This window comes from Hibiscus syriacus, unplaced genomic scaffold (genome assembly GCF_006381635.1).
Source record: "Hibiscus syriacus cultivar Baekdansim isolate YM2019G1 unplaced genomic scaffold, ASM638163v2 tig00000340_pilon, whole genome shotgun sequence".
Classification (NCBI taxonomy): domain Eukaryota; kingdom Viridiplantae; phylum Streptophyta; class Magnoliopsida; order Malvales; family Malvaceae; genus Hibiscus; species Hibiscus syriacus.
In genome coordinates this window covers 9,093,325-9,165,413 of record NW_024061783.1, presented here as the reverse complement: position 1 = coordinate 9,165,413, position 72,089 = coordinate 9,093,325, and the positions used below count along the sequence as shown (strand labels likewise).

General features: G+C 33.1%; 1 protein-coding gene across 1 annotated transcript; it reads right to left on the bottom strand.

Moving 5' to 3' along the window:
- Nucleotides 1-18,645: 18,645 nt before the first annotated feature.
- Nucleotides 18,646-45,882, bottom strand: LOC120203926 (mediator of RNA polymerase II transcription subunit 8-like). The gene is made up of 12 exons (XM_039204066.1): nucleotides 45,665-45,882; nucleotides 45,445-45,569; nucleotides 45,193-45,317; nucleotides 44,930-45,113; nucleotides 44,296-44,403; nucleotides 44,137-44,201; nucleotides 43,261-43,542; nucleotides 41,384-41,437; nucleotides 40,014-40,217; nucleotides 38,344-38,397; nucleotides 19,110-19,170; nucleotides 18,646-18,942 (listed from the first exon to the last, which is right to left on the bottom strand). The coding sequence occupies exons 1-12, from the start codon at nucleotides 45,880-45,882 to the stop codon at nucleotides 18,746-18,748; spliced, it is 1,677 nt and encodes a 558-aa protein (XP_039059997.1). The 3' UTR covers nucleotides 18,646-18,745.
- Nucleotides 45,883-72,089: the final 26,207 nt, after the last annotated feature.

Here is a 72,089-nt window from a genome sequence, read left to right as displayed (position 1 = left end):
AACAAGAAAGATTCACATACATCACATTGTTCGAAATCAAATAAATCTAAGAATCCATCTTTGTGGAGTTTTGATATGTGTTTCTCACTTATATGGCCTAAACGACAATGCCAAAGATAAATTTGATTTGAGTCATTTGTTTTTGATCTTTTAGTATTTATGTTATAAATGATGTTTTCTTGATCCAAAATATAGAGACCATTAACCAATTGTATCAAACCATAAAAAACATTACCAAGAAAAAAAACAACAATTATTCTTAATAATATTCTTAAAAGCAATCTTGTCCAAACAAGAGATAAAAATAATGTTCTTAGTCAAACTAGGCACAAAATAACAATCCTATAAATTTAAATCAAGTCCACTAGGCAAAGATAAAACATATGTCCCTATAGCTAATGCATCAACTCTTGCTCCATTTCCCACTCGTAGGTCTACGTCTCCTTTAACCAGATTCCTTCTTTTTTGCAATCACTATACATAAAGAAAAATATGAGAACCACAACCAATATCTAATACCCAAGAAGTAGATGTTTACAAATTAACATCAATAAAATAAATACCTAAAACAAACGTTTCGTTTGCTTTTGCTTTCTTAACCTCTTCAAGGTAAACAGGGCACTTTCTCTTCCAGTGTCTGGTCTTATCGCAATAGAAACATTTTCCTTCCTTGCTAACTCTCCCTTTGGGTTTCAATGCATCTTTTCTTTTTGGCTTGGCCTTACCATTTCTCACAGAATTTGTCGCGGTACAGTCGGTGGGATTTTTCGAAAAAAAAACACTTCATTTTCTATAAAAAAAAACCTCACGATTTGATAACACATATCAACAGAATCGTATTTTTGGGATTTTCAATCCCAAAGGTTTTTCTGTATCGGAACAACCATTGTTCCACTAGCAAATGTGATATGCTATCGCACACCCATCGATCATCATGTCAACAATTGACATATGGATTTCGTAAAATCCTTGCAGCAACACACATATTGTAAAAAATAGATTAACATATTAACATATTAATCGTTGTTATCGAATTGAACAATAATATCATACATATTCATCGAAAACGATAAAACTAGAACATGCAACTCATACATATCGCATCAACCAAGAATTTAACCCGAATTCGGATCGTACAAGTGGCTCTGATGCCACTGTTGGGACCGTCGGCTCACCCCATGGCGTAGTGGAAACAAAAATTCAACGGTCTCACCAGCGATCCAAGTATGATAAACCGAAAATGGGAGGAAAGGATGGGAATACTTATAGCGGGTTCCTTGAAAAATAGCAAGGACAGCAGTGGCTAATGGTGGTGATTATCGGTTTGAATCGTAAGCCTCCACAAAAACCACGTCTCGGCCTCTACTCAGTTCACCCGACTGAGAGAAATATTTGCTTTTCCCAAAATTGTTTTGAGAAAAACGACTGAAAATGATGTAAAATCTGTTGCTAGACCTTACATCTCTTTTTATATCCAAGTTACCCTAACATATTAGGCATTTTATTATTTATTCAAATTACATATTTGAGATAATTAAAACATATGTATATAAAATATACATATATTAACTCTAGATATATTTTAGTAACGTACAACAAATTGTACATCTTTGCTCATTTCAATCCTAGGGTGTGACCCTGTAGGTTTTTGTAACATTAGCAATAATTATTAGAACAATTCTAATATTACATACAATGTGTGACATCTATCAATATATCATTGTTACCTAAGTTACAAGAAAATATGATTCAACATGTCATCTTCGTGATTAACTCTTTTATGTATTACATCATTTTGTCCTTTATATCTAGAATAGGCACACTTGTATAGCCCATCTATTGTTTCTTGTAACTAGAGTAGACTTTAATTAACGAATAATTTATGATATCTCATATCAACTTATTTGAGTATGGCCATGCATTTTTAGTCTCACTCAATCAATTGACTTGTGATATATTTCCTATTATGTAGGAAGGACAAATCATATCTTAATCATACACACCCACTACATATATTGAGATATATTCAATAACAATCTTTATAGAGCAACCAGTTACGGAGCTTGTTTAACTCCATCAAAACATACAACAATATATGTTGGGATAGTATTGATCTCAAGTCTGATGATCATACATATAGTCATCACCATGAGCAATGTTATGACTGTCACATAATAATCCAAGACATATGCTCATAGTGGGTCAATCCAATATATTGTTCTCTAACAATATAATCATGTATTAATTTGACATCTCTATGTTAATGACAACTCGTTGTCATCAATCAATAACATATTAGTCTTAAGCGTATTATTATTGTCCATGCCCATAATATTACTTGACTAGGGATTTTTTAATAATAACAATTATGTTATTATATGGACTTTATTATCTTCCAGTTTATGTTAAACACATATATATAACTAAAAATAATAGTGGCTTTTATTCAATAAAATCAGTAAATAAAATGTATCATTTGAATCATCATATGATTGGTCTTTGGGCATACTCTAACATATGGGCTAGTTGGGATAAGAGTGAGAAGATGTTATTTAGAGAAGCCTACGGGAACGTATTAGAGTTACTGAGGCTGTCGATCGATGCAGTAGTGGTTCAAACTTTAGTTGAATGCTGGAATCCTACTTAACGTTTCTTCACCTTTGGCAAAGTAACCCCTACCTTTGAAGAATATATTGCTTTACTGAATATACCAAATGTCGAAAGGCACTCACTTTACACTAAGGCGATCCAACCCAAAGGATTCCCAATCAAGATATTTACTTTGACGGGAAAAGCTAAAGAATGGGTTGAAGAATATATTCAGAATGATGGGATCTCATGGGTTCAACTAAAGAGTTTGATTTACGAGCAAGCACCATCTAAGAAGATGATAGATCACTTTACACTCGCATTGTATGGCTTGGTGGTTTTCTCGAGAAAGGAAGATCACTTCGACATTGTCATAATTGATTTTGTCGAAGTCATTGCTAGGAAAACAAATCCCGCACCAGCCATGTAACACCCCCAACCCGTATCCGACCCGAATACGAGTCTGAGATGTCACATCGACCTGTTAAATCATTTACTTATATAAAATAGAGAAGAATTTCAAACTTAATTTAAACATATTGAATAATTTATATACATTAAATCAAAGGTTTAAAAAACTGATCAGAGCTTATACAATTTAATTCTTTAAGTAGATGCCAACGTTATTTAATACAATACAAAAACCTACTATTCAATTTCTTCTAATCTGATCTCCGATGAATTTATTCTGTCTCCACCTATCTTCGCTTTCAACCATCTCGGATCCTACGTCTGAAACACTCACACGTTAAGTCACAGACTTAGTGAGACATGTAAATGACTAAGAGACACTGTAACTACTTAACAATGCATGTACAATTCATACAATGCAAGGCTTATATGCGCACATATCATTATTATCACTATCAACATGATTTTCATTTATTCATATAATTATAAACTCTTATATCTAACAATACATGCCACATCAAATAATTAATGTAACACAATTCAAATCACAAGTATATACCTTGTATATAATGTACTTGTTTAGATATCTCTTTAATAGCCCATGTATACTTCTGATAACTAAAGATATGTGAGTACATTGAGGTTGTGCACATATGTTGTCACCACAGCTCGTATAAATTCCCACTAGGGGTACATAAAATTTGTTTCGAATGACCGCATAGAAATATCCCGAATGACCACATATATGTCCCGAATGACCACTCCTTAAGGATCACATATATATTCTAAAGGACCAAATATGTGTCCCGAAGAACAACATATATGTTCCAAAGGATTACATATGTATCCCGAAGAACCACGTAAAACCCTCGACTCTTGGCATGCCAACTATACCTCTAGCTCTCATAACACATAACATGGCATTATCATTTATGTCATCTCACATATTCATATAAACACATAGTTCCCTTACACATAGAACATTTTCATATGATTCATATTCACATGTCACATAGCTTATATCTTGTTCTTATGTCTTCTCATAGACATTTATTCACATAGATCACTTTCATGAAATCACATATCTCTTGTCATATGTCTTATCTCTTATGATCATGTAATCATAAAATTTATTATCACATAGATTATAGTCATATAGTTTATCACACATACATGCATTCATATAGATCAAGTATAAATATGCACTTAACATCTAGACATATGCATATACTCATTTCACCTAAACATCATATCACTACATGTCTATATTCATGTACTCATGTAATCTAATATCGGAAATAGACTCATTGCAAGTCTTAATTCCATAAATAACTTACACTTAATATCATGTACTCACAGGGTCTCACTACTCAATACCAATCTCTTATCGTTCTCGCGGTAAATCTTACTCTGACGGTTTGTCCGAACTTTGCTTTCGATCGATATCTAAACAAATATACAATCTAATAAATATCTAGATTCGAATTACTCGAAAAGATTCTTATTAATATAAACTAAACAAAGCACTAATTTCTTATTTCCAATTAAGTAGTATTGGCACTACAGTTACAGTACCGATACCTTCATGCTTGTAGTATCAATACCCATTCGGGATTTTGAAATTTCATTGCTAGAATGATATCGATACCTCCCTATTGGTATCGATTCCCATGGTACTGATACTATCACTTCAATATTGATACCCCATAAAGCTTTTATCCCACTATAGCCTTATGGTATCGATATTGTTCATGCAGTATCGATACCCTACGCATAATTATCAAATATTTTTCCTTGTAGTTACTCAACCAGTATCGATACAACTAACCCATAATATGCTTTTTAACCCAAGATTTACCAATTCTTTACCCAAACTCTACTTATTTAGCTCTCTTCATGCCTTTAAACTCAACTATACATACTTAAACAATCTTTTAGCACTATAATACTTTATCATCTTTAATATCTCACTATAACTTTTGAAATTAAGAATTTTACTAAACTTTCAATGTGTTATAAACTCATTTCTAATACTTTAGACTTCTTAATCCTTTTTATGACAAGTCAAATTTATCGACAAAACTTTAAAAACTATATCATATTAACAATTCACTTCTACATCCTTATTACAATTTCCTTTATAATTCTCTTCTCTTGATGTTTTGAGCTTATATAAGCTTTCCTTAAGCTTATATAACACCCAAAGAACAAAACCCACCTTAAAAATCCAAGAAATAAATGTTAATACTTAACTCACCTTTAAGCTGGAGCTAACGAGAAGAAGAAAAAGACAAGAGGAAATGGTTCCAGATAATTCTCCCCAAATCCCACGTGTTTATCTCTTAATAAAGGAGATAAAATATCCTTTAAACTGAAAATACCATAATACCCTTCATTATTTCCATCCTTGCTATTTAATCCAATACCAAAATATTCCTATTTAAGTCCCTAAACTTTTCAATTTTTCCTAAATCGACCACAAATTTCAAACTTAATTTAAACATATTGAATAATTTATATACATTAAATCAAAGGTTTACAAAAATTGATCAGAGCTTATACAATTTAATTCTTTAAGTACATTCCAATGTTATTTAATACAATACAGAAACCTACTATTCAATATCTTCTGATATGATCTCCGATGAATTTATATTGTCTCCACCTATATTCGCTCTCAACCTTATCGGATCCCACGTGTGAAACACTCACACACTAAGTCACAGACATAGTGAGACATGTAAATGACTAATAGACACTGTAACTACTTAACAATGCATGTACAGTTCATACAATGCAAGGCTTATATGCTCACATGTCATTATTATCACTATCAACATGATTTTCATTTATTCATATAATTATATACTCTTATATCTAATAATACATGCCACATCAAATAATTAATGTAATACAATTCACATAACAAGTATATACCTCATATACAATGTGCTTGTTTAGATCTCTTTTTAATAGCCCATGTATACTTCTGAGAACTAAAGATATTTGAGTACATTGAGGTTGTGCACATATGTTGTAACCACAGCTCGTATAAATTCCCACTAGGGGCACATAGAATTTATCCCGAAGGACCCCCTCCCGAAAGACCACTCCTTAAGGATCACATATAAATTCTAAAGGACCAAATATGTGTCCCGAAGAACAGCATATATGTTCCAAAGGATTACATATATATCCAGAAGGACCACGTAGAACCCTTGACTCTTGGCATTCCAATTATACCCCTAGCTCATAACACATAACATGGGCATTATCATTTATGTCATCTCACATATTCATATAAACACATAGTTCCCTTACACGTAGAACATTTTCATATGATTAACATTCACATGTCACATAGCTTATATCTTGTTCTTATGTCTTCTCATATACATATATTCACATAGATCACTTTCATGAAATCACATATCTCTTGTCACATGTTTTATCTATTATGATAATGTAATCATATAATTTATTATTACATAGATTATAGTCATATAGTTTATCACACATACATGCATTCATATAGATCAAGTATAAAGATGCACTTAACATCTAGACATATGCATATACTCATATTCACCTAAACATCATATCACTACATGTCTATATTTGTGTACTCATGTAATCTAATATCGGAATTAGACTCATCACAAGTCTTAATTTCATAAATAACTTATACTTAATATCATGTACTCACCTGGTCTCACTAGTCAATATTAATCTCTTATCGATCTCTCGATAAATCTTACTCTGACGGTTTGTTCGGACTTTACTTTCGATTGATATCTACACAAATATACAATCTAATAAATATCCAGATTCAAATTACTAGAAAAGATTCTTATTAATATAAACTAAACAAAGCACTAATTTCTTATTTCCAATTAAGTAGTATCGATACTACAGTTACATTACTGATACCTTCATACTTGTAGTATAGGTATCATCCTACGGTATCGATACGCATGGTACCGATACTATCACTTTAGTATCGATACCCCATGAATTTTTTATCCCACTATAGTCTTATGGTATCGATACTGTTCATGCAGTATCGATACCCTACGCATAATTATCATATATTTTGCCTTGTAGTATTAGTTCTTACTCAACCAGTACAAGTCATAATCATTTTTAAAAATAATATTTTTGTTCGGGTCTACCGTACCGATACTACAAACCCAGAATATGCTTCTTAACCCAAAAATTACCAACACTTTACCCAAACTCTACTTATTTAACTCTCTTCATGCCTTTAAACTCAATTATACATACTTAAACAATCTTTTAGCACTATAATACGTCATCATCTTCAATATCTCACTATAACTTTTGAAATTAAGAATTTTACTAAACTTTCAAAGTGTTATAAACTCATTTCTAATACTTTAGACTTCTTAATCCTTCTTATGTCAAGTCAAATTTATCAACAAAACTTTAAAAATTATATCATATTAACAATTCACTTCTACACCCGTATTACTATTTCCTTTCTAATTCTCTTTTCTTGAAGTTTTGAGCTTATATAAGCTTTCCTTAAGCTTATATAACACCCAAAGAACAAAACCCAACTTAAAAATCCAAGAAATAAACAACTAATACTTAACTCGCCTTTAAGCTGGAGCTAACGGGAAGAAGAAGAAGAAGAAGACAAAAGGAAATGATTCCAAATAATTCTCCCCAAATCCCACGTGCATATCTCTTAATAAAGGAGAGAAAATATCCTTTAAACTGAAAAGACCATAATACCTTTCATTATTTCCATCCTTGTTATTTAATCCAATACCAAAATATTCATATTTAAGTCTTTAAACTTTTCAATTTTTCCTAAATCGATCATCAAATTTCAAAAACTTTCATTTTAGTCACTAGCCCGATTTTTGGGATGTTACAAGCCATCATAGCAAAAACATTCATGTCCTTAAACCAATGTAGGTGATTAGGTGGAGCTCAGTTTACCGGTTGTGCAACTCTATTACTTGTATGGTGGTGGTGTCATTCCTGGATATATGAAAATGGTTGGGCTCGAAAACATCAATCACCATGAGCAATGTTATGACTGTCACATAATAATCTAAGACATATGCTCATGGTGGGTCAATCCAATACATTGTTCTCTAACAATATAATCGTGTATCAATTTTGACATCTCTATGTCAATCACAACTCGTTGTCATCAATCAATAACATGTTAGTCTTAAGCGTATTATTATTGTACATGCCCATAATAATACTTGATTAGGGATCTTTTAATAATAACAATTATGTTATTATATGGACTTTATTATCTTCCAGTTTATGTTAAAAACATATATATAACTGAAAATAATAGAGGCAATGCCTTTATTCAGTAAAATGATAAATAAAATGTATCTTTACAATCATCATATGATTGGTCTTTAGGTATACTCTAACAGTACGATAGGAATTGTCCAACAAAATTTCATAGTTGATGTGCTATTGGTTCTGAAATAAAACCTATTGGTAGTTCATTGATTTGTAGCCAAAAGTCGACTGTATGTAAAGCAGTTGTTTTTATATCTTCTTTTTCTTTTAACTTGTGGAAGACTAAAATATGCGAATTAAAATAACATGGGCCTTCATTCTCAATTCGCTCCATATCTTCGTCAAGTAGAACCTGAATAGATATCTTCCCTCGCCTAATTCAGTGATGGATATTCCTCCGATTGGTCTCCAGACGTTCGCTAGATGTTAAAAACATCCCTACAATGCAATTATCAAAATTTATTCCACCCTCATCTTCTTGTTGTATAATGAAGAGAGTTTTTTCCTCCTTATCATCTATGTTGACTTCTTCTAATGTACGCTCCAAATCTGTCATCAAATTTTGCACTATTTTTTTTTGCTTCGATTAGATTTGAGAAGTAATCGATCATGTAAGAGTAAAAGGCAAAACCTTAAATCGACGAATCGACAGAGGTAAAACAAGGGCAAAAGCCCTAGTCAAAAAAATTCTTGTTGTTATAGTTAAATGTTGTCACGAGAATAACGTGGTATATTAAATTAATAGAAAATATCATATTTAATCCATTAATTATAATTATAATTTTATTTTTAATATTTTTTAATATTTATAAACAATAATTTAAAAATAAAAATTATATAATTTAAAAAAAATCCACCAACGTAATAGTTTCATAAATGAATTGTTTCGGTATACATTTCTCCAACAGTAGGAAAGTTCTAGAATAGATGAACATCGATGTCTACCACTAATTTTATAAGGTAAAATTCATAAATGAACATTAATTATATCAAAATTGATTTTTTTAGATATCAAACTTTCAAAAGTTATATAATAGACATTAAACTTTAGATTTTGTTACAAAATGGGCACAATCCCATTATCTATCATTAAAAAAGTGAAGTAGTATGTTAAATTAATAGAAAATATCTCATTTGACCCTTTAGTTGTAACTAAAATTTCACTTTACTTTTAATTTTAATTAATATAATTTTTATTATGTTCTTTGAATTGAAAACAAAATGGATATAAATAAATTAAATATTATTTTTAGTGTCATATTATAAATATTGAATTTATACCATATAATTTACTTGATACATTATTAAAAGCTAAGGATTGTTTTGATTATTCTTATTTAAGTTTGGATGTATTTTCTTATTAATGTGATACTATAATTTTCCGAATGTATAAAATTGTTTTTAAACTTCTTAAACAAAAGTCAAGTGCTTGAATCACATCGTTTAATAAAAATTAATTACATTGTTTGATAATTCAATTTTTTGGATATCGAAAATTATAAATTTTTAATTTTACAAATATAATCATGATTAAAAAATAGTTATAGAATAATTTGATGAAGGAACATTTTAAAAATTATAATTTTGAATTTTAAAAATAAATTATTCTCTCTCTCACACACACATATATATATTTAAAAAATTCTATTTTTTCTAATTTCTTTTGTAACTATTACTTAAAAATATTAAGAAAACATCAAAAATGAAATTTGAGTTATAATTGAGGGGCCAAATAAGATATTTCCTATTAGTTTAATGTGGCATGTCACTCCCTTAACAATATTTCACAGTTGTTATCTATTTTTTAATAAAATCTGAAATTTAATGTATATTTTATAACTTTTAAATTTCAATGACAAATGAAATCATTTTAATAAATTCAATGATCATTTATGAATCATATTTTATATTAGTGATACATATCGATGCACATCGTTAGTGGTGCACATCAGTGTGTACCACTCAATCTAGGCTCATCCATTAAACTTATATTTTGAAATAATTTTCATAAATATCATATTTATTTATATAAAATATAATATAATATGAAAAAAATTAATATTATGGTCTCAAGTGGACAAATATATTATTTTTAAATGTATATGACCTACTTTTTTAATAACTCAAAATTAAATTTTATTTTAAATAATTACATAATTTACAATAATATCAATTTTTTCTCCTAATAAAATTATAGATGATTGATATATAAACATTAAAAATATAAAATAATTTTAACCAGTCAAATTTATTAATATTTTATTAAATCAAACTTTTTGTTTATTATTATTATTATTATTATTATTATTATTATTATTATTATTATTATTATTATTTTGTTTATAATTTTGAGTAAAACACGTATAGAATTAAGAATGATTTATATGAAAATAATTTATTATTTCAGGTTATTCTTGTCCGAAGTGGCAAAAATTATTTAATATATAAGAATTTGGAGGTAATGACATTCATCATTTTAACAAAAAATTACTACTATCGGTAATAAGTTAGTACATGATAGTAAATATTTTCCTCAAACCAAACGCCTCTTGATAGACATAGGAATGTTTATGTATCAGATTGGATCGAGTTTCCGACTAACTTAACTCGCCCAAAAAATATACTCTCCACGAGAAATTCAATCTTTTGAGATATAATTTAAATCTGAACCGATTCGACCCAAAATAAATATATTTATAAAAAATATTAATTTTGTTCGATAAAATAAGAATTTAATTAAATAGTAATAATAATATAAAAAGAAATATTATTATAATTATCTCTAAATATATAAGATATAATAATAAATCAAATCAAGTTAGATATTTTACACTCTAAATTCAAATCTAATCCTACCAAATTTGTCTTTAAAAAAATCAATTAAAAAATTGAATCGAGTTAAAATTTATCGGATTCAACTCTCTGTCCATCCCTAGACAGACATATCGGTCGCCCTATCCGATTACCCCAACCCATTCGGCTAATCTACAAAAGTTAGAAAAACCGAAAGAAAAAGAAAAGGTGTAATTTAATTACCCCAACTCAACCGGCTAGCTAATCTTTGTTCGTTGCACTGCTGCCATATTCAAGTAAGCTGCTATATTCAAGTAAGCTGCTTTTCTCCTCATTTTCTCTTCCAGGTTTCTGCTTCACTTACCATGTACTACTGTATATATTCTGCTAGTTTTGTTCAAAGAACAAGAAGAATTAGCCTTGTCAGTTGCAGGTTTTAACTTGTTCTTCTGAGAAACTAATGAACACTTCCATCAAATAGTTACTAGCTTATAGCTAATGTGAATAGCTTTGATTATTTTTGAACAGTACCGATGCTCAAAAAACATCGAATGTAAAAGGTGTACCGATGCACTGCTATAGTGTACCGATACACTCACTGTTCACACAACCCAACAGTCATAAAATTTGAATTTAATGAAGGAGTATCAATGCACCTTGATAGTATACCGATACACTCTGTTTTGGGCAGCCTATGTTTGTAGAAAAATCATACCTAAACGGTTCCAAAACATCCCCAACGGCTATGTACAACTTCAAACTCATTTCAAGCTATAAACACAAGCTGAGGACACTTGAAGAAGTATGAGAACAATTATCCAAACAATCAAACACAAGAGAAGAGTTTTTTCAATCTTATTTCATATTTCTCTTGTAAATATTTTGTTCTTGTGAGCTTAATTCTTGTAAACATCTATCTTCGAGAGGCTTTCTTGTTTACATTTTTTTTCATTGTAAAGGGGTTTTGTTCTAGCTTAGCCCGTGAAAAGCTAGGGGAAAGGTTCAAGTTTAGCCAGTGATCACCCGCTACAAAGATATGAGGTTAAAATGACCCACCTACTTATCACCAATTGGTTTTAAGAAGGAATGGTGATCATTTGATTCAGAACTCTGTAGTTAAACGTGTTTGAACCAGAGTAATCCAAGAATAAGTGACCTACTGGGAAGTTGTTCGAAAATTGAATGACTCGATCCTATCACATTTAAAGGAAAAAATCGGTTAATGAATTTTGGGTAATTCGGTTCAGTCGGTTTATAAAATTAACTGATTGAACACCCCTAAGTACTTTCATGTTATGGCATTAATCAATGTGGTTGAGTTACTTTCATGTTAGGGCATTGACCATTTTGGTTGAGTTAATTTTTGTCACAGTATGTTATAATTATGATTGTAAGTAGATAATTGTAATGCAAGAGGGATTAGATCCCAAAAGTAAGATTAGAAGTTTGAATTTTGACATTTACGAATGAAGTAAATTAGATTGGGAGGATCATCTCCATAATGGACTTCTGTAAAATCTGATCTGAAATAGTTGATCAATAGATTGGATATTAGTAGTTAGAAAAGGAATCTATCACATGATTGGATTCAATTGCAGCGGTGAGGTTAATTTGAAAATGGAAAATGGCTATTAAAGATGTTATTTTACGATGTGTTTAGGATTTTACAAATAATATAAAATTTGAGAGAACGACATTAAGATTTATGTGAAGTTTTACCGTGCGACAACCTTAATATACAATTAAAGAAATACGTTATCGGTTTTGTTATTATTTTTTTAACATTTCCGATAAAAAAATTTACCTAAAACATTATTATTGCTACCTAAAACATTAATGTTTTTTAACATTTATGGTAAAGTGCCCAATAATAACAAAATCAATAGAAAAAATAATGTTTTAGATAGCGTTTTACCGAATATGTTAACAAAACCGATAAAGTGTCTAATAATAACAAAACCGGTAGAAATAATAATGTTTAAGATAATTTTTTTACCGAAATGTTAAAAAAATAATAACAAAACCAGTAACACCTTTTGTTAGCCATATATTAAGACTGCCACAAATAAGACTTCCCTAAGATCTATTAGTTGCAATATTCATACATCAGTCATTTTTAGTCAGTGTTCATACTCAGATAGCTTGTCAAAGAATATTATTTTGAATCAAATCAAAGAAGTTAACCAAAAGTGGAGGGAATTAATACATTTAAGGGTAAATTACGCATTAAGTACTTAAACTATCATTTTTATCCATTTTAGTACTAAACTTTCAATATTTCCAAAATCATACCTAAAATTTACTTTCTGTTTCATTTTAATACTCATGTCGTTAAAAACTTAATGTGTTTAGTACCTAAGCTACCAATTTTTATCTGTTTCAGGACCTAAATTTAAAAAAAAATCAAAATTTAAGTATGATTTAGGTACTAAACGTGTTTTGGTACCTAAATTTTCATTTTCTTTTCAAAACTTAATGACGGAGTATTAAAATGAAACAAAAACTAAACTTTAAGTATGATTTTGAAAAAATTAAAAGTTTAGATACTAAAACATATCAAAATTGATAATTTAGGTACTAAATGCATAGTTTACCCTACATTTAAATAAATCAAGCGAGATCATGAGATTTAATTTAAGAAAATATTCATTTAAGGATCTAGAAATCAATCAAATTGAAAGGAATCAATTCAGGCAATCAAATCAAATGATCTTCTTTTCTACCTCTTTTTGGGCGGTTATAATAGGGTTTGGTATGGGTTGAATTTTCGGTCAACCCGACCTGATCTGAAAATTATATATTCTTCACCCGAATATAATTTGACCCGAATAATACACTCTTATTATTTCCTCAGTAATCCTAGGAAAACATCGTTACATTGTCCCCCAATGAAAGGGGGAATTAGATCTTACTCTCAAGAAGCTGTAGGATCGAGAGCAAATCATTCTTCATCGTATAAGCCCATGACAAGTCATTTCCAGATACTTCTTTCGAAAGAGCACGGGAAAGCCTCAATGTGGTGGGATCAAGTCCAAGCAAGGCGTGAGCGGAAAGGCAAAGGGAAGTACATGGGACAAGATGCGATCGAGGTTGCAGGATTAATTTCTACTCGAACATTAGACCCAAAGCTTGTTCCAAAAGTTTCACTTCGCTTTAAAGTAAAGGATAGGAGGGAGAGAAGCGTACAAGAAAGCCCCTACTCCTTAAAGTTGCAGAGTTCTACCAATTGTTTATTCGCAATGGCTTGAACGAATCCAACGCAGAATCCCTTGCTTGCTTGATAGGGCTTGAGGTTATAAATCCAAGATGAAATCTCGATGCATCAGATGTGGAAAGTGGCCTATCAACTAGCTTTAAAGGTCGAGGAAAAGCTAAAGAGAAGGACCACAAGGGGGCACCGAAGGTGATAGGGGATCGACCTCAACAATCGGGCGAGGAAAGAGACCCCTTTTCCCTTCCCTCAATATATATGGCACGCTTTACTAATATAATAGAAAGTCAAGGCTCCATCCTACTCGTTGCCCAGAGCCTTGACTTGAGCATTGTACAAGCGCTTAAGGCTCCTTCGGGCCATGGCCACAACTATAATATAAGGCAAGGCTTGGTAGTTTACTCCAGCGCTTATTAGCGAAAACTAGGCTTCATACACTCTTCACCTGACTCTCCGATATGACTTTTTGAGATAAAATTCGAACATGACCCGATCCAACTCTAAATATATTTATTAAAAAATATTATTTTTATTTAATAAAAATAGAGATTTAGTAGAAAAAAATAATATATAGAGGGACATTATTACATTTATCCCTAAATATAAATGTGAAATTATATGTTTTTTGAGGTCCGGTCGGGTCGGGTTGTGTATTTTTCACCCTAAACCCGACCTGACCAGAATACAAACTCTAAAAATACCGGACCTAACTTTTTGAGATAAAATTTAAACTTGACCCGACCAACCCGAAATAATACATTTATTAAAAAATATTATTTTTATTCAATAAAAATAGAAATTTAATTAAAATATATATATATAGAGAGTGAATGAAAAAAATATAATTTTACTTTTATATTTATGAATAATTACAATAATGTCTCTCTGTATATATTTTTTCCAATTAAATTACTATTTTCATTGAATGAAAATAATATTTATAGAGCTGACACAAACTCAATTTTTTTTAAAAAAATCGACTTGATTGGGTCATGTCAGAACCTTTCAGATTCAGGTTCTATGCCCATCCTAGGTTACAAGGTTATATAAAGAGCGAAAATAAAGAGAAAGAAAGTCTTATCTTTCATCTTCCAATTTTCTTTTCTTTTTCGATGGTCATCATTGTTGAGGAAGAAGCACCTTGAAGCTGCTCAACCTCTCAATTTAGGTTTCACCATCCATATCCGAATTTACTTTTTAAATATAATAATAAATTTAATCTTAATATTTATATTTTCTGTTATTTGGATCTATTTTATTTTTTAGATATTTTAATTTTTTAACTTTTACTTTAAATAATATATTCTTTTAATATAAATCTTTTTTTCTGTTGTGAAAAAACAAAAAAAAAATCAGTTTCCCTCTCAGTTCCTGATAGCTCTACTCGAACTAATCTGGACTGATATGTGTCGTATACCGGATTTTGGTGGTTGAGTCTCCTAACAAAAATTTTCTACATACACAAGACCTTAAACTTAAAATTTACTTAAGTGATATCAAACTACTTACCACTTGAATCAATCTGTTAATTAAAAAAACAATATATTTTGATGTAAAAGAATAAACAAACTCTTCCTATAAAATCTATCCCATAAAAATGCTCCTCTAATAAAACGCCATTTCGGAACCTTAACTTCAAATCCCTTGAGTTGGAGACTAACCCCTTAGCTGTTAGAGCATTGTTTTGAAAATCGGACCGGATCGACCAGTTCGGCCGGTTCAACCGGAAATTATTGCCTAGTCCGGTTCAATCTAGACCGGTTGAACCGCTACTAATGAACCGGTCAAAACCGCTGAACCGTTTAAACCGGACCGGTTGAAAATTAGAAAAAATCTGAAAAAACCGCCAATTTTGTTTTTTTTTTAAAAAAAAAAAATTAAACCAAACGACGTCGTTTGTTAAACGAGCCAAGTCGAACTCGAGTATTGCTGAGCTCAACTCGAACTTGAAAATTTTAAAAGTAAGTTCAACTCGATTCAAACTCACGAGCTAAAAATTATGAAGTTTAACTCGAACTTGAAATATAATATCGAAACTTGAACTCGAAAAGGCTTGAACTCAAAAAAAATTTAGAAGCTCAATTGAAGCCTAAAATTCGAGCTTGATTGAAGTGAAAGAATAGTTCACTCAATGCTTACCAAAAGGCTCCATGATTTTGAATGCCAAATTACCTCTATTATTTATAGAAGTTAGTTGGGATGATCTTCTATGTTTCTTAGCCATGTGGGATTGTTTTTTTTTTAAAAAATTAAACCAAACAATATCATTTTGTTATGATTTTTTTAGCCCCAAATTTTTTTTTAATTATAGTTATATAATTATATTTATTATTTAATATGTTTTACCTTAAATATTATGTTGTAGTTAATTTGAATCATTTTGTTTTACTTGATTTTATGGTTTTTAACTTATATATGTTATGACTTGCTTTTAATATGAATTGTGATATAAAAAATTATTTTTTATTAAATATTTTTGGTATTTTTATTTAATTTTTTAAATAATTATGACATCGTCCGGTTCTTCTGACCGGTAGGACCGGTTCGACCGGTTGAACCAGTGAACCGGTAGCATGACCGCTTCGCTAACCGGTCCGGTTCTCTAACCGGTCCGGTTCTGAAAACCATGTGTTCGAGGAACCTTCTTTTTTCCATATTTTTTCAAGCTATTTTTTTATTTGAAAATTAATGAATTTTTATGCTTTTTATTTGTTTTATAGATTTTTTTTTGCCATTCCAATCCTCTAAAACTTTTCATGATTAATCTAAATCAACCTGTGTCACACATTTAATTTTGGTAGATGAATCTCCCAACAAAATTTTTCTATATACACAAAACATCAAACTCGAGACCTGCATAAACGATATCGTGCTATTTACCACTTGAACTCTCTTTATTTATAACTTCTTCCATTGAGCTCTATAACCCGAATTATTTTCATTAATTTCTGGAATTTTTATTAAAAAAATTAGAGCATAGTTAATAGATACTGTTATTAGTAAATGCGTCTATTATTGGGGGATAATTATTTCCTCTAGGTAAACATGAAAATGAATGGTTATCCTCATCATTGACATTTCAGGGTCATTTGTTACTGGGAACACAAAAAATATTGTTTTGCTTCCCTTGAAAACCATCTTTTATCTTGAAATTTTGTGTCAATATTATCAAAGCAAAAGGGTAAACAACCTGATTAGTGATCTCAAAATAATTAATAAATACATGTAACATCTAATTAGGGCAGTAAATGAGACGAACTATATCGCGAGCTACTCGAGACCGACTCGAACAAAGCTCGATAAATACTGGACTTGAATGAACTCGACTCAAAAACTCGCAAGCTACTCGAAAAAATAATATATTAAATTTTTATTTTCTTAAAAAATAAATTATTATTAACATTTATGTGCTGTTTTTTTAAAATACAATATAAATATAATTAAGATTTAAATTTGAGTCCAAATTTAAACTTTAACTAAATTAAGTTTAAGAATATTTTTTCACGCTAGTTTTGAGTTCGAGTTGAGCTTAAAAATTTTAGACTCACGAGCTTTCAAGCCGAGTTGAATTCCGTTTCAAAATTTTCTAGTTGAGTGGAGTCGAGCTAAACAATACGAGCTCAACTCGTTTACAGCCCTACATCTAATCCAGGAAAACAAATCAAAAGGAAAAATTTGCAAAAAGAATCACTTAATTTTTAAGAAACATAATTTTTATCCCAAACACTTCAATTTCAAGAAGACATTTAAATTCAATATATGCCTTTCCATTCTCATTTTATTTTACAACAAATCAATAACCCCGAGTCTCAAACACTTCAATTGTGTTAAAACATCACCTCCACAAAGTTAATCCCAAAACACATCATCTTCGCTTATAATGATAAGTTAGATACAGGATTTGAATGAATTCATCAATGAAAGAAAAAATTAACGAACGATTTGAAAATGATAATGAAATGAAACACTAATTTGAAAAAGAAAATGTTATGTACCTAAAGAAAGTATAATTTGAGGACTTTTTTGCAGTAAAGCCTAAAAAGTTAGAAGTGACAAAATCGTTATCATTCTGGTTACATTCAATCATTACGTACAAACTGAAAAAGTAATATTCTCAATTGATACAAAAGAAATCAAATTTATTCAAAAGTTTATTTGCACAATAACAGAATTATATTACAAAATCCAACACATCTTGACAAAATATTATTAGTATAAAAGTAAAACTAACTTGGTTATATGCAAACCGGATCTATCTAATTTCTCTCTCTATAATAAATATTTGTATGCCAATCAGAACTGGTAAAAACTTTGACAACATAGAAAAGACGTTCATAAGCAGCCATCCTGAAGTGCTTTGCAGAAAAATTACCATTTTCAAACATAAGAAAAGCTTTAACATATCATATTATCCATAAAACAAAACTTTTATACTTGCAGTTGATATCACTGCTGGTTCTGCTGCCTTTGCTGTGCGAAATTGGGGTTGTTTTGAAGAGCTACCATATTAGATTGTAAATTCTGGGCAGTGCCCATATTCCCAAATGCACCTTGTGCACCATGCTGCTGCTGTTGTTGTTGTTGCTGTTGCTGTTGTGGCTGCATGCCCATAAGCCCCCCAGGATTGGATCCCATATTAAACACTGCATGCAAAATAGCCCAAAATCGAAATGTTTGAATCTCAACTCACATCAAACAGCAATTATGAATGAGGAAAGAAACAACCAAGCATCACTAGATATAAAAATATTATAATATATGTATATGTTATGCATAGACGAAAGAATGTCAAGACCATTATCATTCATACTTTGGTCGCTTAAGATTTGAGATCCATGTGTCCGCTGAGGATTGCTACCAGGTAGTCCATACTGCAAAAAGAATTGAATTGAATTGAAAGAATGAGACATATAACACTTATGAGTTATGACAAGAAAATAATGTATGAGCATATAAATAAGGACAAATATACAGATGCACCAGGTACAAACACCAATTACACATACCGAGAGCTGGGAAATAATGGTTATATGAAAAGGATCTACCCGATTCTCTGCAAAATAATGTGTTTTGGAAATCCAAAATACATAGAGCCTTGAACAAGATGTGACAATATCTAACAGCATGAAAGGGGCACGACTGAGAGCTGGGAAACAACAGAATTAGTAAATTGCACTTTCCTTACTCTTATTTTTATGCTTATTTAACAAACCTCTCTTTCTAGTTTATTAGATAAGAAATACAAATGCTAAGGACCATCAACAATGTGTTTAAAAAACCATCCTAAAAGATAAAACAGGAAAAACGGATATTACTTATCAATCCTATACAGAGAGCCAAAGATCAAAGGCTTAGCTAACAGCTCTTTTAGTCTCAATCTAGCTGAAACTCTGTGATACAACTAGTTTTGGTTGAAACAGATTGTTGCGAATACCTTTGTAGGCAAGACATATATGAGGCAAAGGTCGCATGGAACCAATGAGAGAGGGGCATTGATTATTACTTTTAGAAAGAAAAAATCATTAGTTTACTTTTGCAAATATTTATTTTTTTATAGAAATAGGAGGCCTCATTAAAAACCTCCCTCGTAGTAGTCCTTTACCCTAAGGCAAGAACCGACTAGCGGAAGGAGGAAAAAAGTACCTCAATATATTAATGATAAACCAATTACATAAGACTTATACACACTTATTACACCTGAACTCTAAAACATACAGAACAACTAAAACAAAGCTTACAATCACCCAATCCCCTCCTTTGCTAGCTTATCAGCCTCGCAATTACAAGACCTAGGAATCCACCTCACAATAATCTCTTTAACATAAACAATAGACACAATTTCCTTAACAAAATTTGTAAGGAAAATAGGAACTGAAGCTGGCTCTTTAATCCAATCCACTGCTGACTTGCAGTCACTTTCAATAATGAGCCTACCCTTCAATACCCATTCTGAAGAAACAAAGATGTCGATGCCTTTTTTGATGGCTTTCAATTCTGCTAGAGGGGAAAGAGTAGGACCAACATTTTCTGAAAAAGAAATAAGAATAGACCGATTCCAATCTCTGAGAATTCCCCCTATTCCACCAATCTTCCCAACACTACTAACAGCCCCATCCACATTCATCTTAAAGAAATCAACTGGAGGAGGACTCCAACCGAAAACAAGCTTGTTCAGTTCCCTAAAAGCAGAAATATTATCTGCCAAGGAACGGTCTCCAATTAACGAATCCACTTGAATAGGGAAAAGAGGATACTTTGCTAGGAACCATTTCACTAACTTGAATCAAACGATGAAAAACAAGGAGAATCTGTCCAACTTTCCTTTTTCAAAGACAATATCATTTCTCATCTTCCATATTGACCAAAAAACTACCCCGGAATAAACTTCCAAATAGCAGATTTAGGCCTCAAATCAGACCATGAGCTGAGAATGGAAGGAGGATCAGGAGGCAAAGCTAAAAGAATACCCCAAAAGCCTATTAGTTTGTTCCACAATTCCCACGAAACAGAGCAGAAAATAAATAGATGTTGAACTGTTTCTTCAAATTGATTGCACAAAGGGCAGAGACTGTCCTCCCCTATGGGAACCCCCCTTTTCTTCAATTCCACTCTCACAGCTACTTTCTGATGAGATACTTGCCAAAGGAATGTCTCCACTCTAGGAGGAACTAAACCCAACCAAACCCATTTGTTCCACAAAACTATTTCCTCATTGGGAGAAGAAAGTGACATCCTGCATTCTTTAACTGAAAACAACCCCTCAGCCAATCCATCCCACAACAAACAATCCTCCATTGAATCAATCGATTTAATGTCTTTAAGCCTATCCAATAACTCCACCAGCTGCATCACTTCCCAATCACAAAGATTCCTCCTAGTCTTAATATTCCACACCCATCCATTCGACTCAAAGCTTCCAAAATCAGCCAACTTGCCCCATTTATTGGATGAAAGGGCAAAAATCCTAGGAAAAAGAAATTTCAAAAGAAAATCTCCAATCCAAATATCATTCCAAAAGGAGATAGATTTACCATTCCCTACTTGTAACTTTGCGTGAGATCTAAGGCAACCTCCAACGAAATCCTCCTTGATGAAGTTATTCACGATTCCTCTCCAAATCCAAGAGTCCTTGTGAGAGAAAACCTTGTAGATATAATTGGAATGACAACTAACACTATGTTTGCTACATAACAATTTCTTCCACATCAATTTTTTTTCATTTGCAAACTTCCAAACCCACTTTCCCAACAAAGCTCGATTGGTAAGTTTCAAATCAACTCCCAGTCCTCCGCTACTCATCGGTTTACAAATATTCTTCCAACTCACCTAATGCATTCTCTTCTTCTCAACCCCACCTCTCCATAAAAAAATTTGCCATCATTGATTTAACCTCCGGCTAATAATACACGACATCTTTATGGTATTAGGAGTCTTTCTTTATTTAGAGTTCTTTTTTTATAAGAATATTAGGCCTCATTAAAAACCCTCTTTATGATTAATGGAGCTTGATAACAATTCCTTAATCAGCAGAAGGAGGAAAAGAGTGCCCTAGGATTTCATTAACATAAGATAAGTACATAGGAATACAAGACCTAACTCCCTTAAGGAGATATAAAACCAAAAAGAAACATCCCTTTAACAGATCATAAGGATCAACCAATACCAGCCTTAGCTAGGGCATCTGCCTCTAGATTAGCTGTCTTATTAACCTATCTAATAAGACCTTCACAATCTCTGAGCTTTTGAATAATGTCTTTAACAATTTGAACATAAACATCAGGACATAAAACAACATTCTTAACCCAGTCAACTGCCACCCTACTATCACTCTCAATAATCAAACGGTCTTAAATCTATGACGAATTGATTCAAAAAAAGCTAAACCCTTTAGGATAGCTTTCAATTCCATCAAGGTTGGAGGCCCCGGACCAGCAGACACTTTGAAAGAGCCTAGGATCGAACCAGACACGTCTTTTAGAACACCACCTAAACTACTCTTCCAATCACTAGTAGTAGCAGCATCCACATTTAGTTTGATAAAGCCCTTGGGAGGAGGGGACCAAGGAAACTTAGTTGAAATCAGATTAGAATGGGACAAGCAAGAATCCCCTAAGGAAGGGTCAGTAATAAGAGAATCCTTGGAGATAGAAACCTGAGTATTCTTCGCTAAAAACCATGAAGTAAGCCTGAACCTTGCTAAAAAGAAAATTTCAGCTCGATCTAGCTTCCCTTCTTCAAACACAATAGAATTCCTAGTTTTCCATACTGTCCATAAAACCACTCCAGGAATAAATGACCATATGAGAGAGTTGGTCCTCAAATCAGCCCAAGCTAGGAGAAAGCTTTTTGCATTTTCGTGAAAAACAGACTGAATATTTCAGTAGCTCATGAATTTATTCCATATTGACCAAACAATCGAACAAGAAAAGAATAAATGAGAGGGGGTCTCTTCTAATAGCTTACAAAAAGGACATAAAATATCATCTATGCCCTTTACACCTCTTTTAACCAGAGCTGTCTTCACTGCCAGCTTCTTTAAAATCACTTGCCAAAGAAAAATCTCCACTCTTTGGAGGCAGCAGGCCCCTCCAAACAACAGTCTTCCAAAAATAAGCTTCCTCCGAATCCGAAGTACCCGAATAACATAGATTAACACATGATTTAACAGAGAAAACCCCGTCTCCAGTACCCTTCCAAATCAGCCCATCAGTAGAAATAGAAAAATCCAAAATGACAGCCATCAAATTTGTCCATTGCTCATATTCCTAGTCATTCAAATCCCTTCTCAACTGAACATTCCAAAACCAGCCCTACGAGCTATATTCCTCAAACTGGAATAATTTACCAGTTTTGTTCACTGCGATAGAGAACAGTCTAGGGAAAATGACCGTTAAGGGATGATCCATTGCCCAAACGTCTTGCCAAAACCGAATAATTCTCCCATTACCAATTTTATAACTATATTTGCTTTTGATTATACAGCCAATGGAATCTGCTTTGAAATGATTATTCACCATAGATCTCCATATCCAAGAGTATTTAGGTGAAACATTATTGTCAATCTGCATTAAGGATGCTTCCATTTTGTATTTAATACAAATCATTTCCCTCCAAACCGCCTTCCTCTCATTAGCAAACCTCCAAGCCCATTTTTCCAAAAGTGCTCGATTTATCACATTTAAATTAGGAACTCCCAATCCGCCTTCGATCTTTGGTTTACAAACATCGGACCAGCTAACCCAATGAATCTTGTTTTTTCCATATCCTCCACCCCATAAGAAATTTGACATAATTAAATTAAGGGACTTGTAAACCGAAGCTAGAACCTTGAACATTGACAAAAAATATGTAGGGAGTGAACATAGGACTGATTTAATTAAAACCAGCCTCCCTGCCAAAGAAAGAGAGGATCCTTTCCAGCCTGCTAACCTCTTATTGAAACTCTCAACCACTGAATCCCACAGTAGGTTCGATTTTCTGTGTGATCCAAGAGGAAGTCACAAATACTCTGAAGGAAAATTACCCACTGAACATCCAATCGCAGCTGCCCATTCCTTGATTTCCTCTTCATTCGAATTAACCCCAAACAATTTACACTTCTTCAAATTCAACTAAAGACCAGACACAATTTCAAACACTCGAAGCACCCTCTTCACATTCAAAATCTGCTTCTTCGAAGCACCACAGAAGATTATGAGATCATCAACAAATTGAAGATGCGATAAATTAAAATTCTCCTCCCTTCTGATGACCAAACCCGAAAATAGCCCCTCTGAAACTGCCTTAAGAATCAATAAATTCAGAAGTTCCCCAACTATATTAAACAACAAGGGAGACAAGGAACAACCTTGGCGAAGACCCTTAGCCATTGGAAATTCCTCGGTTGGAACCCCATTAACCAATACTGAAACAGTTGTCATACAATTTGAAATCCAACCTATCCATCTAGAACCAAAGCCCATTTTCCTCATAACTTTGAACAAAATAGGCCAGCTAATTGTATCATATGCCTTCTTGAAATCAACTTTAAAAACACAACCCTTTAAACCATTCTTCCTCCAAAAGTCAATCCCTTCATTAGCTATAAGGGAGCAGTCCAAAATTTGTCAACTAGGGATAAAAGCAAATTGAGCTGGACTGATTAAATTTGAGATACAGCTCCGAAGTCTCCTCGACAGACATTTAGACAGGATCTTATATAAACCACCAACTAAGCTTATAGGTCTAAAATCATCTAAGCCATCAGTGTTTGAGATCTTTGGAATGAGAGTGATAAATGTATGATATATTCCATGTTCTCATTCCTTCCCCAAGTAGAAATTATGAAAGAATTTCATAATATCTTCCTTAAGTATCTGCCAAAACCTCTTGAAAAATCCCAGATTAAAACCATCAGGGCCCGGAGCTTTGTTACTACCACAAGACTTCAAAGTATCCTAAACTTCCTCCTCAAAAAATTCCTTCTCTAAGAACTGACTCTGATCCGTAGTTATTCTGGAAAAATCCAGTCTTAACTCATCAATTTCTAATGAGGATCGGTCATTGTAAATTTTAAAGAAATAATCCTTTACTATGGCCTTAATTGCAGTCGAGTCTTCAACTGTTTTTCCTCTAAAGTTTAGGGCAACCAGAGCATTCTTCTTTTTTCTGAATGTAGCACACGTATGAAAATATTTAGTATTTCGATCCCCATCTTCTATCCATTTCGATCTTGAGTACTAAACTCTTTCCAGCCCACTTTTTTATTGCATGTTTTGTACTCCTTAGTAGACTAAACACACCAGCCTTCTTTTGATTTTTCTTACAATTCTGGAGTGAAGAATTGACCATAACCTCAAAACCCTCCTCCATCAAGTAGTTGAAAAGTCTGAACGATTTTTGACCCCAGTCAAAACCTTTATTCACAAGAACTATAGCATTATGATCTGACACGGATCTTGGGAGAAGTGATTGAATAATATCCGGAAACAAAGCCAAAAATTGACTATCAACCAAAAAATGATCTAATCTTACAAAAGTGGGATTGTCTTGGTTATTACACCAAGTAAACCTACCCCCATTCATACGAAGATCAATTAGACCCGTTTTAAGAATAAACTCACTAAAGATCTCCATTGAATTTCTATTTTGACCTCTGCCCACCTTCTCATCTTCTTGTAAATAAACATTAAAATTCCCTCCCACACAAACAGGATAATTCTGTCCACTTAAGTAAATGCTTAATTCTTCAAAAAAACTAGGTTTATCCTCCTCTGCTGGACCGTAAACATTGATGAAACTACAACTGTAATTGTTATTCTGAAATTTACCAAAAATAGCTATAAATCTCCTGCTAACATACTGACTCTCCAGCTCAAAAATATTATCGTCCCAACAGCACAATAAACCCCCTGTTGATCCGATTGAAGGAGATTCTATAACTCCCTTTAGATTATTGATCCCACTTCTACAAAAAGACCTCTAAATTTTCTCAGTCTTGGTTTCTTGCAGCCAAAGAAAAGTAGGATATATGCTAGAAACTAAATTTTGAACAACCCTTTTTTCATTTTTCCCCAAACCCCTAACATTCCATGAGCATATTACTAACTTTGTCTTCTTTATTTAAGGAACAGATACAAACTAAACACCTCTACCAATAACACCTTGATTAACCCCAATCAAGCCTTTCTCTAAAGCCATAATTTTTTCCAAAAAGGCTTCTTTCCCTTCCTTAAAAGACACCCCCAAAAGCTTGCTAACCTCCCAAGTAGCTAAAGCTTCTTCCATTAAAACCGAGAAGGCTGAGGAGGAGGCTGTATCAATGCTCACTTGTTCAAGGGCTTCCCTTAACAGATTTCTTCTAGTTCTAATTAGTAAACCAAATTTGGATCTTAAGCAATCAACTTCTGAAAAATAGCCTTCAATCTCCCTATCTTCACTCCCATCCCCTGTGCCACTATCAATATAAGGAAGTTTACTCCCATCAGCAATCAACTCTGCTGATAAACGAAGCTGTTTATTAGCACTAAAATCCACATCAATCCTTCTCATACTAACTATGACTTCATCTGCTTCAATCTTGACCTTCAACAAATCCCCATACCAATATCTTCTTTCCCTTGACCTTCTATAGACCCTTTTACAACTGCTCAAACTTCTAGTTTCTAGCACATCAGTCTTTGTTGTGAACTGTCTTCTAGATCGGTGTAACTGTCTCCCCCTTGAATTGATTCCTGAATCAGTTGTAACCAATTCAACCAACCTTAAGTCTTATTCTTTGGCCACCATTCTTGCATTTACCGACTGCTCTGCAATTGGGCTCTTCTCCAAAACTTTTTAACATTTTACCGCCTTTCTCTGATAAGTCAAGGTTTTGAACTTGTTCCCCAAACTTATTAATTGTAAATGCTAGCCCAGTAGGAAGACCCGTAAAACCTTTTGACCCAGACTGCCCAGAATCTTCAGATTGGGCCTGAGATCCATCAACCGAATAATTTTGACTTCTAATCCCCAAACCTGCAAACTCACCTACTTTTATACTCCCAACATTCTGACTTTCTGGCAGTCCACAATTAATACCTTTCTTATCTAAGGAAAGTCTTGATAGCTGTATATCCTCACCAACTCCTCCAGAACGACGAAAAACTCCCTGGTCAATCCAATTGTCCACTGTCAGACGATTTTTTTCTGCTGCACATGCTTCACCTTCCTCACTATCTGACAGCAATCTGTCTTCATCCACCTCAGACATCATCTCCTCAAAAAGTGCCCCACCGGAACCTTCCACCAGAAAATTGCTGAAGAATGAACTTGAATACTCGCATGCCGATCCGACCTTGATACTTTGAAGGATCTTCCATAAGATCCAAGAGTAATCACATCTGGAACATCAAAGTGGCTTGCCACCCTCATTAAAATTCTTGCCATTGTGAGGTCTTCTCTTTTCCTTGTAACATCATGAATATCAACCACTGTACCCCATCTACCTGCTATCTTCCGAAGAAAGGTTCATTCCAGCATAACAGAGGGACCCCTAATTCCACCAGACAGAAAGCCATTGGAACTCCCTCATCATTCAGTAATGGTTCCACTAAATCAAATCATTGTTCTAAAACCTCTTCCCTGTTCCTCCATAAGTCCAGCATCTCCTCATGTGATTTAAAAACTATAACGCAAGAGTTCCATACATAACCCCATCTAGCAATTTGGACATCATAGTCTTCATTTACCAAGGCATTTTGAAGAAGCTCAATCTGAAAAGAGTGTTTGATAATCCCTGTTAAAGACCTCTTAACCCAATTGGAGCTTTCTGATGGAATATGCATTTCCAAAATATTTTCTTGACATTCCTCCTTTGAAGATCCTCGGAATATAGTTCCTTGTTCCCCATTGTATTCCTATTGGACATCAAAGCATCTCTATAAGTTATGTCGTCCCTTATGCTTCTGTTGGAGTTTCCTTCTTCTTTTGGTTTTGAGGATTCTGCATTATTCTGACTAAAAACCTTGTTTGAAGAAATATGCTTCCCCTTAACCTTGGACGCCCATCCTTATATCTGGCAGGACTAACTGTGATCTTCCTTCCGTCTATCAAAACACCATTTAAATCATCAACAACCCTCTTCAAACCTACCTCTCTCTTAAAATGAACAAAAGCAAAGGTGGAAAATTTGTATTTTGGATTTTTGTTTGTTTGGGAATAAAGACTCTCATAACAGGACCATGGACTAAGAATATTTCCCTTAAAGTACGACAAGAAACCCTCCTACTGAGGTTGTCGACAAACACCGACAAACACTCATCGGAAACTAACTTTTCTTTCAAATTCTCTCTCTACGTTTTTCTCTCTCACTCATTCTCTCTTACCCAGGAAGATCAATTAACCCCAATCAACCCTCCTAATTTTTAATTTTCATACTTTTAATTCTCTTATTCAAACAAGTAAACATATGTAACCTCTATTTAAAGAAGCAGGTTGGCAGCAATAAAGTTAAGTCAGAATATTTTTCAATTACAGAGTTTTAAGACTTTTCTAAGAAGACCAAGGTTGGGAACTCCCTTTGACGTGTTGCACGCATTTGTCATAGGCCACTCTCGCAGTAGGAAACATATAATGGGGAAAAGCCCCTTGATTGAAGCAGATTTCCATACAAATTGGCTGCTGACCAGATCCGTAACCTATGAACATAACTTGGCATCAGAGCCAGAAACCATGGGAGATTCCAACATCAAAGAATTGAAACAAGAGTGGTGGAATGGTTGCAAGCGTCGTACAACTCATGACCAAATTGGGTAGTCAGTTGAAACAACTGTTGCTACAACGACAAGTGTTGGTTGGTCTCAATCAAAACCGCAAAAAGGAGTCGGATGGGGCAGCGAACGTATTAACCACTTCAGTATTCATTCTTCCAAACTGGACAATCAACTAGATATGGGGTATGACAGGCAGGCACTATTAGGTTCGAGTAGAAATGGCAACGGGGCGGGTTCGGGGCAAGTTTTGCTCCCCCCATCCTCGTCCGTCCCCGCTCGATCCCCGTCAGATTTTTTATCGGGACGCCCTGTCGGGGATTTTTTTGCCCTATCCCCGAACCCAACCCGATCCCGAGAAAAATCGTATTTTTCATAAAAATAAAATAGAAAAAACGATCACAAAAAATAGAAAATTAGTCTACATTATTTACAATTCAAACTACAGTCACAAATTCAAACCCAATTATAAATAATTGCCTAAACTCCAAAATAAAGCACATACATAATTAAACACATACATAATTATAAAAGCTAGGAATTAAGGTTTAGGGTTTGTATTATGTAATTAATATAAAAAATATAAAATATTATATATATAATTAATATAAAAAATATTATATATATAATTAATATAAAAAATATAAATATTATATATATAATTAATATAAAAAATAAAAATATTATATATATATAATCGAGACGAGGCGGGGCGGGGATACCTTGCCTCGAACCCGAAAAAATCCCTGATACCCGACCCGATTTTATTCAAACCCGACCCAAACTTGGCCGGGTTTCGGGTTTCCCCGTCGGGTTCGGGTCATTCTCCCATCTCGAACGGTTCGAGTCTAAGCATAGCAACCCCCTCCCCCCACCCACACACACCCTTCTTTTATTAAGAAGTTGACTAGTTCAGAGATGGCAAAACAAAGGGCCAAGTGTCTTTACTATAACTGTGACGCACCATACTCAATTGTGCACCAATGTAAAAAGATATTTTGGTCAGAGAAAAGGGATCATGACGAAGGTCGCGTTGAATCAGTGACAAAGAGGGGCAATGATTAGTATTTTTAGAAAGAAAAAATAATTTCCATGGTTTAAGTTTTTTTCAAACAAGTGAACCTATGTAACCTCTTATTTAAATAGCCTGACTAGAAGCAACAAAGTTAAGCCAGAATTTTATTTTAATTAAAGCAGTTTAAGACATTCTTTCCTAATGAACTCCCTTTGACTAGTTCCACACGTTCATCATAGGTTACTCTTGCGGCAAGACTCGTAATGAGGGAAGCCCACTCAATCAAAGCAACTTTCCCTACAAGTCATTCAGTAACCCGATCCTTAACTCGTGGATGTAACACAAATCCAGGGATAAAACTTATGATTCAGTTCATCACAAGTGAAAAAGTTTTCAAAGCTTTTTAAATATGTACCAGATATGCGTAGATAAGGAAATTGCAACCATCTCTATGAGCCATCTAAATCCCCAAGAACAAGGAATTATGAGGTTTCTATAGGAAATTTCTAGAAGCAAAACCTACAAACAAACAAGAATTTGTACACATCATCCACTCAGAACTAAATTGAACTGAAAATTTATAAGCTTTTAATATTTACATTGGAAAATTAGAAATAAGGACAGCTTTATGATTCATGAAGAACATAAAAGCTTAAAATGTCATTTTTTAAGGCTAAATACTTATTTCAACCCTGTACAAGTGCTGGTTGGTCTCAATCAAAACCGCAAAAAGGAGTCAGTTGGGGCAGCGAAAGTATTAACCACTTCGGTATTCATCCTTACAAACTGGACAATCAACTAGATATGGGGAATGACAGGCAGGCACTATTAGGTTCGAGTCTAAGCATAGCAACCCCCCCCCCCCGCGGCTCTTTCCTTGGTTTAAGTTTTTTTAAAACAAGTGAACCTATGTAACCTCTATTGAAAGCAACAAAGTTAAGCCAGAATTTTTTTTAGTTACAGCGGTTTAAGACATTCTTTTCTAATGAACTCCCTTTGACTAGTTCCACACATTCATCATAGGTTACTCTTGCGGCAAGACTCATAATAAGGGAAACCCCCTCAATCAAAGCAACTTCCCCAACAAGTCATTTAGTAACCCGATCCTTAACTCGTGGATATAACACAAATCTAGGGGTAAAACCATTGATTCAGTTCATCACAATGAAAAACTTTTCAAAGCTTTTTAAATATGCATCAGATATGTGTAGATAGTTAAGGAAATTGCGACCCAAGAACAAGGAATTATGAGGTTTCTATAGGAAATTTCTAGAAGCAAAACCTACAAACAAACAAGAACTTATACACATCAGCCACTCGGAACTAAATTGAACTGAAAATTTCTAAGCTTTTGATATTTACACAAAGGAAACCTAGAAATAAGGACAGCTCCATGATTCATGAAGAACATAAAAGCTTAAATGTCATGTTTAAGGCTAAATACTTGTTTCAACCCTGTACTATAGTGAAGTTTTCACTTTAGCCAATTTACTATTTTTTCAATCAGATTGTCCCCTGAAATTTCATTTCATTATCAAGTTACACCCTTGACCATTTCCGTTGAAGAAAAGTAGACATAGTCCAATGGCATGCTGCCAGGTGCAATAAAAAACATTGATAATTCTTGAAAAGGAAAGTTCAAATAAAATCATAAAAAGAAAAAGAAATCTAAAAAGTAATTTAAAAAACCCAAATTTTATTAAAAAGAACTAAAAAAATAGAATTTTTTATATTTTTTAATTTTTAGGATTTTTTATATTCTCTGTGTGGTGAAGAAATGCAAGCAAAAGAAAGGAGTTTTGAATAAAGTTGCAAGGACAGTTGATTAATGGGAAGGAAGTGTGGTTTTGTTCCATTGTTGATTTCTTTTCTTTTTTTTTTGATAGGAATTGAAGGCCTCATTAAAAAAACCCTTCATGATTTAAAGAACTCAATGAGTTCCTTTATCAGAAGGAGGAAAAGAGTGCCTTATACTTCATTAATAAGAAACATAAGATTACAACAACAATAAAAGACCTTTACAAACAAGCGTTAAAACCCAAAATAAAATACCCCTACACACACTGTAATTAACCAATAGCAGACTTAGCTAGCCCATCAGCCTCAATATTGGTTGTCCTTGCAACTCATCTAATAACACCCTCCACTTCTTTAATCTTGACTGCTATATCCTTGACAATAAAGACAAAGTTGGGAACACAAAGTCCCATCCTTAACCCACTCCACTACCAATTTACAATCAGTTTCTATAATCAACCGACCCTTAATGCCTCGTCTCACTGCATCAAAGAAATGCAATCCCTCCTGAACAGCCTTTAACTCCATCAAAATAGGCAGACTCGGACCAGTAGCTTCCATAAAAGAGCCTAAAAGAAGACCTTCCTCATCTCTTAGAATCCTCGCAACTTTACTACTCTTCCAATCCGAACTTGTAGTTGCATCCACATTCAATTTAACACAACCCTTAGGAGGGAGTAACCAAGGGATGGAAGTAACAATCGACTTGTTGAGTGGGAAACAAGAGTCCCCAAGGGAAGGGTCACTTATAAGAGAATCCATAGAAATAAACGTGTCAGCAAACTAAGCTAAGAACCAAGATGCAAGTCTAACTCTTGCTATAAAGAATAGGTTTGTCTGGTCAAAAATCCCTCTTTCGAACACAATATCATTTCTAGCTTTCCAAACAGTCCAAATAACAACAGCAGGAATTAGCTTCCAAATAGCAAAGTTAGGATTTAGTTCTTCCCAAGCTTGGAGGAATTCTGCACATTCTCATGAAGAACCAAACTAAGACTCCAATATTGAACAAATTTATTCCAAAGTGACCAAACCACAGCACAAGAGAAAAATAAATAAGAAGATTCATCAACCAAATGACAAAGAGGACAAGACAAATCTGCAATACCCGTAACCCCTCTTTTAACCAGTTCAGTCCTCATTGGCAGCTTTTGTAGAACTACTTGCCACTTAAAAAACTCAACTCTTGGGGGCACCAATCCTTTCCACAAGTTTTTCTTCCAAAAGGAACTCTCTTGGGAAGTCGAGCTACAAAACTTCACACAAGAATTAACAGTATAGACACCACCCCCGTCTCCTTTGCAAATCAGACCATCAATAGATTCTGTGGACAAACAGAAATTAGAAACAATATTCATCATATTAGCCCACTGTTCAAATTCCCAATCTGCCAAACTCCTTCTCAACTGGATATTCCAAATCCATCCCGATGAACTAAACTCGCCAAATTCAATTAGTTTGCCACTCTTATTTGAAGAAATAGCAAACAGCCTCGAAAAAGTGGTCTTAAGCGGGCAGTCCAATGCCCAATTGTCCTGCCAAAATCGAATAAACTGGCCATTCCCAACTTGAAATCTGCACATGCTGCGAAACTTAGAGTCGAATGAATCTTCTTTAAAATGCGAATTCACCACTGAGCTCCAAATCCAAGAAGCTTGAGTTGGAATTTTGCTATTAAACTAGTGAAAAAGGATCCAGATTATATTTAGAGCATATCAACCTCCTCCAAACAACATTCTTATCATTTGCAAACCTCCACGACCACTTCCCCAAAAGGGCTCTGTTCATATAACTAAATTAATCACACCCAAACCCCCCTCATCCTTAGATTTGCACACATTAGGCCAACTACACACTGTCTAATCCAGTTCCTCCATTTTCTGCCGAAGCCCATTTTCTCCATAACTATAAATAAAATAGACCAATCCACAGTATCATAAGCCTTTCTAAAATCAACTTTGAACACACAGCCTTTAAGTCCCTTTTTCCTCCAAAAGTCAACTCCCTCATTAGCTATAAGAGAGCACTCCATAATTTGACGTCCTGGAATGAAAGCAAACTGCGTAGGACTTATCAAATCAGAAATACAATTCCTTAACCTTCTCGACAGACATTTAGACAGGATCTTGTACAGCCCTCCAAAACGGCTTATTGGTCTAAAGTCGTCCAAACCACCAATATTAAACACCTTGGGAATAAGAGTAATGAAAGTATGATTTACTCCATGCTCCCAATCTTTCTCCGAATAAAAATTATGGAAAAATTTCAGAATATTGACCTTAAGAACAGTCCAAAATCTCTTAAAGAAGCCCATATTTAAACCATCGGGACCGGGAGCTTTGTTGCTATCACAAGATTGTAAGGTCTCCCAAATTTCTTCCTCAGAAAATTCTTTTTCCAGAAACATACTTTGTTCCATTGAAATTCTGGAAAAATTCAATTTCAAATCTTCAACTTCCAATGTCGAGCTAGTGTTAAAAAGTCCAAAAAAGTGGTCCTTGACAGTAGCTTTGATAATAGTCGGATTTTGGATAATCTCACCATTAACATTGAGTGCACTCATGAAATTCCGCTTCCTCCTAACTGAAGCACAAGCGTGAAAATATCTTGTATTACAATCTCCTTCTACCACCCACTTAGATCTCGAGTTTTGAAGCCATATATGTTCTTCGATTTTGTAAAGCCTCCATAATTCTAATCTCATAGCTTTCAAGTCTGCTGGAATAACAGTACCATTCGAATCCTGCATTAACTGTAAATTAACCTCTGCCAAGTGAATATTTGATTCCAAATCAGCAATTTACACAGCTGGAAATTGATGTCTAATCCCCGCCCATTCCTTAATTGCCATTTTCGTTTTCCTCAGAATTGAAAAAATACCAGCTCTGTTATTTTTATTCTTGCTGTCCAGGACAGCAGAACCAACTAAATTGTTGAACCCTTTATCATCCATCAAATAATTGAAAAGCCCTTGCCCCAGTTAACTCCGCCATTCTCAAGGAAAATGGCATTGTGATCTGAAACGGACTTGGGTAACAATAACTGTGAAGAATCAGGAAACGCTTCCAAGAAATGGACATCAAGTAGGAACATGTCAAGTCCAACAAAAGTGGAAATTTCCTGATTGTTACACCATGTGAACCTCCCCCCATGAAGAGGTAAGTCAATTAAACCTGTCTGATGAAGAAAGTGACTAAAAATCCTCAGAATTGTAATTTTGGGCCTCCCAACCTTCTCTTCTTCAGAAAGGTATACATTAAAATCACCTCCCACACATAGAGGGATACTATGACCACAAATAAAAACGACTAGCTCTTCAAAGAAAGTAGCTTTTCTTCTTCAATAGAAGGACCATAAACATTAATAAAACCACACCTAAATTGTGAAGGGCGAAAGGTCCCAAAAATAGCAATGAACCTTCTGTTAATAACTTGATTTTCCATTTCAAACAAAGACTCATCCCAACAACTCAATAAACCTCCAGAAGAACCCACTGCTAGAGATTCTGCAAACCCTTGTAAGGAATTCAAACCACTTCTTCTCAGAAAATGACTATGAATCTTCTCCATTTTCGTTTCTTGCAGCAAAAGAAAAATAGGGCATTTACTTAAAACTAACTTTTGAACTGCTCTGTGTTTTTCCTTTCTTCCCAACCCTCTAACATTCCAAGAAATAATAGCTAAACTAATATTAATCATAATAATAAGAAAACCAACAACCGAAGAAAACATAAAATTATGCCCTCCTCAAATCCTCCTCCAACTTAAGAATTTTTTCCAAAAAGGTCGACTTCCCGACCTTGAAGAACACCCCCAATAGCTTACTAATTTTCCAAGTAGCTAAAGCTTCCTCCAAAATGATCAAAAAAGCTGGAGAAGAAACAGTAGCAATGCTAGCTTGATCCAAGGCCTCCCTTGTCAAAACTCTTTTGACTCTGTTAAAAAATTTCTCGGAATTGAAGTCATAGTCATCACCTTCTGAAAGCCACCCTTCACCCAAGTAAGCCAAACCAATGTCATCAGAAAGCCTCTCCACAGAAGACTCCACACCACCATCCAAATTAAATTCTACAGGAACACTGACAGGAATAGCTGAATTATGAACCAATTCCTTTCCCTTAATCCTATCTAGAGCCTCCTCTGCTCTAGAAAAAACAAAAGGCTCATTCCCGAACCAATGTCTTCTCTCCCTAGATCTTTTATACACCCTATTATAAGAAGCAGATCTTCTCCTATCCAACGACACACTCTTTGATGTAGATGGAGAATTAGCTCGAAAGAGCGATCTTCCCCTCGAAATCCTTTTTCCAACATGTGCAACAGATTGTAACGCAAGAAACTGCCCCTCTTTAGGATTAACCGAACAAACCACAAGACCTTCAACCTCAGTATCCACTAGAATAGCTGGATTAATTTTACCAAGAACAATATTGTCATCTTCCTGACCCTCTTTTTTCCTTCTTCTATTGATACACTTCTTTCTTCAATTAATTCAGACAGATTCTGCACCTTTTTTTTATTCACTGGCCTGGACCGATTCAACTTCACAGCAGGGCCAGCTGGTATAATTTTAGAAACAGGAGAATAAGACTCCCAATTAGAATCCAAATGGGCTGAAGGACTCTGGTCCTCAACCTCTCTCAGCCCAAGGCCCACATATTCCCCCCTGGGATTTAATTCAAATTCAAACTTGTCTGACACCCCAGTATTATTGGGCAGAGTGTCGGACTTCTTTTTCAAATAATGTTCCCCACCTTCTGACATCTCCCGATTTTGACTATTCTGAAGCCACGTGTAAACCTTTGACCAGAATCCCTCTGCTGAGTTAACCCTATTGTCTTCTTCCTTCTCTTTGTTTCTACCATCGTCCCCCTTTAACACATCGTCACTGCAGCTGCCACATGACAAATTCTACCTCGCGACTCCATGGACTTCAGAGATAGAATTAGAACTGGATCCCACATTAATTTTAACCTTAAACGATCTGCCATAAGATCCTACTAAAATAGATTCTTGTACATCAAAAGGGCTTGCCACCCTTAACAACATTCTAGCTGAAGAGAGATCATCTCTGTTTCTTGTTTCCTCCAGGATACTAACAACCTTTCCCCACTTACCTCCAAGCTTCTCCAGAAAAGGTACACTCCAGCTAAGAAGCGGTAAACCAACCAACTCGACCAAGCAATAAGCCAAAGGAACTCCATCTTCACACAATGGATCTACCCAATCAAACCAACAGTAAAGTTTCTCTCTAAGACTCGACCACGCCTTTAAAAACACTTCATTTGAATTGAACATAATAATGCAGGCGTTCCTAACATATCCCCACCTTACTATCTTGACCTGGAAACCCTCTTTTGCCAAAGCTCGCATCACCATATCAGGCCGAAAGGTATCTTTAAAAACCCCTGTTAAAGAATTTTTCACCCAGCAAAAATCTTCTGATGGGATGTGCATATCCCATGCATTTCTTACACCATTTGCTTTCTTTTGACATCCCCTATTCACCTTCGTTGTTGGTCCAAACTCCTACTATTAGCCACATTCACAACCGCCTTATATGATCTGCCATCTCTCAAACTACTCGGTTTCTCTAGATCAACCTGCTGTCTACCATTAGCCTCTCTATATGTCTTAATTCCTTCCAGCTGAGTTATTTTTACCTCTGCTTCTCTATTCCTTCCCCTCTTGTACTTAGCAACCCCCATTGTGACTCTTTTCCCATCAATCAGCGTTCTGTTGACATTCTGAACTGCTCTTCTGCAACCTTCCTCCAATGCATATTGCACAAAAGTAAACGTGGATGACTTATAATTCGGTTTAACCATAAAATTTGGAATAAAGACCCTCACAATTCTACCATAATGGTTGAAACTCTCTCTTAACTCACTTCTAGTAACTCTCTTACTAAGATTTCCAACAAAAACAGTCCATTCCTCACCGGAGAATGAACGACCAAAAGCACTCGCTCTCATTGTTGATTAGCCTCTAGTTGTACACTTTTTGAAAGCATTTTCTCTCTTTTGATAGCCCTTCACCTCTATTTTTTATTGTCTGGCTTTCTTAGTTACATAAATCACAGTTAGAATAAGGACACCTTAAATTAACTAAATTTGTGCCTTTTTTTTTTGCTTATCCTTTTTGTGGTAATGCATAAGATTTCCATTTTTGATTTCTTTAGGAGCTGAATATTTTTGGTGGCTTTGGATCGTGATGGCTCTTTTAGTGGAGTTCTCTTTAGAGGAGGTTGATTTCGTTTTTATGGTTGCAGGTGTTGTTTTTTCTGTTCTGTTATGTCCTTAGGTGTTGGGTTGTTTTTTCTTTTGCTAGAGGTGTAACTTAGAAATAGGATGATTGTCTCTGGGGCTTTGTGGTTGAGGAGGTGAGAGTTTTAGGTGATTCTGGTTTTTTGTAATGGTGTCTATCCCCGCGTGAGGGTATTCCGTGTTTTCATATGTACTGGTTTTTTATTTAATGAAATATGTGGTACTCTTCTCTTTCTTCCAATGTTCGTTAACATACTTGTTAGTATGTGGACGAAAACAAAGGGACTTTTTAATGAGACCTCCAACTTTTATCAAAAAAATGATTATTTTAAATAAATTAAGACTAATTACATTTTTTATAAAATAAACAATTTCAAAAACATAAATTCTGATTTTTTTTAATAACTTTATGGCATCTTTTACAATTTTATGATTTTATTTAAAGTTTGATAAAAAATTTAACATTTACTACACATGGCAACTCCTAATTGGATCCCATGGCATTTTTTTTAACAAAAATGGTCAAGAACATAATAGATGAGATGAAAGTTGATAGGAAAAAACAGTAAAGGGCAAACTTGAGAATTTCATTACAATACAAGGGCCAAATAGGTATAAGCTTTTTAAATACGACATTAATTACAGAAAAGATAAATTTAGCAAATAGCAATAACCATGATTTGCATGAAGGGAAGTCTCGCAAAGGAAAAGAAACTCGGCAAAGCCATTAGAAACTAACCTGCATCCTTGGTAAGAGTGACTGGGAAGACATAGTTGCAGACATGTTTGGGATCTAAACCAAGACATTAAAAGATTTAAACCATGAAAGAAATAACTTCAATATAAAAAAAGAAGACAAATAAACATTATGAAACCATACAAAGATAAATAAAATACATTTGATTTATTATTATTGAAAGTGCAACATAAATGACCATAACAAGTAAATAAAAGATAAAACATAGAAAACATTCCAAATGATGGATGACAATTTTAGTAGTCAATTTATAACATAATCAATGTAAAGAAAGACAGCAAATGCATGTTTCATGCACTTGTACAAGAACAAGAGTAGTGGCCATAAAGGTTATAGCTTAACAACTATTACTATATATTGAGTACTCAGGAGATGAAACACCACATTAGAATTAAAGAGGTGCATAGTACCCACCAAGATGAAAGACTTACAGTTTTCTAAAGAAAATTTGTCAAAATTAAAACATTTTTTCGCATGTTACACTTTGCAACATGCTACATTTGATCAAAGAAAGATTGAAAAGCATTAAAGAAAAACAACTGTTATCCCTTGCTGAAATAAGCAAATATAGAAGCGCTTGTGAATATAATGGTGAGAAATTTAAGCATATGTATCATCTACAATTCATAATCTTGAAGGAATATTTCATTTCATCCTTCTGACCTAAATCTATCATATTTATAATGGCACAACCATATTACATTCTTTGAGATCCATCCTTTTATCATTCAACACTAAAATATGGGTCAAATTTGACACGTCAACACAATGTATATACCCACGTGGATAAATCCAGCAAAATAGTGAATGATACGTTTTTCCACATGGCATAATTTTTTTTTATAATTTACCTTACTCTAACAGCATACACTTTCTTATTTGATAACTTCTTCACCACATTAACACTAAGCATTGACCAGAAAATAGGAATAAAATATCATGCTAAACTCCAGTTTTGAGGTCCATAACAGGAAAAAAATCAAAATAGCTGGTATCATATTTTAGGTCACCTAGATTTGCTGGAGCTAAAAACCTTTTGAAAATCAAATGAACATTAACCAACCAGCAATGCCACCCATATACATCCATCACAGTTTACCCTACGGGTAAAAAAAAAAGAAATACCATGAGACAAAGAAGCTATTTTCTTTTGTCCGAGTCAATAGTCCTATTTCTTACTTCCCTCATACCTGAGTTTATTTTCAATCAATACTTTAAAAGGCTTTTTCAGTCCTAGTAACTATCTGTTCAATGACTATGGAGGAAGCTAGGTACCATCAAAGCACTCTCTTCAAGAACGTTAACAAATCCATGATTACTGAATACATAAATTAAATGCACAAATTAATGTTAATAAATCAAAGAACCATAATATAATAAACAAACAAACAGAAAATCATTTGAATTTTTACTTTAACTCCTAAATCCTAGGCAGATAAGTTTCCTAAGTGGAGAAGCACGATATAAAGGTGCCATCAATCATGTTATTTCTTTCTTTTCATTAGAATACAAAAACCTAATTCAAATGAACAACTCTATCCAATGATAAGTTCTATTTTGAGAGGGGGGAGCAGTGGACATTATAGATAATGCTTTAGAAGAATAAACACAAGAACACATAATAGGACAAATTGAAGAGTCATATAGCTAACCATCTGAGTACTTGGTGTCCCCTGAGCAGCATTGAACAATGCAGTATTTGCTGGACTGGAGAATTGGCCTAAATGACGACTCAACTGATTTCCTTGATTGAGTTGGCTTTGGCCTATACCATGCTGCACATGTCCTGGGGGAAGCTGTCTACCCTGAAATTGCTGATGACCCAAGGGCTGGGAAAACTGCATCTGACCATGTAACTGATGGAAAGAGTTTCAGGTTTTAGTTAAACCAATAGCATGAAGAAGAGGTGTATTTTAGAAGGGTAAAAACAAGCTTCCTCGGAACAATTGTCCCATGTTAGATCCAAGAAAATGAGAGAATCACTCATTTAAAGGCTCACTTCACATAGATCCATCAACACAACACCACCCCAGCCAACACCCACCCTCTCCACTTCATACAGAAAATTAATTGAAAAGTACTACAAGCCTGAGAAAAAGTTCAATGATTTATATAAATTCAGTAAACAAGAGGGAAAACAGGGATCTTCAAATTTTTTTCACAAAAATATACAGATGGTTCTTTTACTGCCATAAGTTTTGCTCAGTAACTTCCATATATAAATATTCATCTTTCAAGTGTAGCGCTGATTTAAGGAATAAATTTATCATATCCAAGTTTGAACGAGAGCGGTAAAATATAATAAATATCCACCCTTTTTTTTTTTTGATAGAAATTGGATAGGCCTCGTTAAAAACCCCCTTCTTAACCTCCATGTTACAACAATAACATGAAGGGCATAGGAAGGAGGAAAAGAGTGCCTAAAAATTCATTAATACCAGAATAATACATATCCATCCTAAGAAGTTCTGTTACAACATAAAACTTAAAAACCAAACACAGAACATAAATAACCAGCTCAATAATTGTGCAACCTAGTCAATAAACATATCCACCCATTTTTTAATTTGCCAATATTTGCAAGAGGCACTTTTTAAAATTTTTGTTTTCAGATCTGCTGTATAAAACACAAGCCCGCAATCAAGCCCTGCAAGATCTTACTTAAACATCCGTCTAAAATAAGCTATCCAAGTGCAGGCAACACGCTCCAATGACTCGACGGAGCAAACCCATTTCCCAGACTCTAAATACTTAAAATTTACTAGGTTATGGACTATAACGATATTCATAAGCACAAAAAGAACCATATGGGTTTTTATCTAAAGGAGCCATAGCTAGAATGCAATATATATATATATATATATATATATATATATATATATATATATATATATATATATATATATATATATATATATATATATATATATATATGTATATATATATATATATGTATATGAAAAATGCATTTGTAATTTCGCATAAATTTCAGATAAAACATGAAGGAAGAAAACGAACTTACCGATTGAAATTTCTGCTGAGTCTGACCCTGCAGGTCATGAAGCGGCAGCTGATTCTGCACCAAAGATATGATTGTTCATAATTATTACACAACTATGATGGCTTAGAAGCATGTGAAGCGATTCTATATTTCAACCGGTGATGTTGGTGCACCTAGGCCCACAGGCGCAGCCAAAAGCAGCAAAATCACTTTTCAGCCACTAGACAAGGCTATTTCAAAGAGGCAGCTGCTTTACTGCGCTTTATTCTAGGCGCAAAAAAAGCCAGCTTCGCCGCTTGACCCTTCAGTTTCTTCTTTCTTATTTTGGATGTCAAAATACCATAAATGTTGTTTATTTTACTAATTAGAATCCCACCCACCAACTTGATTAAAATTTAAGAACAAAATTAAAAACCGTAATGTCAAAACTTCTACCTATATTTACCCATTTTTTCTCAATCTCAGTGTTGTTAAGGCTCCCGTCTAGGCACTAAGGCGCAGCGAAAATTGACGCTTACGCCTTTAACTTTCTCAGGCGGGGCCATTTTAATTGAGCGCACGGCTCCATGAGCATTATACCACCTTTCGCTTCAATACCAGGCAATAAAAAAGGTGGCTTTACAGAACTGAAGTCAAGTTTTAAGTTTAACTTTCCATGGTAAAAGCATAATAGTCCTATAAATTTTTAAACTTTTAAGTTTCTTCACTTTCTTATTTCTATTTTTTAGTTAAGATTCATTGAAGCGGCAAATGGTAATGCCTTATCAACTTTTAACCCTTGTTCAATTTTTTATTTTAAAATTTGAAATTTTGAATACTCCAATACATTTAACTTTTCAAAAAAAAAACTCAAATACCATTATGCCCACTTTTAGGTTTTTTTAACTCAAAATACCATTAAATTTATTTTATTAATTATAAATCCACTTCAAAATTCGAAACTTCAATGTTGAAATCTCAAACTCGGGTGAATCTTTTTTTAATTATTATTCTCTATATATTCTACTACTTTTAGTTTGTGTTCCTCTACTTTTATCATAATTTTCTTTAATTACTAAACTTAAATAATGATTAAATTTGAATTTATAAAACAAAATATATTAAAATTTAGGGTTAACAAATTATTTGGTACTTGAAGCTTCCTACAAAGTTCATATTGATACTCGTACTTTTGTCTAAATTGGTTCCTGAATTTGGTTTCTTGCACACATTTTGATGCCTAAACTTGTCTTCACCATATAAGCTGAATGTGTCAAACTCAAGCTCATACCAAACTTGGCTTCGCGCCGTGAGTGCGCCCAGCACCCTTGACAACACTGCTCAATCTCTATCTACTCATCTATTTTTTTCTTCTTTTAATCCATTTCTCCTTTATGTTTGATTTTAAAGTGTGCTTTAGTGTTTAAAAACAGAGATCTGTTTTTGGCTTTGTAGAGTGTATTGTAATTCTCTTTTTCTAATCTGTATTTGGAGAAAAGATTTTACGTTACTAACAATTATTTATTATTTGCATTTATTTCATAATTTTTATATACACTTCTCATATATATTATAAGAATGTGCCTTATATTAGTCGGGTGAGGGCTCTTTTTGCACCTTGCACCTCAAGCTATATAGAGGTCTTAGTGCTTCAAGCATGCCTGGCACACTTAACAACACAGATTTCAACAAAACAAACATAGAAAACTTGATCAAATTTGCTTAAACTCATAAGATTCAGCAAAAATATTGTCCTTACCTCATGATAGTTTTGCAAATCTTTCCAACCCAAAAAAGAGTCACAGTTACCAAGTAAAATCACAGCATAAGCTAACATGATGTAAGTGTGTCATGAGTTACTCAACGGTCATGATGTCCCATAAAAACAATAAAAGAACCAAACAAAGTAATATTTATACCTGTCCCAGTCCTTGCATCGCAGACTGCCTAAACTGTTGTTGAGCAAGGAGTTGCTGTTGATGCTGAGGTAATTGCATCATTTTTTGCCTTTGTTGCTGCTGGTGTTGCTGCTGCTGCAGTTGCTGCGTTTGTTGCTGAGGAGATGGTGTGTTCATCATAGTCGTTCCAGACCTTGGTGAGTTGGCATATGGAAGGGGAGAAGTTGTGGTGTTATCAAAGGAGGTAGCACTAGTAGCGGCAGGAGATGCAGCTGATCGACTGATAAGCTGTGCTCCAGTAGCCTGATATGAGAAGACTAGAAGAGTAAAGGTATTGCAGCACTATGAACTTTGAACTTCAGAAAATAAGACATGTAACCAGAAATGATACAGAACAGTTGTCATAGAATCAGAATCAGTTGATAAGTCTAATCAAATTATAATGTTTAAAATAGAACAGATTTGTTTGTCTCCCATGAATGACACATAAACGGAGAAGATGAAGCATTAATAAAGAAAAGGATCCTAATGTGGCCTTTGCAGTAGGCCAATGCCCATATATTGTTGCTATAATGGTTAAATTTACACATAAATGAGATGTTTTACATTATCCTACACCTAGTACCATCTAACGAGAATGATGAGGAGAACATATGGAGCCCACAATCATTTGATGTACACCATATAGCAGCTCAGAATGTGTTCAAAGGGAGTCCAAAATTGAGATCATAAAGACTTGGACATCACCGTTTCTCTTTCAAAATCAGATATTCAATGAGATGACAATAACCACAAGAACACAAATATCCTTTTCACCTTACAGTTCGACAAAAATCTACAGGTTTACTTGCATGTAGGTTTAGGAAAAGACCTATTAAAGGAAACTCATCGACTAACCTGTAATAAAGACCCTTGACTGCCCATGTTGTTTGACATAAGAGGAGAGTTCTTCATATACATGCCTGCAAGAAATTTCAAAAATGCTACTAAACAGTGCTAGAAACTTCCTATTATTTTAAGAGAATAAAAAAATGAAAATAGTTGCACAAAAATTACCAGATGAATCAGTAAAAGAATGCACTCCATCAGTTGCAGGCATAATATCCACCAGATGCAGTGGAAGCGAAGGTGTAATCTGCTTCTGATCTGCTGGCAGACGCAGACCTGAATACAAAGATCAATCAATAACTGGTTGATAAGCATGTTAAGATCAAAGTACTAGAGCTTTCTCTAAAACATAAATAGACATCCAAATCTTAGAAGCTAATTCTAAAGAGATCATTTAAAATTCCATTAAACTTCAATTAACCATAGAAATCAATGCAGAAAACATTCATCCAGCATTCTATTAAATTTCAATTAATTAAACTACTGTATCAATTGGCAGAACTTGATTATCCATGAGGAAACTATAATAGATTGTCTACATTTAGACCTAATTTCAATGAGAAAAACAAATTGAATCAACAAGCGTTCCATATGGGCCAGCTTAGCATAAATTAAAATTCCCGTGATTCTGAGCAGCTCAATCAGATTTTGAGCCCAGGAAGACAGTAAACGGCATAGATTAGCCCTTCAAACTATCAGTTGAAAACCATTTGTTGCCTGCAGCTGCAAAAACTAGAAAGATATATTGTTACATCTGATTGGTCTAAATATAGTTGCTACATTAACAGCTACAGACTATCACCTTCACCAAAATTAACTGCGGCACGGAGTAAGTTCTCTTGTTCTTGAATTTTAGCAGCCTGTCCCTTATCAAGAGTGGGATGAATGGCTGGCACTTGACGAGAGCCAAAACAGTATGCTTTGCGGGTATCAGCTAATACTTTCTCAGCACTGTCACAGGCAGCTGCAATCATATCGATTCTAGCCTGTGAAACGAATAAAATCACATGCCTGAAAATAACCAGATTCAACCAGAAAATCAAAGTTTGTATGACACTAGTTCACCTTTAACTTGTCAATTTGTGAAGGTATTGGCAGATTTTGCATTCCTTGAAGCAATTGCTCTCGCTTCAAATTATCTTCCACTTCCATCTCGGGCAGTAGCTTTGAGGATAACATAACCGGTAAAACTGCAGACAAAGAATAGGATTTAATTACTCAGCAATTACTATGAATAAAGATAAGGCATTATTGCCAATCCAAACTTAGGCATTTAAAGGGGGGGAAAACAGCTAATAAACTCGAAGCATAACATACTGGGAGCATTTTCAGCATTAACATTTTTGGGATGAACAACGAAAGCCTTCGAAACCTTTTTTATTTCATCCACAATGTTGAAAAGCTCGAGATTTACCATTGAGTATTGACCCAAAATATCCTGCCTGTTTTACCAACAAACAAAAAAGGGGAACCCCTAAACATATATGAAAACCTGAAGATTCACGGTTAGAATAGAAAGAATGGGAAAAGAGAGGACCATTTGGGGGTGGTATTTGTGCGAGAATAGGCGTCGAAGTCTTCAAGGATGCGAGTTATGGCCTTGAAAAGGGAAATTGCTCTGGTCTTTAGAGATTCCAGATTGAGCTGTTGTTGCAACGCCTTATTCAGCCTCTCCGACCCTGCCACTGCCTGATTCTGCTGCGGTGGCTGTGGCTGCGACGACGGCTGCGATGGGTCCTGAATCATTCCCTCCATTTTTCTTTAGAATAATATTTAGGTCTTCTTCTTGATTACAAACTTTGTTTCGACTTGTTCGGGGATGGTTAATAGACGGGTTTGACTTAGGTAATAGTCCGTAAAAAATAGGTTAACATATACTTCAAGCCCCTATATTCCTTACAAATTTGAAATTCACTCTTTCTACTTCTATTTATATATATTTAATCCTTTGCTTTTTAGATTTAAATATTTGTTTTTGATAGAAACTGCTAATTTTATTAAAAATAGAAAATATTTAAATTACAATGAGGGTTTACAACAAAAACTGTAAACTAAACATATAATAAAAAAATTAACACAATAAAACTAAGTACTTAAGATCACATTTAATTAAGATAAGACCAAAACACCCTTAAAGAATCTTCCTATTTACCATAAAACTAAAACACATCATCCTTGTGTTTAAGTCACTAAATTCTACTGTTTCGGTTAAATCTGAAAAATTACACATTTTCAAACCAAATTTCTCTGATCTAAAATATTAAAATAATATTTCCAACCATTTTTTAACATCCTTCATTTTTTTGTAAAATTCCAATTCGATCTGAATTACCGATTCCTTACCGGGCTTTACCCTTTTTCTAATGTTTCTTTACTAAAATTCCAAATCCAAAAATATAATTTCTATAAAACCCCACTCTCAAGAGTAAACCATCTATTTATGGAATAAAATTCTTTTTAGGAAATTTATCACTTAATTCCCTAAAAAAATTCCAAGTTTTATACTTTCGCCACCAAACTTCAAAAGTTACATTTTGGTCACTAACCAAAATTTGGGGTATTACAGTTTGTTTCACTAAAAATATTTTTCAGAAAATGTTTTCCGTAAAATGAATTACATCTTCTGGAAAATGTTTTATGGTGTTTGGAAGATGTTGTGTAAATCATTTTTCACTAGTTGATAAATTTTTTTGAAATTATTTATTGCAAATATATAAAATATAATAAATAATATTATTTATTATAAAAACTTAATATTATTATTTTAAAATATTAGAATAATTTATTTAATACTATTTATGCCAATATTATTATTAAAATATTATTTCTATAATTTTATAAATAAAAATATTAACTCTATTATATTCTATTAAAATAAAAATATGATAAATTATATTAAATATCTATAAAAATAAAAATATTATATTATATTATATTTTAAAAATTATTAATAAATATATTTTAAGGAATTTTTATGATATTATTAGACTATTATATTAATATTAAATACATAAATAAAAGTATTCACTATTAATAGTTCAATAATATTATTTTTAAGAAATTAATAAATAATATAACTTTTATTAATATTTTATTACATATTATTAAAATAAGAATATAATAGTATCATATATTATTATAATATAAATGAGTATATTATTGTAATAATATTATTTTTATATTATATTATTAAAAATATTAATAAATATATTTTCAATATGTTAATAATTAATATTTTTATTAAAATGATACTAAAAATATCATATTAATATTAAATTTATAAAATAATATTATTTTGAGTATTTATTCTTTGAAGTGAAAAGTTTGGAAAATGACTTACCGAAAATTAAATCGTAAGTCATTTTCCAAAAAATGCAAAGGAAATTCTGTTGACCATGAAAATGTTTTACATTGACCAGGAAAATGTTTTACATTGACTAATCTATTTTCCTCTAACCAAACACTGAAAAGTGAGGAAAACATTTTCTGGAAAATGTTTTCTGTGAAACAAATGAACCCTTGAAAACACAAAAAGCTCTTCTTTTCCTCTACATGAAGGAATTGGTCAGCTATTCTCATTTAAGCAAATGAAATTCTTTTTGTTTTGGAGTTTAAGAGTGAATGCTCTCTGAAAACGAAACGTTATATTTTAGTAATCAGGTGGATCAAGTCATCTTTTATCGTAGTTCACCACTCCTTGAACTCTTTTAGGAGCTTCTTCAATCTATACCCTTTGTGTGTTGGAGGATTCACCTTCTTTGGCCAAGATATGTGTTGTGTTGTTATGTCATCGATTTGCATAGAGGAAAGATAAGTCCTCGAAATCCTTAACCATTACTTAACTTGTTGCATGATTGCATTGATTTTAGACTAATCCTATGTATGGTCATTTACTTTGTTAATAACAAATATTACATCACCTTCAACTACGACCTTGCAGAACCCTAGGTCCCGAGCCAAGTTGATAGCTTGTTTACATGCGCGAGCCTTTACCATTTCTAGGTCCCTACAAAAGAGTTAGGGTGCGTTTGGTTCACGAAATGTAAGATTACCAGTGGGAATAAAAGATTACCAGGGAATAGGATTACTGAGAATGTTGTATTTTGTGTTTGGTTGGTTTAGCAGGAATGTAAGATTACCGTGTTTGGTTAAAGGAATAAAAGATTATTGGAATGTATATTTGACCAAATTGTCCTTATTATATTATAAATTACAAATGTTATTTATATTTTCTTTAAAAATTAAATTATAATATTTATATAATTTTTTTACAAAATTAAAAATATAAAAAAGGTTTAATGAAAGGGTAATTTTTTTTTAATCCCTGAACTTCATATAAAATTTTAATTATATACTTTTTTTTGTAAATCTAAAATAATTTAAGGATAAATTTGTAATTTAACCTTCGTAGAATTTTTATTATTCAATGACAGAAGAAGGATATTTTTGAAAAAAAATAAAAATTTAAGGGCATTTTAGTCCAAAATGCTGGTAATGTTACAATACCTAAGGGAATGGAGGTAATGACATTCCCGGTAATATACCTAAAAAAATCTACTATTGGTAATAAAACATTACCGGAAATGAGATTTCCGGCCAACAAAACATGGGAATGTGGGATTCCCATCCCATGGGAATGTGGGATTCCCATCACATGGGAATCCCACAATCCTTGAACCAAACACCCCCTTAGAGTAAATGTTGGATGCCATAATTAAACCCTGAATTTTTGACGAAAATTCCAAAAACAGAGGTTCATTTTATCATAGGCCGTATTAAATATTTCCTTAAGCACATCTCCCTCTAGAGAGTTCCAATTGTCATTTCATTCCCATTAGGATATGTATAGACCTCATTCAGAGGCGGATCCAGAAATCTAAGAATGGGAGTCCAAAATTTTAATTTTCTTTTCTTAAAAATAATGGGTATGCAAAAATTGTAATTTTTTTTCTTTTTTCCTTAACACATTAAGTTAAATTTAACCACTTTTCTAAAATAATGGGATGTACTTGACCCCTATGGGGTTAGTGCATCGGCCACTGGCCTCATTTGATAGCATATGTTTCATTAACAAAGGGGTTTATTGTCAAAATGTTTATCACCATCTTTCTCCATTGGGTACACACCACATAGACATACTTGTTAGTATAAAATTGTGATCTAACAATCTTGCAACTGGGTTTTCAACTCTTTTAACTCCTTCGATGCCATGAGACAAAGAGTAACAAACACAAAAGCTTAATCAAAATAATTCTCCAAGTAAAACTCAACCTCACAACCTGGTGACGTACCCAAAATCTCTTCCGAAACACCTCAGGAAAATCTATAATGATCTGAATATCTTGCACTCTCAACTTTATATAACCTGGATTAAGCAAATAAGCCAAAAATGCTTCACCACCACGATCTAGCAATTTACTTGCTTTTAGTGCAGAAACGACATACGAAAGGAATTTGAATATCCCACCAATAACCATCATATCCAAATTGTCTAGAATCCTCAGAATTGCACTCAACTCGAATTCTAGATGCACTTTATGCTCACACAACCAATCCGTACCCATAATAACGTCGAAGCCTCATAATGAAATTCCATCAAATCGACGAGAAACACATCACTTTGGACCACCAACGGACACCTCGTATGTACCTTATTAACTAAGGTACTACTTCCCAAGACATCAATAACATCCATACCGATGTCACTAGTCCTAACTAGACTACCTAATCAAACAACCCACACATTCAATACATATGAATGCGATCAAATAAATCACTCATAATGTATGACTGTTGCAAATCAATTAACATAACAAGTTACACATATAAACAAACTTTGAGTGAGAGAAGCATCGGGTAATCATAAGCAAGTTCTTGAAAAAAAAAATTACTAGGCAATTCGGTTCACAAATAAACCCTGAAACACATTCATAAATGAAATAACCATAACTTTGATACCACAAAATGTAACACCTAATACCCGGCCATAAAGAATGACCCGAGTAATATGAATATCACATTAGATTCTGAAGTGAATCAGATACACACGGATCTTAATCATGCTTACTAAGTAAAAGACGCAGAAAATAGACAAACAATCATGCTTAATCATGCAACAAATTATAACAGACACCATATATAATTATTTACAACCAAGTCATGCTTCCAAATTAGCTTAATTAACAATTTAGTCATATAAGGGAAAAATGAACATTTCACACCACAAATGATAGATCAACATAAATTTCAGAGTTAAATAGTTTAATACATTTTACCATATATGAATTAATAATGGTTAAATTTACAAAGGAACCATACTTCAATTAGACACCTAATTGCACATACAAAATATAGGGATTAAAAGTAAATATTTCAAAATATGCATTTAAGTTGCAAATATTAAATTAAAGGATTCATTATATAATTAGTTTTATTAAAGATTGACATAATAAATCTCAAGTAAATCGAACTTAAAACCAAGTATTAATTAAGAAATCAAGTTCTAGATCGATTTGAATTCATTTTAAGGTTCAGAGATCATCCATTGACTTAGGAGACACTTCAGGGCTTAAATGAATGCAATTTTACAATATTTACATGATTTTAGCCTCTAGGGGTTGATCCTTTTTAATGGGAGATCAATCCCCTACATCATGGTAGCTAAAAATCAGCCATGTATCGATCCTTTAGGGATGGATCAATCTTTTACCTGAAGAGATTGATCCTTTAGGGAAATGAACTATTATTTTTTCTGAAAAACGCAGAAAATGAAAATGAACATACAAGAACATGTTATCGAATGATCATGCAATCGATCCTATGGTCTACTAACATGTTTGAGCATACTTGAATCACTTAGAACATGCCAAAACACATTTTACATGCTTCATAACATCAAATAACCAAATCAACATGCTTTTGGGATCAAAAATCAACAATTGCATAAAATATCAACTTTAACACAACTCACCTAGTCATTTTGTGCATTATAGGTCATTTCATGATTCATATAAGTCTAACATATTATGTCACAAAATTGGAACTTGTCTAGGAGTAATTAAGGTGCAATTCATACTTTGGTCATACTTGGCATACTTGAACATCTTGTATAACATGCAATTCAATATCAACATACCTTCATTCATGATCAACTCCAAATCTAACATTCAACATAGATCATTAAAGATCATTATAGTAACAACAACATAACAAAGGTACAACATCAACCAACATACAAATATGGTTCCCACTTTGCCTCAAAACAAAATATAGTTCAACTTACACTTACAAATGCTTTCTTGCTTTGATCACCACCAAGTGTCTTGCCTCTAAACCACTCAATCAACCTCTAATTATCTGAAAAGTGTTAAGAACGAGCGTCAACTTTTAAAGTCCATTGAATGACTAAACATTCAAACATGATATACACATCAAGGATAAAGAAAATCATCATAAACGTCGTGAACCTTATTGCTTTTACCTCACATGTTCATCGCTCAAATTTCATACCATAATGCACATTAATGCACCAAAAATTAGAATGTTGTCATGTTTTTCATCTCACCTCTTTGGCTACCAAATGTTACACACATGCATAATTACTTTATTTGCCAACACAACTCATATATATGATTTTATTAATGATTATTTGTCACTTTGTTTGGAATGCAGCTTACACGTTGGATAAAAGAACTTACAACTCATGTTTTATTGAGGACTCACCTAGGTTCCAAACCACAATCAGCAAAGCTAGCTCAACGCACCAACCTTACCCTGTCATCTTTGAGTGGAGTAACCTCTAACACTCCCTTATCCACCAAGTCCCAAATTCACTTACACTTTGTTCAAAACATAGAATGCTCTTTTTTTAGGCATGTCTTTTGTAACACCCCTAAAACAGGTCTAGTAATTGCTCGACTTCCTATGAACGAAATTTATTTTTCGATATTCAAAAATTATCCATTAAACCATTAAGTATAATCTATGGATAAACCCTAAAATAATTAGGTTAATTTTGAAATTTCATGACAAAGGACCATAGTGCAAGAATTGAAATATTTGTATCTTAGAATGTATTTAAATTATAAAGATCCATTCATTTACATGTTTTTATTCAAGGACCAAATCATTAATTCACCAAAATCTAAAATATGATGATTCCTCTCTTTAGGCTTCATTTGATGTCATTTTGGCCAATTTTTAATTTAATAAAAAGTGCAAAATAAGAGCATTTTGGATTTTTTTCACGTTAACTTCATTAGAGAGAGAAAATCATTTTACTTCATCTTCTTCCTTGTTATTTCCACCATTAAAGGATCACCTTAAGCATTCATAGGGATGGGCACGGGGTAGGGTGGGGCGGGGTGGTTTTTTGGCGCCCCTGACCCCAACCCAAAAACATATTATTTATATTCGATCTCATCCCACCCCAATGATTGCTAATTTTTCTCTCGCTCTGATTTTTAGATTAAAACCGTGACCCTGACCCTGACCTTAACCTACCCGAATATATTAATATTTTTAAGATAGTTAAAAATATATTCTATAACCATTTATTATATTTTAAAAGGTTAAAATAATAGATTTTATAATATTTTACCACATTTTTAATAATTAAATAACATATTTTAACATTATAAATTAAAAATCCTTAAAATCTTTAATACATTATATATATAAAAGGATAATCTAATAATTTATATCGGGATGGGTAGAGTCAGTGGTTTTTTTACCTTAAACCTAACTCCGCCCCGCCCTGAACTTATCTATTATATAATCTGCCCCGTCCCAAACCTGAAATTAAAAAAATGGCCCCTATAGGATCGGGTTGCGAGATCAATTGAGTTCGGCTATTTTGACGATACCTAAGCATTTATAGCTTTCCAAGGTAAATCCTCACAGTCTAGCCATAAGAATTTATTTCTAATCACATATTTGGTAAGCTCTTGCTCCTAGTTTCCATTTGGTACCAATTGTATTAAATTTGGAGACCAAGTGTTCTGGAGACATGAACCCTAAATATAATGGTTTGTGAAATTTAGAGTCTTCCTTTATGATCTAACTGAATCTAACCTTCATGATATTTTTATATGATTTTTGAGGCTTTGGAACATCAAAGTCTATTCCATTAAAGTTAATGTTCCTATGTCATTTTTTATAAGCTTGATACTTTGTATTCTTGATGCTTGAATTGATAAATCATATGTTTGTTTCATGTGTCTAAGAATCGATTGAAGAAACCTCCAATAAAAAAAGAAAATCAAAGGTATCTGGTAATAGAATTGTGAATACAGCCACACTGTAAATTTGAGGTAAATCTATGAGTGTAGTCGCATGTATGTGCGACTAGGTGTCACTTTAAGTCAATTTTGATAACCATTTTATTATATGAAATCATATCGTAAGTTTTGACCTCATATAGATGACAATGAAAACATTAAGATAAAGTATTGTAAGTATATGTATGTATCTCATGTTTTGTGATGATATGTTATGATTTATACTGATTCGAGCCGAATGATACGAGATAGATCAGATATGTATCATTGGAGTATTGAAACATGAAATATGTTTTGAATTCGACTTAGCTTGGAATGTAGAGCTAACCGATATGCTACAAGACCAATTCTTTCAATCACTTTATACAAACTGATAAACATTGGGCTAAATTTTCATTCCTAACCGAATCAAAGAACTTTCTTCTAAAAAGAAACTTTTAGAATGACTTTCTCATCGAGTTTATGTTCAATGTTTCTGTGCTTAAGATATGCACATGGCTTTTGTTTATCGAAGGCTGCTTTCAGACTGTCACTGATTGATTTGATCTTTTCTTTGGTTTTACAAATCAAATCGAGTCTGTCGTAACATTTTTGAAAACAAAAAAACCTTTATTTACCGATTGGTGTGGGAAAATTTAGATTTTTTTATTTAATTTGATTAAGTTGATTTGGAGTCGTCATCAACCTTTGAGTTAGGTAGATTGAATACCTAAAAACGTCTTTTAAAATAATTTTGAGAAAAATCATTTAAAAGACAAAAATTGGTATATGCTTGCCAAAAATTTATTTTTAAAAATTCGAGAGTCGATTACGCGTGGGGAATGATAAGCACCCCCACAACGCCCAAAGTGGGTACCTAGTCGCTTATACGTTGTCGTAATAGTGGAAATTTTAAATTCATGTCGAAAATTAAAGTACGATCCTTCTTATTGAACATTTATTAATTTGTTTAGAATTATTTAATAAAGAACATTCCATATTTTGAGAAGCGGCCTCGAGATTTGTACTCCAGCTACTAAGAATGTTATCTAATCGATTTCTTCTCTATAAAAGAATGACCTATCTTTATTCATGGTAACAAGAATATATAAGTCGAATTTTTGTGCGATAAAATGTCGAATAAATAATGAAATATGATATTAAAGAAAGAAATCATACATATTGCCATCATTTAAACTAAAAAAGGAATAATAATTTACCAACTTATTCGAACACCCTAAGAAATTTACACAATTGGTTTAATTAAAGAAGGTAGGAAAATTAAAAAAAAACATTTATTTTATTTAAAGTAAATTTAAAAAAATAATCATCAAAATAATATACGAATATACCATTACACTTCTCCTCTTGTTGTTTTTTTTTAATTTTCGGTTGTTTTCGAATGATAGTGTGTGGTTGATGAAAAAAAATCTATTTTTTTTTGTTTTTTTGGGTTCTCTGTTGATGAATATTTTTTTGTGGGTTAAAAAGGTTCTTTTTTGTTCGAATGATGAAGGTTTTTCCTTGGCTATTTTTTTCTTCGAAGGATAAAAGAGCTTCTTTTCATTTTTTTGGGTTTTTGCTGGTATTTTGATGATGTTGGAATGGAGATCTTTTGTTGGCTTTCGAATGATGTTCTTTGGGTTGATTTTTTGGGGTTATGGTTGCTATGTTCTTTTGTTGATGATGGTTTCTGATGATTTTTTTTTATCGAAAAAAGAGGTGGCTATTTGCTGTTTATTTTCTTTTGCTGATGAGAAAATATTGATGATTGATGATGGATTTTTTTCATATGGTTGTTTGATGAATGGTTGATGTTGCTCATTTTTGTATTTTCCTTTGCATGCTATAAAGGAATGAATCCTTTGTTTCCTTCTCTCATACGAGGCTGTTGGAGGCGTTTTGCGTTGTTCTGACACATGCCATGAGGTCGTGATTGTTTTGTAGAGGAAGAGGGGACCAGTGAGGACCTGTTGATGTGTCTGTTGAGGTGGCAGCCGACATAGAACTCCGGTGAAGATGGAATCTTCTGGAAGCCCAAGCGGTGACATTGACTGCGTTGGAAAAATTAGGGTTAAAAAATCCTATCACGTTGGGGCAATATGGACCATCAGATATGCCCCCGATCTGACAACTATCGTTTGACGGTGCCAAGAAAGGTTACTAGAAAACTCTAAGGGGCTGTTTGTTTGGCTCTGAATGGAATCATTCAGCGTTGAATGTTGAACCATTCAACATTCAGCGTGTTTGTTTCTCATCTATGAATCAAAACAGTGCTGAATGATTCAACATCAAAGTACATTCTGAATGATTCAAAGCCATTATCAAACAATATGTCACATTCAGAGCTAATTCATACAGAGCCTCTGAATCATTAAACATTTAAATCATTCAACACTTAATCATTCTGAAGTAAACAAACATCCCCTAAGTCATCTTTGGTTCATACATGGGCCTTCCTCACTCAGGCCAAAACTGTTGGGCCTCTTGAAATATGGTTTGGGTCTATAAATTAAAATAAAAAACCGATAGTGTTAGTGTTTTATTTAAATGTCTAATATGTATTTAATATTTACCTATAGTATAATAAAGCTTAACTAAATTTAATATATATATATATATATATATATATATATATCTTTAATTCATAATTATAACTAAACTTATACATGTATTATAATATGTACAATAACAAACTTTTATAACAATTAAAATAAAAAAACCTAATTAGTATAATAAATAAAAAATGAAAATAAAAATAGTAATAATAAATTAATATTAATATAATATAAAATTGAAATAAAATTTGAGAGTGCGCTCAGATGAAAATGAGTGTATAAAGTTCCAAAGACTCATTATCACCCAATTTTGACAAACAAATTGAAGTTTTACACTTGAAGACAAACGAGAAACGAAATCCATCCATCACAGTTGTTTCCCATTTCTACTAAGACAATTAGATAGGTTGGTATAGTTCCAAGGGAACTTGATGCTCATCCTTCTAACTGACTAGTCAGATACTTGGACATGAATTCGATCATATCTTTTTCATCTTAGGCCACCCCCAAGAGATTTCCATATATTTTAATTGAACCGAGATAGAAAAGAAGCTTCACAAAGAATATCACACTTCAAATCATAATTATCAGTTACACAGATTTAGTTTCAAAAAATAATCTAATCGCAAACTGGTAAATCATAACAATAACGATATCTTTATTAAACCTAATTTATTCAATGATGATTTTAGGGACTAATATGCATATTATTCACCATTTAAGGCCATCAACATTAATTTCATACAATTATAACGAGATCAAATCATAAACAATACAAGGTTTAGAAACTCATATATAAACTATTGAACCGATAATTATGATCTAATTTTAACAATATATTAATTATCGGGTAAATTATATATTTACTCAACCAATTATCATTTTGGTTTTATTTTGGTATTTCAACTATTAACTTTTTCAAAACCATACCTTAAATTACATTTTGATTTCGTTTTGATCATCTGTCATTACAAAATTAACAGTGATGATGATGTGCCACTTGTCCCTGCCATCTTTCGGGTGGGCAAGAATTGGGCTTCGACTTAAATAAATGGGTTTGAGTCGCCACCAATCATTTATCTTTAAAACATAAAAAATAGGTTGATCGAACACCTTCTTACCCGATTTGTGTTCTACCAGAAATATGTCGGATTCAGGAGTAGGTTACAGTCAAGGAAGGATTTACACCCTTGTATTGCCCTTTCGATGCTAATTTAATTTCAAGTTGTCTTAAGAAAATTGCAAGCTAAATTAAAAAGTAAAAATTCGATCAAAATTACTTACCTTTAATTGATTTAAAGTACCCCTAGAAAGGATCATAAATAGGTTAGATTATAAAAATAAAATATGGAGTGATTCAAAAGGAATAATTAACTAAAATTAAATTCTAATACTTTAAATAAAAAAGGAAAAATGATACGTAGGTACATACATGCTGAAAAATAAATGAACATAAAATTAACAGAATGAAATGTTAAAAAATAAATAGAACAATTTATTTGGAATAAATGGAAGGATTGTATATATTAAAAACACAAAATGATGAAGAAGAAAAAGAAAAAGTTAATTGAATTACAATAAGAATAAAAGGTTAATTGCAAAATTAATTACAAACTAAGATGAAAATTAATTAAATTAAAGTAAAAAATAAAATTAATAAAAAATATTAAAATAAAAATAAAAGAAAAGAAAATAAGAGAAATGAATAAAAATATTGGATCAAAAACTCATAAAATATAATAACCTAAAAACAATTAAGTGAAAATTGTGAATTGAATTTAAAAGGATCAAATTTAAAGAAAAATTAAAGTAAGTGGTGAATTTAAAAGAAAAATCGGAACTAAAATTAAATTTAAAGGACAAAATGGATTTTAAAAATTAATTGGGGACTAGTTCTGCAATTAGACCCTACCCGTGAGAAAACACGCGGATCCTAGGGTGAAACGGTCGAGTTTCGGGTCGGCTATAAAGCCCAAATTTTACAAATAAAATTCATTTTTTCTTCCTCCCCAAACCGATCAAAACACCTAAGCTTCAAATTCTCTTAACTGTTCTTCATGTTTTTCATGACACGAAGAACATTAAACCCCAAACCCATATTCTGACCAGCACCGCCTCACCGGCTGCCGTTCATCGGTGGTGAACCCAAAATGTTTTTACACTATTCGAAAGCCTATTATCATCTTTTCAAAAATCTGATTTGTTTTCACACAATAGCCTCGTGGAGGGCTAGATTTGAGGAAAACTTTTCGGAAAAAACCCTCCCCCGATCATCGACTTTGTCCTTTCGAAAAAGCAAATAAATCCCAAACACCACCACATGCAAGCAAGCCGAGAAGAAAAATACCTTCTTTATTGATTTTCTTTCGAGTTACAAGTGATATTTTTCCTTCGAACTAACTTCCTTTTTTTGTTTGATTTTTCCAGGGATTTATAACATTAGGAGTCCCTTATTTTCGTTCGATTTAGTGTTTCATTAGGATAGAAATGCATGTTTTTGGATCCTATGGAATCACGTTGTTGGGTTGATTGTTGTTGTTGCTGGAAAAATAGTTTCCCATTAGGGGATGGTTTCTTCTAGTCAGCCGAACTCCACTTTGCTCGGCGGTCCGTTTTGGGCCGTTGGATTGGTTGCAGATCCAACGACTCAGGATCGTGCGATGCGTGATAACATTTTTAGGGTTTCACAAACCTTAGTTGATATGCAATTTGGGCCATTCGATTGATGTTTGATCCTATGACTGAGAATCATGCATTGTATTTACTTAAGTTAAAAACCCTAATTTGCTAGGTCAGGCAAACTTGGGTCGGGTCGGTTTGCTGGACTCTTTGTCAGGTTGGTTTGTTGGGTTCTTGGTCTGGTCGGTTTGTTGGGTCAGGCCTGCCAACCGGTTGGGCTCTTTCATCCCCTCTAGATTTGGACTTGAACCTTGGACTTGGATTTTGGACTTCCTATTTGGACCAAATAACAAAAAGGAAAATAAATAAAATAGAAAGAAAATGAAAATAATAAATAAGTTATAATAATATAATAAATAATATAATATATAAATATTTTTTAAAAACTATATAATATATATTTTCAAAATGTTTTCAAAAACTATATATTATATATATTTTCAAAATATTTTCAAAAACTATACATTATATATATTTTCAAAATGTTTTCAAAAACTATATAATATATATTTTCAAAATGTTTTCAAAAACTATATATTATATATATTTTCAAAATATTTTCAAAAACTATATATTATGTATATGCTTTCAAAATATTTTCAAAAACTATATATTATATATATTTTCAAAATATTTTTTTTAAAAACTATATATTATATATACTTTTTCAAAACGTTTTCAAAAACTATATATTATATATGTTTCAAAATTTTATATATATTTTATAGCTCCCCGGGCGAAAATGAGTGACTACATATGCCCCTATTTGCCCATTATCATGTAACGAAAATAGGGCAAAGACAAAAAGGCACAAATTTTTGTTCGGTGCATATAGACTGTAACATCCTAAACTATGGGTTAGTGACTAAATTGTAAAGTTTCAGAATTTGGTAACAAAAGTATAAAAATGGAATAGTTCAATGATTATTTGGAAATATTACTTGAAAGATGTTAAAATTATTAGATGAATTGAAGGGCAAAAGGGTCATTTATAGGGAAAATAATTAAAGATGGATATATATTAAACACGTAGAAGTGAAGAGGAAACAAAGTGGTTTCTAGAGTTCTCTTCATCTTTCTTCTTCCTTCACGCGTGAAAACTAAGAGCTAAAGGTGAGTTTTCTGATTTTTAAGTTTCTGGTTAAATTTAAGGTTGGGTTTTGATTATTAGGTGATAATTAAGCTTAAGGAGAGCTTAAATTGTTTTGAAACAATAAGATAAAGAGAATAGAGGGAATTAAAGAAAAGAGATGAATAAGTAAAATCTTGAAAGAGGGTTCTTTAATGAGGTTTAAGAGTGAATTTGACTTGTCATCAATCTAATTAACATGTATGAAGTATTAGAATTTGGTTTGTAACATGTTAAAATTTGGGTATGATTCTTGAAATTCATAAGGAGGAGAGGATATGGAGGTTAAAGAAGTGATTATTGAGTAGAAATGAGTGCAAGTATGTGTATGAAAGTTAGGAATATTAAAGGAGGTGAAAGATGAAGATTTGAGCTGAAAAGAGAGTGAATTTTGTGCTCAAGATGTAATTTCTGGGTAGTGTGCATTGATGCATCTTCAATGTGTATCGATACACTCTCAAATGAATGAACATCGAATACAATTAGTGCATCGATGCATCCCATTAAAATACAAACATCGAATGTAAATTGTGTACCGATGCAGGGGTAGTGCATCGATGCACACGTAAAGGAATGCATCAATACACTATAGTGTAATACCCCAAATTTTGGTTAGTGACCAAAATGTAACTTTTGAAAGCTTGATAGTTAAAGTATAAAACTTGGAAGAAATTTTAGGAAATTAAGTGGTAAAGTTCTTGAAAAGAATTTTATTTCCTAAAAAGATAGTTTACTATTGAGAGTGGGGTTTTATGGAATTATATTTTGAAGTTGGAATTTGGTAAAGAAAAATTAGGAATGGTTAAAACCGGTAAGGAATCCGTAGTTTCAGATTTAATTGAAATCTTACAAAAATTTGAAGGATGTTATAAAATAGTTGGGAATGTTATTTTAATATTTTGGATCAGATAAATTTGGTCTGAAAATATGGAAATTTTCAGATTTAATCAAAACAGTGGAATTTAGTGACTAAAATGCATGCTTTGAAAGTTAATGGGAAAATTCGGAAATTTAAAGTCAAAATATTCATCTTTGACTTTGAATTATGATAAGGATGAGTTGTCACGGTTTTATGGTAAATAAGAAGATTCATTAAGGGTAAATTGGTCTTATCCTAATTAAGTGAATATTATATTCATTTAAGTGGAATTATAATGTAAAATATTATGATATGCACCCAACATATCATTTCAATTGTTCATCTTCTTCTCCCAAAATCAGCCGTGGGTTTCTCCAAAGGTAAGAGAAAATTCCAACTCTATTTTCAAGCAATTTGATTCAATATTTTGTGTAAGTTGTAAATAAAAATGGTTGTATGAGAAAAACTCTATCTTTTGGTACCAATATGGCATGGTAATCTTGTTGGTGTTCAAAGATCCTAAATTTAAGGGTTTGTGTTCATAAAAAGGGATCATGAAATTGATGATGGATTTTGAAGTTTGTGAGGTAGTAGATTCATATTCAAGCATGTGTGATGATTAGAACATGTTTGATCTTTTGAGAATTTGTTATATGAGTTTTGATCATGGATTTGTTTGAGTGAGAAAAATTATGGAAAAATTATATATGAGTTGGAAATGATGATGGAAGTATTATACAAGCCTTAGAAAAATTGGAGATCATTTTGTAAGTTTTGAAAAGTTGGAGATCAATTTTTAAATTCCAGAAAAATTGAGGGATTGTTGTGTAAGTGTTATATAATTGATGTGCTATACTGGAATTTTTGGTATTAATGATTTAGGTGATAAAATGGTGAAGGACCATTTTGAGTAAATTGAAAAAGTTGGTTCCAATACTAAAAAGAATTAATAAATGTTAAAGTATTTTGTGGTGAACAGTTTGAAGCATGATTGTGGAATATATTATGGATATACATTTATGTTAGTATAATACTAACATATATAAGTATGAATCTATATGTTGTACAGATTATGATTTACTCAGTGTTCAAAACGATTCAAGTATAAAAGAAAAGGGTTATTATGGACAATAGTGAGGCTTATTTTGGAAAATTATAAAGTGTCAAGGCGAGTGCAATACATGCATGAAATTATACAGATGTTTTATACATCATCAGAAAGACTTGCGATAAGTCGACCTTGTTTTATCAGCATGATATTATATCATATTTTTATAAATTGATATGACATTGATATGTCATAGTATGAAATTATAATGCTTTGATTTTTTGAAAATGTGATATTTTACCATGAATATTATTTCGGGTATGAACTGCCCAATATTAAATTATGATAATATACTTTGCCATGATGGATCGAATAAAATAGACTATATGCCCAAGTAAGTCATTGAGGGACATGGTATAGTTGGCATGCCATAGAGTATAGCAGTTGAAGGTTTATAATACATTACGGTGTATATGGTGGGCACAACCTTATGTGTAATACACTTCGGTATATATGGTGGGCACAACCTTATGTGTAGCACTACGGTGCAAATATTACTCGAATACCCAGGGTCCTCAGGGTTGTATATTGGGCTATTGTCTATGGTTTTATAGATTATTGGTTAATAAATGGTGAGCATAAAATTTAGCTTACGAGCTTAAGGAAATAATGGCAAGTATATTGGTAAGGAATTTTATACTCAATTACAGTATTTTGATCTTGGTAAAATATTGGGTATGCTGATAATACGATTTTAAGGTATTTGGTTTTTATAATGAAATTATGCATGAATTGTATTGCACTATTTATTGTTTTAATTGCCTCACTAAGTATATACTTAGCGTATGATGATTTTCACGCGTAGGTAAAAAGCCCGTAGAGGAATAGAGAGTTCAAGGCAACATCAAACATCAAGAAGTATATTTCTTTATCAGTAAGACATCCTAAAATGTAATGTAGATTTAATTAGTGGCATGTAATTATTATGTAATTATTTTGTTTTATTTGCTTTGCTGAACAAAATTGGAAACAAGAAAATGGAATTTTATAAACTTATATGTATTTTCGCAGTTACTGTAGCAGTTACCGCGTTTTGGCAAATTTCCAGATTCTAAAAGGGGAACCGATTCCCCTGCTACAGGGAATCGATTCCCCCACTATTCACTGTTACTGTTCACGGCACTATTCACTATTCATATAAAATAAATCTTTTGAATTAAATTAGTTACAACGAAACATGATTTATATGACATGGTATTTTTATAATATTATTTACTATTTTAAGAAAATAAATTTTAAATCGCTTTTGAATCGTATAATGGTTTTTAGAAATTCGGATAACATCTATAATTTGTATAGGTATAATTATACGGGTTATGGGTGTTACATTTATTGGCATCAGAGCTACAGGTTTAGCCGATTCTAGGACTAAACCGAGGTTGTTTTTGAATTAAAAAGTATATACATGCCACTAGGATGTCAAAAGTTACTGATAATTGTATATATACTGTGATGATGCTTATTAGGAGTAAAATTACTCTTTACTAATGGACGATGATTTTGACTGTGTTCAGATGTCAGATCATCAAGAATCGAGTAGGGCAGGCGAGCATGTTACTCCTGTTCAGAGTGGGAGTAACGAGGTGAATCAGAATCCACCCAATGCTCAGCCAAATGTAGAACCGTCTAATCTGAATCAACAGGATATGCCTGTTCAGGATCGGGGATTTTTCCTACAAGCTCTAGACACCATTATTAACCGTCGAACCCTAGTGTCAGTTCCGAAAGAACTAAGGAAGATGAGAGCACCTGAATTTCGAGGTGATTCAGATGCTAATCCGATGGCTGTTGATTTCTGGTTGAATGATGTTAAGAACATGCTCAACAGGATTCCTTGTGGTGATCAAGGAAAGTTGGATGGGGTTGTGTCTCTACTGATGGAACAAGCAAGTGTGTGGTGGAATACTGTCGTTGTACGAGTTCCCGCTGAGCAGATTACTTGGGAATTCTTTCTGAATGAATTCAAGGAAAAGTATATTGGGGACGTGTTTGTCAATGAGATGATGCAACAGTTCCTAAACTTAAAGCAATCAGGCAGAACAGTTTACGAGTACGAATGTGAGTTTCACAAGCTGAGTCGATTTGCTTCGGAGTTTATTCATACTGAGAAATCTAGAATTGATAGATTTATTTCTGGATTGGATTCTCAGTATAAGAGAATTTTAGTTTCTCATCATTTTACTGCTTTCCAAGAAGCGGTAAATAAGGTTAAAGCTATGGAAAAAGTTGATCTTGAAGATATAGAGTAGAAGAGGGCTCAGACAAACAAAAGGTTTGGAAGCTCATACTCTGCACCTGCACCATTATCCAAACGTAACAAGGGCCAGCAGCAGAAAAATTATGCTTCCTCAGTATCCATGGGAAGGAAGAGATTTTCTGGAGGAAAGTCCAAACAGACACCGGAAACTTCGGTGGGTACTCAAAGTTCGGGGTTTTGTCCGGCTGCAAAATGTAAGTTTTACGGAAAGAGACATTCTGGTCAATGCTGGTTTGCTGAAGGAAAATGTTATAACTGTGGACAAGCGGGTCATTATAAAAGGCATTGTCCAGAGTTAAATCCAGATCAGACAGTATCGGGACCTTAGAGGGGTAGAGGTGGTAAAATGGGTAAACCTGGTACATCTGAGACTGCATCTAATCAAGAAGGTAGAACTACTGCAAGAGTTTATCACATCAAGACTGATGATGACAGAGATGCTCCTGAGATTGTAGCAGGTACCTTTTATCTCTTTGATGAACCTGTTTTCGTATTGATTGATCCTGGTTCTACATACTCGTATATAAGTGCAAAACTGGTAAGAGATAGAGGAATCTTTTTAGAACCTATTGCTAGGGATATAGTGGCAATCAATCCATTGGGCCATAGTGCAAAAATTTTTCGGGTTAGTAATAAATGTCCGATAAAGATTCAGGGTGTGGAATTTCTTGCAAACCTGTTAGAATTGCCTTTTGAGGAATTCGGGATAATCTTAGGCATGGATTGGCTATCTTCCTACTATGGTTGGGTAGATTATCGTTTGAAGAGATTGTTTTTAAAGGATACAACGGGTTCAGAGGTAATATTTGTTGGAGAAAGGTTAAATCCCTTATCCAATTTGATTTCAGCTTTTACTGCTAAAAAATTATTGTCTCGGAGATGTCAGGCAATTTTAGCAAATGTGTTGGATACTAGAACTGCAGAAGTTAAGTTGGAAAGTATTCCAACTGTACGAGAATATCCAGTGGTGTTTCCGGACGAGCTACCTGGATTACCTCCAGATAGAGAGGTGGAGTTTGGGATTGGTGTATTCCCAGGTACATCACCTATTCGATGGCTCCTTATCGAATGGCCCCAACAGAGTTAAGAGAATTAAAGGCCCAATTGCAAGAGCTACTGAATCAAGGATTTATAAGACCAAGTATTTCACCTTGGGGTGCACCGGTGTTGTTTGTGAAAAAGAAAGATGGATCAATGCGTTTATGCATAGATTATCGACAGTTAAACAAGGTGACGATAAAGAACAAGTATCCTCTTCCGAGGATTAATGATTTGTTTGATCAACTTAAGGGAGCAGCTATTTTCTCTAAGATTGATCTTCGATCGGGATATCATCAGTTAAAGATTAAAGAGGAAGATGTTCTAAAGACAGCTTTCAGAACACGGTATGGACACTACGAGTTCGTAGTAATGCCGTTTGGGTTGACAAATGCTCCAGCAGCATTCATCGATTTGATGAATCGAGTATTTCAACCTTATTTAGATCAATTTGTGGTGGTATTTATTGATGATATTCTGGTATACTCAAAGACAAAGATGGAACATGATGTTCATCTTCGTACTGTGCTCGAAATACTTAAGGATAAGAAGTTATATGCCAAGCTGTCGAAGTGTGAGTTTTGGCTATCAGAAGTTTCTTTTCTTGGTCATGTTGTCTCAGAAAAAGGCATAAGAGTTTATCCTAAGAAAGTTCAAGCAATATTGGAGTGGAAACCTCCAAAGAATGTTACCGAGGTCCGAAGTTTTTTTGGGACTTGCTGGTTATTATCGAAGGTTTATGAAAAACTTTTCAATGATTGCTTCTCCTTTGACCAAGCTCTTGAGAAAGGATGTTTCATTTGTTTGGACTGAGAAATGTCAAGAGAATTTTGAAGCTCTAAAGAAGATTTTAACAGAAGCACCCGTGTTGGTACAACCGGAATCGGGTAAAGAGTATGTGGTGTATAGTGATGCATCTCATAACGTGTTCGGTTGTGTACTTATGCAAGATGGTAAGGTGGTAGCCTATGCTTCTCGACAATTAAAGACTCATGAAAGGAATTATCCTACTCATGATCTTGAGTTAGCAGCAGTTGTTTTTGCTCTAAAGATTTGGCGTCATTATTTGTATGGCGAGAGATGTCATATTTACACGGATCATAAGAGCTTGAAATATCTGTTGACTCAAAAAGAGCTCAATTTGAGACAGAGAAGATGGATAGAACTTTTAAAGGATTATGAATTGATCATTGATTATCATTCAGGCAAAGCAAATATTGTAGCAGATGCACTTAGTCGGAAAACTTTTGCAGCTTTGCGAGCTATGGATGTGCGACTATTGTTGAAAGAAAATGGCGCACTATTGGCTGAATTAAAAATAAAGTCAATACTTTTAGATCGGATAATAGAGCTACAAGGGAAAGATGGCAGATGCTTGGAAAAGATTTCACTAGTGGAAAAAGGTGAGACTAAAGACTTTGAAGTCAAGTCAGATTGATGTCTGTATTACCGAGGAAGAATCTATATTCCGAATGATAATGAGTTAAAGAAAGATATTCTTTCTGAGGTACATTATAGTCCACTAACTATGCATCCAGGTGGGAGCAAAATGTATCAAGATGTAAAGAGTCAATTTTGGTGGCTGGGTATGAAAAGAGCAATTTCTGAGTTTGTTGTGACATGTCTGACGTGTCAACGAGTGAAAGCTGAACATCGGGTGCCTTCGGGTTTGTTACAACCAATTTCTATTCCAGAATGGAAGTGGGAGAGAGTTACTATGGATTTTGTTACAGGGCTACCATTGACATCAAATAAGAAGGATTCCATTTGGGTGATAGTTGACCGGTTAATTAAATCGGCACATTTTATTCCGGTGCGAATGGATTATGCCTTGGTTAAATATGCAGAGTTGTATATCAAGGAAATAGTTCGGCTACATGGAGTGCCAGTATCAATCATATCTGACAGAGATCCAAGGTTTACTTCTAGATTTTGGAATTCTTTGCATAAAGCTTTGGGTACTCGATTGAATTTCAGTACGGCATTTCATCCACAGACGGATGGTCAGTCTAAGCGAACTATCCAGATTTTGGAGGATATGTTAAGGGCATGTGTGATTGAGTTCGAAGGATCTTGGCAAAAGTATTTGCCTCTAGCAGAATTTGCTTATAATAACAGCTATCAATCGGAAGAAAGTGTCGGACACCATTAAATTGGTTCGAGTTGAAAGATTGAAATCTTGTTGGTCCTGATTTATTGAAGGAGGTTGAAGATAAAGTGAGAATAATCCAAGATAATCTCAAGATTGCAGCTGATCGTCAGAAGTCTTATGCAGATCTGAAGCGAAAAGAGATTGAATTCCATGAAGGCGATAAAGTTTTTCTTAAGGTATCACCTTGGAAAAAGATATTTAGATTTGGGCGCAAAGGAAAATTAAGTCCAAGATTCATTGGACCTTATGAAATATTAAAGAGAGTTGGACCCGTGGTGTATCAGTTAGCGTTACCTCCAGAATTGGATAAGGTTCATAATGTGTTTCATGTGTCGATGCTTAGGAAGTATCGATCAGATCCTTCACATATCATTGCACCAGAGAAAATTAAGATCCGACCAGATTTGACTTATGAAGAAGAACCAGTTCAGATCTTAGCTCGAGGAATCAAAGAACTGCGTAGCAAGACAATTCCCCTTGTTAAAGTACTTTGGCGAAATCATAAAGTCGAGGAAGCTACATGGGAAAGAGAGGAGGATATGAGGAAGCAATATCCTCATATGTTTTCTTCATAAACATATTAAAAATTCAAGGACGAATTTTATTTAAGGAGGGGAGAATTTTAATACCCCAAATTTTGGTTAGTGACCAAAATGTAACTTTTGAAAGCTTGATAGTTAAAGTATAAAACTTGGAAGAAAATTTAGGAAATTAAGTGGTAAAGTTCTTGAAAAGAATTTTATTTCCTAAAAAGATAGTTTACTATTGAGAGTGGGGTTTTATGGAATTATATTTTGAAGTTGAAATTTGGTAAAGAAAAATTAGAAATGGTTAAAACCAGTAAGGAATCCGTAGTTTCAGATTTAATTGAAATCTTACAAAAATTTGAAGGATGTTATAAAATAGTTGGGAATGTTATTTTAATATTTTGGATCAGATAAATTTGGTCTGAAAATATGGAAATTTTCAGATTTAATCGAAACAGTGGAATTTAGTGACTAAAATGCAAGTTTTGAAAGTTAATGGGAAAATTCGAAAATTTAAAGTCAAAATATTCATCTTTGACTTTGAATTATGATAAGGATGAGTTGTCATGGTTTTATGGTAAATAAGAAGATTCATTAAGGGTAAATTGGTCTTATCCCAATTAAGTGAATATTATATTCATTTAAGTGGAATTATAATGTAAAATATTATGATATGCACCCAATATATCATTTCAATTGTTCATCTTCTTCTCCCAAAATCAGCCGTGGGTTTCTCCAAAGGTAAGAGAAAATTCCAACTCCATTTTCAAGCAATTTGATTCAATATTTTGTGTAAGTTGTAAATAGAAAATAGAAAATAGAAAATCGACCTTGTTTTATCAGCATGATATTATATCATATTTTTATAAATTGATATGACATTGATATGTCATAGTATGAAATTATAATGCTTTGATTTTTTGAAAATGTGATATTTTACCATGAATATTATTTCGGGTATGAACAGCCCAATATTAAATTATGATAATATACTTTGCCATGATAGATCGAATAAAATAGACTATATGCCCAAGTAAGTCATTGAGGGACAGGGTATAGTTGGCATGCCATAGAGTATAGCAGCTACAGGTTTATAATACATTACGGTGTATATGGTGGGCACGACCTTATGTGTAATACACTTCGGTGTATATGGTGGGCACGACCTTATGTGTAGCACTACGGTGCAAATATTACTCGAATACCCAGGGTCCTCAGGGTTGTATATTGGGCTATTGTCTATGGTTTTATAGATTATTGGTTAATAAATGGTGAGCATAAAATTTAGCTTACGAGCTTAAGGAAATAATGGCAAGTATATTGGTAAGGAATTTTATACTCAATTACAGTATTTTGATCTTGGTAAAATATTGGGTATGCTGATAATACGATTTTAAGGTATTTGGTTTTTATAATGAAATTATGCATGAATTGTATTGCACTATTTATTGTTTTAATTGCCTCACTAAGTATATACTTAGCGTGTGATGATTTTCACTCGTAGGTAAAAAGCCCGTAGAAGAATAGAGAGTTCAAGGCAACATCAAACATCAAGAAGTATATTTCTTTATCAGTAAGACATCCTAAAATGTAATGTAGATTTAATTAGTGGCATGTAATTATTATGTAATTATTTTGTTTTATTTGCTTTGCTGAACAAAATTAGAAACAAGAAAATGGAATTTTATAAACTTATATGTATTTTCGCAGTTACAACGAAACATGATTTATATGACATGGTATTTTTATAATATTATTTACTATTTTAAGAAAATAAATTTTAAATCGCTTTTGAATCGTATAATGGTTTTTAGAAATTCGGATAACATCTATAATTTGTATAGGTATAATTATACGGGTTATGGGTGTTACATACAGAGTGTACCGATGCACTTCAATGGAAATGGAATAAATCTTTATTTAAGTCTAAGAAATGATAGATTATAGTATATCAATTGGATACTGATAGTATCAATACATGATTGTGTAGACATCGATCGAAAGTAAAGTTCGGATAGGTCGGCAGAGTAAGATACGCAAGGAAGAACAAGAGCTCATGAGAGTTCATTGAGACCAGGTGAGTGCATGATATTAAGTGTACGTTATGTATAGGGAATTAAGACTTGTGATGAGTCTAATTCCAATATTATGTGATCAGGGGTACTGAAGCGTAAACATATAGTGATAACTGAAGCGTAAACATGTAGTGATATGGTGCTAAATGTATTGTATATGAGTAAATGCATATGTTTAATTGATTGAATTTATCTTTATATGTGACCTATATAAATGTATGTATGTATGTATGAAAATAGGTTATGTGATCCCATGAGATGAAATATATATGTGAAAGTGATATGACTTATATGTGTTTCTACTAGAATGCTACATGATATGCTATGTATGCTAAATGAGTGATGTGAATACATGATAGTGTAATAAGCTAGGTTAAATGTTATAACTGAATGAAGGGATTGTATGAGAGCATGTATATGCGAACATGTGCTATGTGATAAGAATCATGACTATGAAATATGTGAAAAAGAATACAAGTAAAAGTGAGAAGCTATGTGATAAGTGAATGTGAATTACATGGAACTATGCTACGTGAAATTGAACTATGCTATGTGAAAGTAAACTATGTGTCTATGTGAATATGCGGAAAGATATAAAATGTAACGCCCATGTAATGTGTTATGAGAGCTATAGGTATAGTTGGCATGCCAAGAGTCGAGGGTTCTACGTGGTCCTACAGGACATAGTGGTCCTACGGGACATATGTGTTCTATGTGGTCCTACGGGACATAGTGGTCCTACGGGACATATGTGTTCTACGTGGTCCTAATAATATGGGACATAGTGGTCCTACAGGACAAATTCTACGCGCCCCTAGTGGGAATTATACGAGCTGTGGTGACAGCATAGTGCACAACCTCTATGTACTCACATACCTTAAGTTCTCAATAGTGTGCATGGGCTAACAAAAAAGATAACGATAAAATGTGAATTGTAATGAGAAATGTTTTATATGATGATATATGTGAATGTCTGTATATGTTACAGGAAAGAATGTGTGTTATGGGTTATGGCATTTGTTATGGGATATACATGAATATATGTTAATATATATATATGAATGAATATTAATGACTCATATGATGATGTAAGAACATGTTATAAAATGTAGAATATGAAAATAAGAGATCATAATAACAAGAGATAAGAGATAGAAAAGATAATCATATAATAGTATGAGAAAATATAAATGATGACATGCATGTGTGTATGTAATTATTATATGAAAAAGTATGTATACCAGTATGACGTTGTATTACATGATATGTACATTGATTTGATAATTTACATATGTATTTAGATGTCTCACTAAGTCTATGACTTAGCGTGTAAGTGTTTCACACGTAGGTTCAGGAAAGCAGGAAGAGAAGCTAAGAGGAGCAAGACAAGTTAGTTTCTCCTTACCGAAGGTCATATTAGAACCTAAATAAATAACATGTATTTTGCTATATATATAATCTAGTTGGCATGTAGTTAAAAGATTTGTATTAGATACGCTCTGATCAGTTTTGTAAAAGCATATGTTTTATATCATAGAAAATAAATGGTTTTATTAGAAATATCAAACTGAATCTTGGGTATTTTGTAAAAGTAAATGTTTTGAGAAGTCAATGTGACACCTCAGACTCGTATCCGGGTTGAGTACGGGTTGGGGGTGTTACATTTAATGGTATCAGAGCTAAGTTTTAGCCGATCCTAGGCTTAAACCGAAGGTAAAGGAGTTTTAAAAATGTGTACATGCCAACATAAAGTTAAAAAAATCTGATATGATAGTGTAAGGAGTATGCTGTCTTGCTAATAGAATAAGAATAATATGATATAGTAGAAATCTGATTCTAATAGTTTTGAAATGAAGTGAGATGTAAACCTGATTGTGATAGCAATTCACCTGCCCTGGCCAGGTAGGATGAAGAGCGGATACATCAGGAAGTGCCTCGTAAGATTAAATGTTGATTTCAGAAAGTAGAAATCATATCAGAATAATGATAGAATGTATTCATTATTTTGAAGTGGAAAAGTGATATGGAACAATTTTGTTATTTTGTGGATAATATAGAATATGGTGAACGAGTGTCACCATAAGAGCGTTAAAAGATCAAATGATGCAGTGAGAATTGGTAGAATTGTTCAAGAATAAGTGTATTAGTGACAAGCGTATAAGATGTATAAAGTCGGAGCTTATGGGTTTGAAACGAAGGGATAGTATTATGTATAAGCAAGAGCGTGAATATGATAAGGATTTGCACTTAAGATGGAAAGAGGTAGCGTTGGCTAACAAGACTATGTGACGAAAAATGTATTGGAGTTATAAGATTTTAAAAG

Bases quoted from the DNA above. Each gene is read 5' to 3' on its own strand.
- LOC120203926 (XM_039204066.1), bottom strand. From the start codon at position 45,882: ATGGAGGGAATGATTCAGGACCCATCGCAGCCGTCGTCGCAGCCACAG. The intron at 45,318-45,444 runs GTATGTTATGCT...CTTTGTCTGCAG, and splicing joins TAATGCTGAAAATGCTCCCA to TTTTACCGGTTATGTTATCC. The intron at 44,202-44,295 runs GTAATTTTTGTG...AATTTCTTGCAG, and splicing joins TTCTTTTACTGATTCATCTG to GCATGTATATGAAGAACTCT.